At 35.9% G+C, this 72,089-nt stretch overlaps 1 protein-coding gene across 1 annotated transcript; it reads left to right on the forward strand.

The window, feature by feature from the left end:
- Positions 1–51,587: 51,587 nt before the first annotated feature.
- Positions 51,588–55,933, forward strand: LOC139874610 (zinc finger CCCH domain-containing protein 53-like). Its single transcript, XM_071862017.1, has 8 exons — positions 51,588–51,993; positions 52,615–53,835; positions 53,916–54,172; positions 54,255–54,515; positions 54,601–54,775; positions 54,898–55,095; positions 55,182–55,250; positions 55,478–55,933. Exons 2-7 carry the CDS (start codon positions 52,757–52,759, stop codon positions 55,213–55,215), a joined length of 2,004 nt encoding a protein of 667 aa, XP_071718118.1. The 5' UTR covers positions 51,588–51,993; positions 52,615–52,756; the 3' UTR covers positions 55,216–55,250; positions 55,478–55,933.
- Positions 55,934–72,089: the final 16,156 nt, after the last annotated feature.

The raw sequence follows: 72,089 nt of genomic DNA on the forward strand, positions 1-72,089 counted from the left end.
TTTATACATCTTCTCCGTTTCGGGAAGTATTGAATATCTGGTTTTATGTGCTTCTTTAAGTACCATTTCTCTCACATCTCCAAACCTTGGTACTCAAATTCTATCAGCCCTATATCGGGTTCCGTCTTCCCGAATATTAAGATGTTTCTCTGACCCTTTGGGTATCTCATTCTTCAACTTTCCTTCTTTTACAACTCCCTGTTGCGCCTCCTTTATTTGAGTAGTAAGGTTAGTACAAATAATTATATTCATAGCTTTTACACGTATAGGTTCTCTGTCCTTTCTACTCAAAGCGTCGGCTACCACATTCGCCTTCCCCGGGTGGTATCGAATCTCAAAATCATAAACATTCAACAGTTCAATCCACGTGCGTTGTCTCATATTCAGTTGCTTCTGATTAAATATATGTTGGAGACTTTTGTGGTCGGTATATATAATACTTTTGACCCCATATAAATAATGCCTCCAAGTCTTTAATGCAAAAACAACAGCACGTAATTCCAAATCGTGAGTTGTATAATTTTGCACGTGAATCTTCAATTGTCTAGACGCATAAGCAATCACCTTCGTTCATTGCATTAATACACAACCGAGACCTTTCTTTGATGCATCACAATAAATCACAAAATCATCATTCCCTTCAGGCAATGACAATATAGGTGCCGTAGTTAGCTTTTTCTTCAATGACTGAAACGCCTTCTCTTGTTCATCCTTCCATTCAAATTTCTTCCCTTTATGCGTTAATGCAGTCAAGGGTTTTGCTATTTTGGAGAAATCTTGGATGAATCTTCTATAGTAACCAGCCAATCCTAAAAATTAACGTATATGCTTCGGAGTTTTTGGGGTTTCCCACTTTTCAACGGTTTTGATCTTTGCCGGGTCTACCTGGATACCTTCTTTGTTCACTATGTGACCGAGGAATTGAACTTCTTCCAACCAAAATGCATACTTTGAGAACTTAGCGTACAGTTTTTCTTTCCTCAATACTTCTAGCACTTTTCTCAAATGTTCTTCGTGCTCTTGATCATTCTTTGAGTAAATAAGTATGTCATCGATGAAAACAATGACAAACTTATCAAGATATGGCCCAAACACTCGGTTCATAAGGTCTATGAACATAGCCGGTGCGTTAGTCAATCCAAACGGCATAACCATAAACTCGTAATGACCATAACGCGTCTTAAAAGCAGTTTTTAGAATATCATCCTCCTTTACTCGCATTTGATGATATCCAGAACGTAAATTGATTTTCGAATAAACCGACGAGCCTTGTAGTTGATCAAATAAGTCGTCAATTCTCGACAGTGGATAACGGTTTTTGATGGTAAGTTTATTCAACTCTCTGTAGTCAATACACAACCTAAATGTACCATCCTTCTTCTTGACAAACAAAACAGGAGCTCCCCATGGTGAGGTGCTTGGTCCAATGAAACCACGTTCTAATAGTTCTTGCAGTTGGCTTTGCAGTTCTTTCATCTCGCTGGGTGCGAGTCTGTAAGGAGCACGAGCTATTGGTGCAGCTCCTGGTACAAGATCTATTTGAAATTCAACAGATCGATGTGGAGGTAGTCCAGGTAATTCTTTCGGAAATACATCGGGAAATTCTTTTGCGACGGGAATATCATTGATGCTCTTTTCTACAGTTTGTACTTTCTCGACGTGTGCTAGAATAGTATAGCAACCTTTTCTTATTAGTTTTTATGCCTTCAAATTACTGATAAGATGTAGCTTCGTGTTGCCCTTTTCTCCGTACACCATTAAGGGTTCTCCTTCTTCTCGTACAATGTGAATTGCATTTTTGTAACATACGATCTCTGCTTTCATCTCCTTCAGCCAGTCCATGCCAACTATTACATCAAAACTCCCTAACTCTACTGGTATCAAATCAATCTTAAATATTTCGCTACCCAGTTTAATTTCTCGATTCCGGCATATATAATCTGCTGAAATTAATTTACCGTTTGCTAATTCGAGTAAAAATTTACTATCCAACGGCGTCAATGGACAACTTAATTAAGCACAAAAATCTCTACTCATATAGCTTCTATCCGCACCCGAATCAAATAAAACGTAAGAAGATTTATTGTCAATAAGAAATGTACCTGTAACAAGCTCCAAGTCTTCCTGTGCCTCTGCCGCATTAATATTGAAAACTCTTCCACAGCCTTGTCCATTCGTGGTCTCCTGGTTCGGGCAATTTCTAATAATGTGGCCCGGTTTTCCACATTTATAACAAACTACATTGGCATAACTTGCTCCAAAACTACTTGCTCCACCATTACTCGTTCTGACACCATTTGTTCCTTTTGTTCTGTTAACCCCTGGTCCATAGACCTCACACTTCACCGTGCTATGACCATTTCTTTTACACTTGTTGCAAAATTTGGTGCAGAACCCCGAGTGATACTTTTCACACCTTTGGCATAGCTGCTTTTGATTGTTGTTGCGGTTGTTATTGTTGTTGGGATGATTGTTGTAGTTGTTGTTGTTGTGCCGTTTGTTGTAGTTGCGATTGATGTTACGATTGTTGGGATAGTTGTTGTTGTTTTGGTGACTCTTATCACCATTTTCCTCCCACTTTCTTTTGACTAGCTTCACGTTGGCCTCTTCGGCCACCTGTTCTTTAATTCTTCCCTCAATCAGGTTCACTAGTTTGTGAGCCATTCTACATGCCTTTTGTATGGAGGCAAGCTCGTGTGAACTTATATCTTCTTGGATTCTCTCCAGTAACTGTGATGCCCCGTGCTAAATCATCATGTACGGACCATCAACAACAGGATCATTACAAGGTTAAGTACTATATGCGATTTCAAAAAGAGTTTGCATTCATAATAAAAGGTGACGTCATAACTAACGTCAAATGTTTTACATCAAAAGTATGCTTCAATGAACGGAAGCAATTAATAAGTGTATGTGACCCCAATGGTCGTTACAAAACATAGTTTAAAAGTATTTAAGTTTGAATGCAAGATAAAGTAGTTCATGCGGTGACAACTCTAGAGCAGCGGGTGTCTACAGCAAGACTAGTACAACAGCGGAAGCTAGCAACCTCAAGCACCTGAGAAATACATGCTTAAAAACGTCAACACAAAGGTTGGTGAGCTATAGTTTAAGTATAACAGTAATGTAAGGTAGGCCACGAGATTTTAGTGCTACAAAGAGCGTTTCGAATCAATAATCCAAATCAGTATGTTTAAGTATATGCTCAACCGTGGGCACTCGGTAACTAACTTAACGTTTAATAATATATCACCCCCTGAAAGTACACTTGGTAAGTGAGTATGTTTACGAAGTATTAAACACTCGTTAAATGCTAGCGCGACTAGCCCGAGTGAGGATGTCAAACCCTATGGATCCATATCTAACATTCGCGTTCACGGTTCAAAAACCAATGATTAAACGTTACCGAGCTAAAGGGAATGTTTATGCCGTTGTATAACCCACACATATATAAGTTTAAGTACTCGTGCCTAGTATGTAAAACATAAAATCCGCATGTATTCTCAGTTCCCAAAATAAGTTAAAGTAAAAAGGGAATGCTATAACTCACAATGATAAGGTAGCGGTAAAGTCGAGTCGGGAAATAAGCAAGTACGTAGGTCCGGAAAGTCCTCAACCTAAGTTAAATAGTACTAAGTCAGTAAATCGTCCCAAAAGGATTAAAAGTATGTAAATTAGGTCTTAAAGGTCATCATCATTCATCATCAAACAAAAGGTGTAAAGTAAGTTTTGTTCATGAAAGGAGTTTAAAACAAAGGCTGATTTCAGTCAGTCACCACGGTCTCAATACTTACTGAAATAAGGTGAGACCAGTGGCCATGGCTCCGTCTATGAGTCCTTTAAGTGTGGTAAAAATTATAGAAGCAAAATCGTCTTCGTTTGACCGTGGCGACGGTCTAAGTGTGAGTAGGTCAGAATTTTCAGCACAACGTTAAATGGACATAGTGACGATCGGAGGGCCATAAATCCTAAACCGTAACTCGGATTAAGATGAGTCCTATATGAGAAGTTATCTACTCGAACAGAGATATCTGAAAATCATAGTCACAGTAGCCCAGCTTTTACTGACCAGACCCTGAAACAGCAAAACAGTAGGTTCCGGTGAGTTTTGGTGCTTGATGTTCATCACGGTTCTCATCCTTGATGCATATAGCTTCAAGTGTACAACTCGTTGATGGGTTTACATCATATTTACCAAGTTTTGACCATCATAACCCAAGTGCAATTCTAAGATGTGTAGCACAACTCAATCAAGTGTTGCAAGTGTTTTGATGAACCAAAGTTACATCAAAGTCTTAGATTTAACACATACATGAAATATAAAAGAAATGTAGAACTTCAAACTTGAAAATAAACTAACTAATCAAGATCTTAAGTTGTAGAACATAGTTCTTAGTTTGATCTTGAAGATCCAAGACTCAAAAGTCTAGATCTAACATAAGTGTACAAAGTTATAATTAAAGAAAACTTACTTACATGTTCTTGAACTTTTAAAGTTAACTTTAGTTCAAGAAAGTATGAGATCAAGACTAACTTGTAATACTTGACCATTTAAACCAACAACATGAAATTAAAGTGCATAATATGAAATAATAAACTAAGTAAATAAGTAACTAGTTCATGGGTTGTTCATACTTTAAAGATTCAAACCAAAGTTTGATCTTTTAAGAAAGTAAACTTGAAGTTTACAAACATGAATCACAAGTATGAATTTAACAACTCATGAACTTTAATCTTCCAAACATTAAAAGTAGAACATAAACTAGAGAGTTAGGTCTTGTGTTGTTCTTGTAAATACAAGATAAAAGAAGAACAAACTAAAAAGTTTGATCCTTAAATACTAGTAAGTAATAACTAAAATAACAAGTAAGTAAGCTACAACAAGAACAAGTAACAAATCAAACAAAAGAATGATTATGATGAAGGTTGTTGGTTCGTTTTTAAGACAAGGAAAGAAGAGAGAAAATGTTCTTGCTACTTACAATCTTGAGAGAAAAGTGAGATGAGAGAAAAGTGTAAGTAAGTGTGTGTGAGAATGAGAGGAAGTATGACTGAGTACAAGAGAGTAAGTAGTGTAAAAAAAATATTTTGAATCCCCTTTGATCATGGGAGTTGACAGTTTCAAAGAAAAAGGGAGAGGGGGAGTTGTCTACTAGTCTCTTGTATGATAAAGGTTCAAAAGTTGGTTATTTAGATGCATTTGCATGGTAAAGGTGTGAAACTATATTCCATAAGTCTCTAAACTAACTAGTTGCATCTTAAGGTGATACTTACACATTAAAATGGGCTAATTAAGTCCACTAAGTGAGTAGGGTGGGCTTCTAAGTCCACTAATCACTAATAAAAGCCCATGTCCAAGTAATTAGCAATTTAATCCAACAAAGCCCAAGTAATTAACTAATAACCATAGTTAATTAAAATGATTAATAAAATTAATCATGAATGTAAATAATATTCTAAAAATATTATTCGTGAAAGTTTCGTGTGTCACAAAGACGTTTTGGGCATTCAAAAGTCATGTATGATGTACCATGGTAACAAGTAAATGTAATCACATACATTCATTTAATCACAAGTATTAATAATAACCATTATTAATTAAAGATGGAAAAGTCAGGGTCGTTACATTACCCACCTGTTAAAGAAAATTTCGTCCCGAAATTTTAAGGAGTGACCAAATAATGGTACCGTATTCGAATAAGAAGGGCGTATCAAAGTTCCGTGAGACTCGTGGGCTCAGAAGTAAGTTATTTACCTTGAAAGGTATTTTGGTGTATGAAAGTAAGAATGGGTACATGCCATTAATTTAAGTCTCTTGTCCTAAGAGATCAACAAATCGATTTCGTTTCTGCTTAACATGAGTATGTCATCTGAATGTACACCCATAAAAGGAAAGATGGTGTGTTTAGCCTTACAGGCATCTTCGGTAAGTTGGATGCATGAAATGCATCATGAATGATTCTAAGCTCATATAAAACGTTGAGCGTGTATGTCGTAATATAAAGCTGACAGGTAGAATGAGAAATATGGTGATCACAACCATGCGATTTGATGTCTGGATAGTGATAGCCACGGATTTTACTAAACCCCTTAATTTCAGAAGGAGGCCATAGGAATAAGGAACCCGATTTTTAAGAACGTTTCATTTGAATAAGTGAATTGAAAGTTAGCTAAAAGTGATCAATCGGACTTGCAAGTCATAATTATTCATAGTGTCTTCAGATCGGTCTGAACGAATAATGAGGGATATCACCTAGTTTACCATACTGTAGGTGAACCTATCCTTGGATGAAATGAAAAGCACAGTTCCGTAATGTAACTTCATCCTTTCAGTTATATGTTGAAGTTAGGGTTAACGTTAACTAAAGCAACATACAGTTGCAACCAATGAAGGAAGGAATGTGTAGCGTAACCACATCCGTGTCGCAGATGTTTTAAGCAGTCCCCTCCCAAGAGGATAACAAGATTCATAGGTTCTCAAAGTATTTTATATTACATTTCCGAAAGAAAGTCGCACGAAAGGTGCGGTCTTTGAACGAGAGTGAACTCTTCGAGTGGTTCGTTCTGAATTTATCCGTGTACTTATGTGCGGTTGAGAAGATACGTGAACCCTTGGTCCTAATGAATGGTTTACCCTGAGTGAAAAGAATCTCCAAAAATGATTCTTGTATCTTAACAGACTGATTCATAGAGATGATGTTTACGAGGGTGTTGCGATTTGCCGTGAAGTATTGAGAACAGAAACTCACCTAGTGCCTTTCCTACAAGGGGTGACCATTTAGTGTACTCTGGAAAACTGATTTATCGGCCCGCGTTTTTGTCATGTCTAGCTTTAAAAGAACATTTTATGGGTGCAAAGATTTTCTAACAAATTTTCTAACAAATTTTGTAACAAATTTTATAAAACCGCCATCCAAAGTGGCTCAAGAGTTTTTAACAAAGATCTTAATAGTAAGTTTCATCTCTAACAGAGGGCGAGAAAAAGTTTGATCATACATGGTGTAGTCTAATATGGAAACCTTTAATGAATCAGCTAAGGGAGTTTTGAAAAACAAAACCTTTAACCGTTTGTTGTGACAACGTAAACGGAATGAAGTTCCTAGTAAATTTAGAAGTAGGTACAACGTGTACCATTTTGCACAAAACTATTTGACTTAAGTTGAATAACTCAGTAAAGGAGCGGTTTTTAAATAATTTGAAGATATAACTTAGTAAAAATAAGTAAGTATAAATTTATACATATATGATTTTATAAATCGTATAAGTGACAGAAAAGTTTTTAGTACTTTCATTGTCTGTAAACCTTGTGAGGACCGCACAAATAAACAACGTGTAAAATTTTTGATAAACATAGTTTTTTTTTTCGTATTGCAAAGGTTACGAGTTGGAAAAGTTTGAGTGGAAAAGCTTTGAATCATCGGGTGGCCAGTTACTAGGTAATGAAAACTAATGACATAAATGTAGTTTTGGTAATTATCTGGACACAAGTCTTTGGGCTAAAATATTCACGTGCAAATCTGTTGCTAAAAAGTGAGGTACGAAGGATAGAGCACGAGGATGAGAAGTTAATCGCTTCTTGAATTTGCAAAATGCCAAACAGGTAGTGACTAATAATGAAGTCAGAATACCGATGGTGTTAATGTTACTAAATGAGAGTTTCTTGGAATGAGTTAGGACTTAGAGTTATGTAAGAAAGAGCATTGTTCCAACATGTGTGGTGAAATAAATCCATGGGGTAACGCAATAGTCTTGAATGGTTTATGTGGATGTCTGAAGGCCTTACATGACGTGGTAGTCAGTGCCTTTATCACATATTCATGAATCTTTCGATTTTGACGGTTATAAAGCCCTTATGATGACTTGGATACGAATAACACAAGAAGTTTTATATATAATAAGCAACGAAAGTTTTATAGAAATTGTTTATGTAAGAGAAGAAATGAAGTTCTTAGTAAATTAAGGTTATGTACAACACGTACCGTTCAAAGTATAATATCTTTTAAATGAAGGATTTGATTTGTAAAAGTGAAAGTAAAGTTTCATATGTATTTGTCAAAAATAAGTAATCATTTACTTTATTTTATATAATTTTATATAATGGATACGATTTCAAAATTTTGCATGAATGGCAGATAAAATAAATTTATTTTTATAAAGCTTTGAGAGGATAGCACAGTAAAATAATGTGTGTAAAATTTCGGCACACAAAATTTTTCATATTTCGGAGGTTACAAGTTGGAAAAGATTGATGAGAATCGAGTAAAAGACTTTTGAAAATTTTGAGTGATATTTAAGGTAATAAAAACCATTGAATTTAGATGAGATTGACAACTATTAATAGGGCATAAGTCCCTTGACCAAATATGCTTAAGTGTGAAGCTGTTGCTTATAAGTGAGGTACGAATGGGAGAGTATGAGGATGAGAGTTAGCCAGTCATTGATTTTAGGAAAATTTTGAACTGGTATGTCTAATATTGAAGTAAGAAGGATGATGTTGCGGTTATCATCGAATAAGGAATCTCTAGAAATAGGTGAGGGTCTAGAGTTTCATAAGAAGGAGTATCAAATGAGGTTCTTGGGTAATCTTTAATATAGAGTTTGAATTGCTGAAGTGACGGAATACAATTTCCTTTAAGTATCGTTGTACAAGTTTGTCCATTGTATCGATTTCTTTCATGGCTAGAAAGTGAGCAGTTTTGGCGAGATGGTCAATAATGACCTAGATGATGTCCTAACCGCCTACCGTCTCTGGTAGTTAGTGATGAATTTCTTCCCATTTCCATTGTGGGATTTTGGGTTGTTGTCATGTAACTAATAAGGTTCGGTTTTCGGCTACATCTCTTCCCATAATAGTTTCACCATTCTTGCGAGGTATACGAATAAATTTTCCTCATTATAAATAAATTCCGCCTTCATCCTTGAAAGTCAGTTCGTTCCAACTATTTCATCAAGTTTCCTAACTTGATGGGTATTAAGTTAATCTTAAACTTAATCCAACTATTGCATCCAATATCCCTAATTGATGGGTGTTAGATTAATCCTAAGGTTCATTCCAACCAATCTTATTATACTGCAGTGAAAATTTTATCAATCTTCTCAAATAACATATGCCTGTGTGTAGGTAACTAATCCTTTTCAACTACTACATTAAAACTTCCAAGTTTGGTTAATATGAGGTCATCTCCAAATGACCCACCTGTTAATCTTAAAGTACAACCTTAAATTATTCCTCTATCTTCCTCAGCTTACCATTTGTTTGCCCTATAGAATACTTAACCCTCATGGTTGTTATTGGCTTATTAGTCGTAACACTAAGGTTCTTAGATATAAGGTTTCTATCGCTCTAATATTAAACAACCTGAGACAATAAAACGTTGTGATGAAACGTACCCTAACTAAAATCAGGATCCTTGCAAGTCTCCATAACGATTGCTTTACCGCAGGGAATTTTAAAGTTTTTCCTATATGAGAACATTTTCCTTAAATGTCCAGGGTATCGATATCTACAGCAAATTTTCGGGTTATCAATTCTGCAATCAAGGCCCCTCTTGTACAGTATCTTGGCTACGTGGTTATTATTTCCCTATCTTTAACAGGCTACAATGTGTATGCTCAAGTGATTCCCAACAAAATTTTCCCTAGATCACTCCATATTCCTCATGTAGTAACATTGGAACTTCTGCATGATTTACTTCAATAAAATCACGCTGGCCTGGCGTCATTATATTGTACTAAATTGTGCGTTCATTCCAATACCATTCCATATGGTCAATGTAACGTGATCACTTCCAATTATACACAATTTCATCTAACAGTGCTTTATCTATGCCATCTCAAAACAGAATCGACATAACTAATCTCACAGTTTCTCGATGTGGGTGCGTAGGTTCCGTAGATCATGTATTAATGCCTAAGTGTCCCGAAGTTTCTTCAAAGGTTCGGATTCAGGTAACGTTGTTAGGTTCCTTCCATATATTCAATCCGGGTCTCGCGTCGGGTTGTACGTGTAGCAAGTAGTAATACGATGTGTTTGAGCATCAGTAGAAGGTACTATGACCTTGTGAGAGGAGATGTCCTCCCGACTTATCCAATGTCTAGGAGTGTTAGGGACTTAAGTCCAAAAGTGTCGTTAGATCGTCGAGCAGTGGTGAAGGATGAAAGAGTTAAGGGACGATCATGCAAGCGTACAGGATATGCGTCAACTGAACTATCTTCTAGATTGCGTGAAGTAATGTTTCGATCTCTGGAACTGTGGAGCAGTAGTAACAGGTGGATTACACTACTAGTTCTTAGGGTTAGACAAGTGGGAAAGTAGTTCAGGAAAACATCTGAACTGGGAAGGATAAGTTCTCCAAGTCGGTACAGCAATTAGTAGACGTGTGGCAAGAGCGTAATCAGGCATATCAACTACAGCAGCCTAGATCGTTTACAGCAGCACGTGGCATGGCAATAGTAACAGTATCACACTGAAGTAACATGTTAAAAGCAGATAGTAGCATGCAGTAACGAGAGTAAACAAAGGCATACAGCGAGTTTACATAGCAGTAAAAGGAAACGGTAGTATGCAGTAAGTTCATACAGCAGTAAAAGTAAGCAGTGACATGCAGTAGTAGTAAACGGTAATATGCAGTAATATAACACAGTAGCATGCAATCGAAAGCAGATAATAGCATGCAGTAGCGAAAACAAGTAGTAGTATATGGCATATAGCAGTAAAAGTAAGCAGCAGCATGCAGTAAGTTCAGCGGAAACAAGTAAACTAGCAAGTTGTAGATTAGTCCTATTAGTGAATCCTACTCGGGTCGGTCTTAGAGTCACTAATGCACCCTAATTCCCTACAACCAATGCTCTGATACCAAAAGTGATGCCCCGCGCTAAATCATCATGTACGGACCATCAAAAACAGGATCATTACAAGGTTAAGTACTATATGCAATTTCAAAAAGAGTTTGCATTCATAATAAAAGGTGACGTCATAACTAACGTCAAATGTTTTACATCAAAAGTATGCTTCAATGAACGGAAGCAATTAATAAGTGTATGTGACCCCAATGGTCGTTACAAAACATAGTTCAAAAGTATTTAAGTTTGAATGCAAGATAAAGTAGTTCATGCGGTGACAACTCTAGAGCAGCGGGTGTCTACAGCAAGACTAGTACAACAGCGGAAGCTAGCAACCTCAAGCACCTGAGAAATACATGCTTAAAATGTCAACACAAAGGTTGGTGAGCTATAGTTTAAGTATAACAGTAATGTAAGGTAGGCCACGAGATTTTAGTGCTACAAAGAGCGTTTCGAATCAATAATCCAAATCAGTATGTTTAAGTATATGCTCAACCTTGGGCACTCGGTAACTAACTTAACGTTTAATAATATATCACCCCCTGAAAGTACACTTGGCAAGTGCGTATGTTTACGAAGTATTAAACACTCGTTAAATGCTAGCTCGACTAGCCCGAGTGAGGATGTCAAACCCTATGGATCCATATCTAAGATTCGCGTTTACAGTTCAAAAACCAATGATTAAACGTTACCGAGCTAAAGGGAATATTTATGCCATTGTATAACCCACACATATATAAGTTTAAGTACTCGTGCCTAGTATGTAGAACATAAAATCCGCATGTATTCTCAGTTCCCAAAATAAGTTAAAGTAAAAAGGGAATGCTATAACTCACAATGATAAGGTAGCGGTAAAGTCGAGTCGGGAAATAAGCAAGTACGTAGGTCCAGAAAGTCCTCAACCTAAGTCAAATAGTACTAAGTCAGTAAATCGTCCCAAAAGGTTTAAAAGTATGTAAATTAGGTCTTAAAGGTCATCATCATTCATCATCAAACAAAAGGTGTAAAGTAAGTTTCGTTCATGAAAGGAGTTTAAAACAAAGGCTGAGTTCGGTCAGTCACCACGGTCTCAATACTTACTGAAATAAGGTGATACCAGTGGCCATGGATCCATCTATGAGTCCTTTAAGTGTGGTAAAAATTAAAGAAGCAAACTCGTCTTCGTTTGACCGTGGCGACGGTCTAAGTGCGAGTAGGTCAGAATTTTCAGCACAACGTTAAATGGACATAGTGACGATCGGAGGGCCATAAATCCTAAACTGTAACTCGGATTAAGACGAGTCCTATATGAGAAGTTATCTACTCAAACAGAGATATCTGAAAATCATAGTCACAGTAGCCCAGGTCTTACTGACCAGACACAGAAACAGAAAAACAGTAGGTTCCGGTGAGTTTTGGTGCTTGATGTTCATCACGGTTCTCATCCTTGATGCATATAGCTTCAAGTGTACAACTCGTTGATGGGTTTACATCATATTTACCAAGTTTTGACCATCATAACCCAAGTGCAAGTCTAAGATGTGTAGCACAACTCAATCAAGTGTTGCAAGTGTTTTGATGAACCAAAGTTACATCAAAGTCTTAGATTTAACACATACATGAAATATAAAAGAAATGTAGAACTTCAAACTTGAAAATAAACTAACTAATCAAGATCTTAAGTTATAGAACATAGTTCTTAGTTTGATCTTGAAGATCCAAGACTCAAAAGTCTAGATCTAACATAAGTGTACAAAGTTATAATTAAAGAAAACTTACTTACATGTTCTTGAACTTTTAAAGTTAACTTTAGTTCAAGAAAGTATGAGATCAAGACTAACTTGTAATACTTGACCATTTAAACCAACAACATGAAATTAAAGTGCATAATATGAAGTAATAAACTAAGTAAACAAGTAACTAGTTCATGGATTGTTCATACTTTAAAGATTCAAACCAAAGTTTGATCTTTTAAGAAAGTAAACTTGAAGTTTACAAACATGAATCACAAGTATGAATTTAACAACTCATGAACTTTAATCTTCCAAACATTAAAAGTAGAACATAAACTAGAGAGTTTAGCTCTTGTGTTGTTCTTGTAAATACAAGATAAAAGAAGAACAAACTAAAAAGTTTGATCCTTAAATACTAGTAAGTAATAACTAAAATAACAAGTAAGTAAGCTACAATAAGAACAAGTAACAAATCAAACAAAAGAATGATGATGATGAAGGTTGTTGGTTCGTTTTTAAGACAAGGAAAGAAGAGAGAAAATGTTCTTGCTACTTACAATCTTGAGAGAAAAGTGAGATGAGAGAAAAGTGTAAGTAAGTGTGTGTGAGAATGAGAGGAAGTATGAGTGAGTACAAGAGAGTAAGTATTGTAAAAAAAATATTTTGAATCACCTTTGATCATGGGAGCCGTCGGTTTCAAAGAAAAAGGGGGAGGGGGAGTTGTCTACTAGTCTCTTGTATGATAAAGGTTCAAAAGTTGGTTATTTAGATGCATTTGCATGGTAAAGGTGTGAAACTATATTCCATAAGTCTCTAAGTCCACTAATAGTGAGTAGGGTGGGCTTCTAAGTCCACTAATCACTAATAAAAGCCCATGTCCAAGTAATTAGCAATTTAATCCAACAAAGCCCAAGTAATTAACTAATAACCATAGTTAATTAAAATGATTAATAAAATCAATCATGAATGTAAATAATATTCTAAAAATATTATTCGTGAAAGTTTCATGTGTCACAAAGACATTTCGGGCATTCAAAAGTCATGTATGATGTACCATGGTAACAAGTAAATGTAATCACATACATTCATTTAATGACAAGTATTAATAATAACCATTATTAATTAAAGATGGAAAAGTCAGGGTCGTTACAGTAACCCTTTCACAAACGCGTCGATCTTCTCTTCCTCATCTTCGAACGCTCTCGGACACAATAGGCACAATTCTATGAATCGTCTTTCGTACGAAGTAATATCGAATCCCTGTGTTCGTAACCCTCTAAGTTCTGACTTGATCTTATTGACCTCGGTTCTGGGACGGTACTTCTCGTTCATCAAGTGCTTGAATGCTGACCACGGTAGAGCGTAAGCAACATCTTGTCCCACTTGCTCTAGATAGGTATTCCACCATGTTAATGCAATACCTGTGAAGGTATGCGTAGCGTACTTCACTTTATCTCCTTCAGCACACTTACTTATGGCAAACACCGATTCAACTTTCTCGGTCCACCGTTTCAATCCGATTGGTCCTTCGGTCCCATCAAATTCTGAAGGTTTGCAGGCAGTGAATTCCTTGTAGGAGCATCCTACACGATTTCTTGCGCCGTTAGCTGTATTACTAGATTCAAAGTTATTGTTGGTATGTAGCACGACCTGTACTGCGGCTATATTTGAAATAAGAAAGGCACGAAATTCCTCTTCGCTCATATTCAAGGTGTGTCGAGTAGTCAGTGACATTTCCTTCAAAATAGTCAAATGAAACAAGTTAATCATACAGAATATTAAGAGTAGTCAATACTATCTTGTAGCATAATATGAACTCATTTATAAAAGCTTTTTCTTCATATTAGCGTTTTATAAGTTTAAATTCGGGTACTACCTACCCGTTAAGTTCATACTTAATAGCTAATATACAATTCAACTACTACAATTCCATATGAAAAACTGATTATAATAATATATCACATACAAATATTCTTCAAACTTACAACTTCGCTATATTACATATAACATGAAATATAGTACACTATGATACAGGACAGTTTTGAAGATAAATCTAGTTATTACGCAAGTTGTTCAGCAAAGGAAATAAAGACATGTAATTCATAAGTCCAGAAACAAGTCATGCATTCTGGTTTTACTTAGACGACTTCCCATCCTTGGTCTTGTGGAAAATAACCGTTATGACCATTGGTTAGGCAGCATGTTGTAATGTCGTCAAAAGGATGAGGGTTTCGTAATGTCCAACAGCCCCGTAATAATCTAAAAACCTTGTTTCTTACCCCAACTACTGAATCTGTCACTTGTGGGAAAGTTTTATTTAAAAGCTGCAATCCGATGTTCTTTTTCTCACTTTGGTAAGAAGCGAACATCACTAACCCGTAATCATAACATGCTTCTTTATGTTGCATGTTAGAAGCTCTTTCTAATTCACGAAATCCTATGTTGGGATATGTTGAGTCAAAATAGGTTCTTAACCCGTAGCGTAAAATTGCATTTGGGTTCCCCGCATTTAACGCTTTAAAGAAAACACGGCGTAACTTAAAGTCTCCCCAATGTGATATGCTCCACCTATCAAAGGAAAGCCTTTTATAAACTAAGGCATTTCTGGAAAGTCTTTCAAATGTTTGACAAGTTAATTTCGCCATAACTAAATGTGCTGATGAATTCTGACAGACTCTAGACAAGATTTCCTCAATCATATCCTCTGGTAGGTCTTCTAAAATATTCGATTGTCTACCTTTAACGTCCATTTTGTTTTTATACTGAAAAATAGACAAGGATTAGATTCATAATAATAAAAAAATACAAGCAATTTTTACATAGAACATAAAAGTACAAGCACACTACAATACATTTATTACACAACATTCTCACACCCCTCTAATCTGAATCACTAGTTTCTTCTTCTTCTTCGGACTTGGTTCTTTTTCCTAATCTTCTAGGGATATATGTTGTTCCGCTAATACGAGTCGTCATTTTCCACATTGGTTTAGAAAAACCTGGTGGTTTAGAGGTTCCCGGGTTATTGTCACGATATTGAAAATACGGGTGTTGACGGTACATATAAAGTTCATCGGGGTCGGAATCTGATTTCTCTATTTTGATGCCTTTTCCCTTATTATTTTCTTTTGCCTCATTAAATTGGGTCGGGGTAATTTCTATAACATCATCGGAATCCTCATCAGGATCCGATTCATCGGAAAATTGGTAATTTTTCCAATATTTTGCTTCCTTAGCGGTAACACCATTGACCATTATTAACTTTGGTCCATTGGTTGAGGATTTTCTTTTATTTGACCGGTTTTCTGTGGTTCCTACTATTCCCCCCTCCGGAACCTCTTCTTCTTCCGGTTCCTCTTCTTCCGGTTCCTCTTCTTCCAGTTCCGTTTCCTCTTCTTCCGGTTCTTCGGGAACTTGTGAATCTTACCAATATATATTCGACTCTTTGTTATTATTAGGTGAGTCAATGGGATTTGTGCTAGAGGTAGACATCTATCACACAATATCAAACATGTTAAGAGATTAATATATCACATAATATTTACATGTTAATAATATATAGTTTCCAACAAAAATGTTAAGCAATCATTTTTAAAGAAAACAAGGTCGAAGTCCAGACTCACTAATGCATCCTAACAAACTCGATAAGACACACAAATGCAAATTTTCTGGTTCTCTAAGACCAACGCTCGGATACCAACTGAAATGTCCCTTTCATATTGATTATAAACGTTCCATATTAATTGATTTCGTTGCGAGGTTTTGACCTCTATATGAGACGTTTTTCAAAGACTGCATTCATTTTAAAAACAACCATAACCTTTATTTTATCAATAAAGGTTTTAAAAACATTACGTAGATTATCAAATAATGATAATCTAAAATATACTGTTTACACACTACCATTACATAATGGTTTACAATAGAAATATATTGCATCGACATATGTTTCTTGAATGCAGTTTTTACACAATATCATACAAACATGGACTCCAAATCTTGTCCTTATTTTAGTATGCAACAGTGGAAGCTCTTAGTATTCACATGAGAATAAACATGCTTTAAACGTCAACAAAAATGTTGGTGAGTTATAGGTTTAACCTATATATATCAAATCGTAACAATAGACCACAAGATTTCATATTTCAATACACATCCCATACATAGAGATAAAAATCATTCATATGGTGAACACCTAGTAACCGACATTAACAAGATGCATATATAAGAATATCCCCATCATTCCAGGACACCCTTCGGATATGATATAAATTTCGAAGTACTAAAGCATCCGGTACTTTGGATGGGGTTTGTTAGGCCCAATAGATCTATCTTTAGGATTCGCGTCAATTAGGGTGTCTGTTCCCTAATTCTTAGATTACCAGACTTAATAAAAAGGGGCATATTCGATTTCGATAATTCAACCATAGAATGTAGTTTCACGTACTTGTGTCTATTTTGTAAATCATTTATAAAACCTGCATGTATTCTCATTCCAAAAATATTAGATTTTAAAAGTGAGACTATAACTCATTTTCACAGATATTTCCTTCCTCGGAAATAAGACTTGGCCACGGATCGATTCACGAACCTATACAAATATGTACATATATATCAAAGTATGATCAAAATATAATTACAACCATTTTTATTATGTTTTAAATATTTGAGTGTATTAAGTCAGCTGTCCTCGTTAGTAATCTACAACTAGTTGTCCACAGTTAGATGTACAAAAATAAATTGATACATTATCTTGAATCAATCCACGACCCAGTGTATACACGTCTCAGGCTAGATCACAACTCAAAGTATATATATTTTTGGAATCAACCTCAACCCTGTATAGCTAACTCTAACATTACTACATATAGAGTGTCTATGGTTGTTCCAAATAATATATATACATGGGTCGATATGATATGTCAAAACATTTGCATACGTGTCTATGGTATCCCAAGATTACATAATATATTAGAATACATGTATAATACAATATAAGTTAGCTAGGATATGATTTGTATAGATTTGTTAAACATTTCTCGTAGCTAAAAAGATCAAAAATATCCAATCTTGTTTTACCCATAACTTCTTCATTTTAAATCCGTTTTGAGTGAATCAAATTGCTATGGTTTTATATTGAACTCTAATTTAAGATTCCAAACAGAAAAAGTATAGGTTTATAGTCGAAAATTTAAGTTACATGTCAATTACTAAAGAGGTAGTCATTTTCGTCGAAAGAACGACATCTTGATGACCATTTTGAAAAACATACTTTCACTTTGAGTTTAACCAAGATTTTTGGATATAGTTTCATGTTCATATGAAAAATCATTTTTCCAGAAGAACAACTTTTAAATCAAAGTTTATCATAGTTTTTAATTATTCAAACCAAAACAGCCCCCTGTTTCACTACGACGGCGTATATCCGATTTTATGGTGTTCATCGTGTTTCCAGGTTTTAAATCATTAAGTTAGCATATCATATAGATATAGAACATGTGTTTAGTTGATTTTAAAAGTCAAGTTAGAAGGATTAACTTTTGTTTTCGAACAAGTTTAGAATTAACTAAACTATGTTCTAGTGATTACAAGTTTAAACCTTCGAATAAGATAGCTTTATATGTATGAATCGAATGATGTTATGAACATCATACTACCTCAAGTTTTCTGGATAAAACTACTAGAAATGAGAAAAATGGATCTAGCTTCAAAGGATCCTTGGATGGCTTGAAAGTTCTTGAAGCAGAATCATGACACGAAAACAGTTCAAGTAAGATTTTCACTCGAAATAAGATTGTTATAGTTGTAGAAATTGAATCAAAGTTTGAATATGAATATTACCTTGAATTAGAAAGATAACCTACTGTAAATAACAAAGGTTCCTTGATCTTAGATGATTACTTGGAATGGATTAGAAAGCTTGGAAGTAGACTTGCAAACTTGGAAGTATTCTTGATTTTTATGAAACTATACTTATGGAATTTATGAAGAAGACTTAGAACTTGAAGATGGAACTTGAGAGAGATATTAATTAAATGAAGAAAATTGAAGAATGAAAGTGTTTATAGGTGTTTTTGGTCGTTGGTATATGGATTAGATATAAAGGATATGTAATTTTGTTTTCATGTAAATAAGTCATGAATGATTACTAATATTTTTGTAATTTTATGAGATATTGCATACTAGTTACCAAATGATGGTTCCCACATGTGTTAGGTGACTCACATGGGTTGCTAAGAGCTGATCATTGGAGTGTATATACCAATAGTACATACATCTAAAAGCTGTGTATTGTACGAGTACGAATACGGGTGCATACGAGTAGAATTGTTGATGAAACTGAACGAGGATGTAATTGTAAGCATTTTTGTTAAGTAGAAGTACTTTGATATTTGTCTTGAAGTCTTTCAAAAGTGTAAGAATACATATCAAAACACAACATGTATATACATTCTAATGGATTCGTTAAGTCTTCGTTAGTCGTTACATGTAAGTGTTGTTTTAAAACCTTTATGTTAACGATCTCAATTAATGTTGTTAACCTAATGTTTATTATATTAAATAAGATGTTAAATTATTATATTATCATGATATTATGATGTATGAATATCTCTTAATATGATACATACATTAAAATATCGTTACAACGATAATCGTACATATAAGTCTCGTTTCGTAATTCTTGAGTTAGTAGTCTTGTTTTTACATATGTAGTTCATTGTTAACACACTTAATGATATATTTAAATATCATTTTATCATGTTAAATATAGTGTATCAATATCTTAATATGATACATATGTATTTAGTAGACGTTATCATAACGATAATCGTTATATATATATATATCATTTCGAGTTTCTTAACTTAGTAATCTCATTTCTTATGTATATCACACATTGTTAATATACTTAGTGAGATACTTACTCATCATAATCTCATGTCAACCATATATATATGTCTATATATACCACAACATGTAGTTTTCACAATTTTATAATGTTCGTGAATCGCCGGTCAACTTGGGTGATCAATTGTCTATATGAAACTTATTTCATTTAATCAAGTCTTAACAAGTTTGATTGCTTAACACGTTGGAAATATTTAGTCATGTAAATATCAATCTCAATTAATATATATAAACATAGAAAAGTTCGGGTCACTACAACATCATCCTCGGGTTTAGGTACCAAAGTCCATACCTTATTCCTATTAAACTGAGAGAGCTCATCTTGCATAGCTCCTGCCCAGCTAGGATCTTCAAGGATTCTTCTAGATTGGTGGGTTTGATGGTAGATATAAAATTTACATGCATACAGAAGTTACTGGTTGCATGCCTTCTTGTTTTAACACCACTAGCCAGATTCCTAATGATCTGCTCAATTGGATGCTACTTTGTCCATCTAGTGTTATGAACAAGTGTGCTTGTAGTGGAACACACAGCATCATGATCATCAGTTGGTACAGTAGTATGTACATCAGTATGAGACTGCTGTAATTCATCAGTGGAACCAGCACCAAACTTTGATCCTTCAAAACTAGTGGACCTCTGCTCAATTTGTTGTATTTCAGTAGAGCCAGTAGGTCCAATTGGCTTAGACACAGATGAAATAGAGTAATCCATATCATCTTTAGAGAACCCAACAGCACGATGGGTGAGGGTATTATTGCTGGTTCATCTTCTTCATTAAGAGCTTGCTGAGTAGGATCTTCAAATAGTAGCTCCTCATCTTCTTGACCAGAAGATAAGGTAGGGGTGGTTTCATCAAATGTAACGTTAATTGATTCTTCAAACCATCTCCTTCTTTTGATGTAGACCATATATGCCTTTGACATGTTGGAATAATCAAGAAATATTCCTTCATCAGCTTTAGCATCAAATTTTCCAAGATGGTCCTTATTATTCAGTATGAAACAGGGAGTGCCAAATACATGAAGAAATGAAATTGAGGGTCTTCTTCCTTGGAGAACTTCATAAGCAATTTTCTGATGTCTTTTCACAATTAAAGATCTATTATGGGTAAAAATATGCAGTATTCACAGCTTCTGTCCATTATGAGTTCTTCAGCCAGACTTAGCTAACATAGATCTTGTTGCTTCAATGAGAGTTCTATTTCTTCTTTCAGAAACACCATTTTATTGAGGTGTTCTCACAGCAGAAAAGTTTTGTGAAATACCTTTGTCAGCACAAAATTCTTCAAGTGTTGCATTTCTGAATTGTACCATTATCACTTCTAAGCTGCTTCACCAGTTGTCAATTCAAGAACTTAATTCTTTTGATAAAGTTTATAATTTCATCAGCAGCTTCACTCTTTTGCTTCAAAAAGAATACCCTTGTGTATTTGGAATATTCATTAACAATAACCAGTGTATATCTCTTCCTACTACAGCTGGCAACATTGACATGATCAAACATATCCATATGAAGTAAGTGAAATGGTTTCTCAACAGATGAAATCTGCTTTGATTTGAATGAAGCATCGTGATGCTTCCCATTTTCACAACCAGGACACAATCTGTCCTTAACATAAGACATGGTGGGTAACCCAGACACTAAACTTTTGCTTGAGAGTTTGTGAATATCTGTAAAGTTGAGATGTGAGAGTCTCTTGTTCCATAACCACTTGAGCTTGTCTGTTGACTTTGAATAAAAACAAGTATATGTTGTTGTGACTGATGTGTTCATGTCAATTTGATATATGTTCTCATGTCTTTTTGCAGTCAGCACCCGTCTTATCAAAAATAGTGCCAGTTTTCCTTCTGAATTGGACTATCTTCCCTTTATTTGTCAGTTGCCTTATGCTGAGTAAGTTGTGTTTAATCCCAACGACATATGATACGTAGGTGAATGTAACAATCCCATTTGTCAAAGTACCAAAACTATTTGTGTAACCCAACGAATTATCTCCATATGAAACAATTGGACCATCTTTTTCTTGATAGTCCATCAGCAGAGACTTACATCTGGTAATATATCTCGAACGACCACTGTCGAGATACTAGATTTACTTATTTCGGATGCCTTGCACAGTAACTTAGAGATTAGTTCTTTTTGGGAACCCGTTCGAGGATGAGTTCTGGAATGGTCATCTTTGATGATCTCTTCCTTTCTACTAGCTCTTCCTTTGGCTATCCTTTCACGATATGCCTTCTGAAACTCTTTGTACTCAGGACATTGGGTGGACATGTGAGTATTGCTGCCACAGTTGTAGCATTTCCTCACCTTTGGTTTTGGTGGTTGGTCAAAAGTGGATGTGTTGGGTGTCTGGTCTCGCTGCTGGCTTTGGGTAACAGCCAGTAGCAACTGGTCTAGCTTAACAGTCATTATCTCAGTAATAGATAACCCAACACATGATTTCACAATCTGGTCTACTTTAGCTTTTCTCTTATATCAGCTAAAATTGTACTACCATTTTCTTCCTCATCAAACTCCTCAACCTCTATGGCCATCAAACACAGCTTTTTACCAGATGCATAACCAGTACACTCCTAATAACTTTCCTTGTCTGAAGATGATGATGAACTGGTTTCATTCCAATCATGATGCTCAGCAACTAAAACCTTCTCTGGTTTCTTCTCCTTCTTCTCAGCCTTTGAGTTCTCCTTCAACTAGGCCTTCATAGCTTTGTTTGTTCTTGTACTTATCTGCTTTTGAACAAGAGTTAACATGTGTAGAAGGTTTTCTGGACATGCATTTAGATGCAAAGTGTCCTACCTTTCCACAATTATAACACTCAGATTTCGGGCCCTTTACTGACTTACTTGCATACCTAGCACTGGGTTTCTTGCTGACCCTAAATGGTTTACTGGTCCCACTACGATTGAATTTCTTGAACTCTAGCGTTAAACTCCACGTCGTTCGTCTCGATCCCATTTCCCGTTGCCATTCTAAGGAATGCAAAGCGATTAGACCACGAACGTATAAAGCACACACACAATACCGCCCCCATCTTGCTAAACACTCGTCGTACATCACTTGCTAGACACGATTTGCACCCGTAATAAGGTTTGCAAGTCCTTATTACGCACACACGTCGTATCGACTTGTTAGTGCAACGACCGTCTCGCTCGATGCTATAAACAAACACAAACGAAATTCTACGCGATATAAACACACGCGAGAATTATCATCACAACACAATCATATATTAATAATATCTGCATTACTAATATAAACGTTAGTCAACCTATAAACAAGGCACTAACTAAACCCATTTCGACCCGTAATCCTACAAGTCCCGCAACAAATTAAGCACACACAAAAGTCTAAGTCTAGGTACCTATCTCAAGTCACCTAAATCCCTTAGACCATGCTCTGATACCACTTGTAACGACCCAAACCAAACCACGTTCGAACCCGCTTAAAGTATCACAAAAAAAAAAATTTGTTTGTTCAGCAACTGGCTAAGAACGAGAAACGAAATTCGGAGTTAGAGTTTACCACTAGTATCACCGCGTAGCTAAGAACGAGGAGAACAAACTTGTCTACTACGCCAAAGATCAAAACCCGCTTCTTCCTTTCCAAAAATCCCTTAGAATCAAATGGGGTGTTTGAGTTTTAGAGAGAAAATGAAAAGAAAAGGAAAAAGAAATGAATAAATGAAATGGGTGGATGAGGTTAAGTCCCCAAATCTGGCTCAAATGCAAAAAGACCAAAATGCCCTTTTAAAAACTCTAAAATAGCCAAAGGGGTCTGCCAGCGACATATGGCGCGACGCGCCATAACCCCGTGCGGCGCGCGACTGGGCAGAATCAGAATCCAGGTCTTACAACTCTCCCCCACTTAAAATCGATCACGTCCTCGTGATCTTCACCACTTAACCAATCCGGACCTACTCAATGGTCCTCAATCATAATTCCCAATCCGAACTTTTCTAGACAATTCTTCCCAACAAATCGCCTCTAACAACTAAAATCGTCACCCGCGATTTATCAAGCCCGTAATCCTGAGCACTAAAACCATGCTCAATACCTCACACCGGGAAATACTCAACCAGTCTCGAACCGAGATATCAACCCCTAGCATACCATACCAAGTACATCGCTAGTAACCACCGCACATCAAAATAAAGTCAACCATCTAAACTGATGAAGACGGAAAAGAAGCGAATCCTTACGGATTACCCTTAACACTAAACATCCCTTGTAGTGCGCAATGCGACCAATACGCAACTACCGTAACATCATAATCCAACGGTTAAAATCGATAGCGCCCAAAACGATTATGGCAACGCTAGATCCCAAGGTGTACAAAATCGACTATTGTCACACCCGTAACAACATGTGAGCGAAACACGGCTATCGCATCACTAAACATACAACATGGTCCTCGCGACCCCACCATTGGCGTATCAAACAACCAATAGATCAAACATCATGGCCCTCACGAACCCACCATCGGTGTATAAAACAACCGATAGATCACACATGGTCCTTACGACCCCACCATTGGTGTATAAAACAACCAATAGATCAAACGTCATGGTCCTTACGACCCCACCATCGGTGTATAAAACAACCGTCAGATCACACAACACGAAGGCTGGCTAAAAACTACACGCGCCTTAGTGAATCCGAAACCACACGCGACTCACTACCTTCACCTCAACAACAATCGGGATTGGCCGAACTACACGCGCCTTAGTGAATCCGAACTACACGAGAGTCACTATCCCAGAGGAATGACCGAACTACACGAGTCATTTGTGAATCCGAACTACACGAGACTCACTCCTCAATACAATGACCGAAACCACACGAGTCATTTGTGAATCCGAACTACACGCGACTCACTTCTGCAATAAGATGACCGAAACCACATGCGTCATCTTGAATCTGAAACCACACGCGATCCACTACCATGATGAAGTCAGCGGACCCCGAAGGTCATGCTTCACCAATCTCAACACCGGATGAAGTCAGCGGACTCCGAAAGTCATGCTTCACCGATATAACACCACGCTCATGATGAAGTCAGCGGACCCCGAAAGTCATGCTCCACGAATCACGTACTACCATGATGAAGTCAGCGGACCCCGAAGGTCATGCTTCATCAATCAACGCCCTTTTGGCCTAGAACAACGAGTAGCGTAACATCGCGCTCTGCTACGCCATAGTGAATCCTAACGGATACCACTAACCATTCACACAATCGAGTAAGAACCGCCTATATCAAACATAGGTACCCAACAATAGTTCTCTAAAAGAGAATCCGATACACACATCCCTTAACCGAGGGATTTCACCTTGCTCGCCAAACACGTCCTTTATCTCTCAACGAGATTTACTACATTACCACCTCGGTGGTAACTTACATCTAAAACCATAAGTACAATTTAACAGAAATTGTACTTTACCACAAATCGACCAAAACTAGGTCCCAACGCAAACTTTCGGATCTACCAAAAGTATCATCCGAAGTCTCAAACCAAAAACCTCCCCGTGCGGGAGTGCAACCCCCCCCCCCCCACTTGGAACTACATTCCTTATCCACAACTCGTACAACCATACAATGCTATCAAAGGTAGACTTTACCAACAATTGGGCTCACACGACCCATCACCATAACTTGCTCCAACCTTGAGCATACGAAGGATTTCAACCAATCCTTAAACACTTCGAACGAAAAGTGAACCGCAAATTACACCACTCTACTCTCGCAATCATCCAATTGCTTTAGTTTGTCAAATTTCACCTGATCACTCATGTACCTAAGGGTTTCACTTCGGTACCCTAAGTACAATGTAACCGCAACACAATCGGAGTTGAACACCACGCTAGTAGGTATAAAAGAGGCACCTAATGTCGCGTCACGTAGAGTCCTTTACCAACATACATCGAGATCAAACACTCGATCTTTTTCGGGTTCCAATCTGAAATGTCCCGTTCTTATTGATAAAAAATATTCCATATTAATTGATTTCGTTGCGAGGTTTTGACCTCTATATGAGACGTTTTTCAAAGATTGCATTCATTTTAAAACAAACCATAACCTTTATTTCATCAATAAAGGTTTAAAAAGCTTTACTTAGATTATCAAATAATGATAATCTAAAATATCCTGTTTACACACGACCATTACATAATGGTTTACGATACAAATATGTTAAAACAAAATAAGTTTCTTGAATGCAGTTTTTACACAATATCATACAAGCATGGACTCCAAATATCGTCCTTATTTAAGTATGCGACAGCGGAAGCTCTTAATAATCACCTGAGAATAAACATGCTTAAAACGTCAACAAAAAATGTTGGTGAGTTATAGGTTTAACCTATATATATCAAATCATAGTAATAGACCACAAGATTTCATATTTCAATACACATCCCATACATAGAGATAAAAATCATTCATATGGTGAACACCTGGTAACCGACATTAACAAGATGCATATATAAGAATATCCCCATCATTCCGGGACACCCTTCGGATATGATATAAATTTCGAAGTACTAAAGCATCCGGTACTTTGGATGGGGTTTGTTAGGCCCAATAGATCTATCTTTAGGATTCGCGTCAATTAGGGTGTCTGTTCCCTAATTCTTAGATTACCAGACTTAATAAAAAGGGGCATATTCGATTTCGATAATTCAACCATAGAATGTTGTTTCACGTACTTGTGTCTATTTTGTAAATCATTTATAAAACCTGCATGTATTCTCATCCCAAAAATATTAGATTTTAAAAGTGGGACTATAACTCACTTTCACAGATTTTTACTTCGTCGAGAAGTAAGACTTGGCCACTGGTTGATTCACGAACCTATAACAATATATACATATATATCAAAGTATGTTCAAAATATATTTACAACACTTTTAATATATTTTGATGTTTTAAGTTTATTAAGTCAGCTGTCCTCGTTAGTAACCTACAACTAGTTGTCCACAGTTAGATGTACAGAAATAAATCGATAAATATTATCTTGAATCAATCCACGACCCAGTGTATACGTATCTCAGTATTGATCACAACTCAAACTATATATATTTTGGAATCAACCTCAACCCTGTATAGCTAACTCCAACATTCACATATAGAGTGTCTATGGTTGTTCCAAAATATATATAGATGTGTCGACATGATAGGTCGAAACATTGTATACGTGTCTATGGTATCTCAATATTACATAATATACAATACAAGTTGATTAAGTTATGGTTGGAATAGATTTGTTACCAATTTTCACGTAGCTAAAATGAGAAAAATTATCCAATCTTGTTTTACCCATAACTTCTTCATTTTAAATCCGTTTTGAGTGAATCAAATTGCTATGGTTTCATATTGAAATCTATTTTATGAATATAAATAGAAAAAGTATAGGTTTATAGTCGGAAAAATAAGTTACAAGTCATTTTTGTAACGGTAGTCATTTCAGTCGAAAGAACGACGTCTAGATGACCATTTTAGAAAACATACTTCCACTTTGAGTTTAACCATAATTTTTGGATATAGTTTCATGTTCATAATAAAAATCATTTTCTCAGAATAACAACTTTTAAATCAAAGTTTATCATAGTTTTTAATTAACTAACCCAAAACAGCCCGCGGTGTTACTACGACGGCGTAAATCCGGTTTTACGGTATTTTTCGTGTTTCCAGGTTTTAAATCATTAAGTTAGCATATCATATAGATATAGAACATGTGTTTAGTTGATTTTAAAAGTCAAGTTAGAAGGATTAACTTTTGTTTGCGAACAAGTTTAGAATTAACTAAACTATGTTCTAGTGATTACAAGTTTAAACCTTCGAATAAGATAGCTTTATATGTATGAATCGAATGATGTTATGAATATCATTACTACCTTAAGTTCCTTGGATAAACCTACTGGAAAAGAGAAAAATGGATCTAGCTTCAACGGATCCTTGGATGGCTCGAAGTTCTTGAAGCAGAATCATGACACGAAAACAAGTTCAAGTAAGATCATCACTTGAAATAAGATTGTTATAGTTATAGAAATTGAACCAAAGTTTGAATATGATTATTACCTTGTATTAGAATGATAACCTACTGTAATAAACAAAGATTTCTTGAGGTTGGATGATCACCTTACAAGATTGGAAGTGAGCTAGCAAACTTGAAAGTATTCTTGATTTTATGTAACTAGAACTTGTAGAATTTATGAAGAACACTTAGAACTTGAAGATAGAACTTGAGAGAGATCAATTAGATGAAGAAAATTGAAGAATGAAAGTGTTTGTAGGTGTTTTTGGTCGTTGGTGTATGGATTAGATATAAAGGATATGTAATTTTGTTTTCATGTAAATAAGTCATGAATGATTACTCATATTTTTGTAATTTTATGAGATATTTCATGCTAGTTGCCAAATAATGGTTCCCACATGTGTTATGTGACTCACATGGGCTGCTAAGAGCTGATCATTGGAGTGTATATACCAATAGTACATACATCTAAAAGCTGTGTATTGTACGAGTACGAATACGGGTGCATACGAGTAGAATTGTTGATGAAACTGAACGAGGATGTAATTGTAAGCATTTTTGTTAAGTAGAAGTATTTTGATAAGTTTATTGAAGTCTTTCAAAAGTTTATAAATACATATTAAAACACTACATGTATATACATTTTAACTGAGTCGTTAAGTCATCGTTAGTCGTTACATGTAAGTGTTGTTTTGAAACCTTTAGGTTAACGATCTTGTTAAATGTTGTTAACCCAATATTTATAATATCAAATGAGATTTTAAATTATTATATTATCATGATATTATCATGTATGAATATCTCTTAATATGATATATATACATTAAATGTCTTTACAATGATAATCGTTACATATATGTCTCGTTTAAAAATCATTAAGTTAGTAGTCTTGTTTTTACATATGTAGTTCATTGTTAATATACTTAATGATATGTTTACTTATCATAGTATCATGTTAACTATATATATATCCATATATATGTCATCATATAGTTTTTACAAGTTTTAACGTTCGTGAATCACCGGTCAACTTGGGTGGTCAATTGTCTATATGAAACATATTTCAATTAATCAAGTCTTAACAAGTTTGATTGCTTAACATGTTGGAAACATTTAATCATGTAAATATCAATCTCAATTAATATATATAAACATGGAAAAGTTCGGGTCACTACAGTACCTACCCGTTAAATAAATTTCGTCCCGAAATTTTAAGCTGTTGAAGGTGTTGACGAATCTTCTGGAAATAGATGCGGGTATTTCTTCTTCATCAGATCTTCACGCTCCCAGGTGAACTCGGGTCCTCTACGAGCATTCCATCGAACCTTAACAATTGGTATCTTGTTTTGCTTAAGTCTTTTAACCTCACGATCCATTATTTCGACGGGTTCTTCGATGAATTGAAGTTTTTCGTTGATTTGGATTTCATCTAACGGAATAGTGAGATCTTCTTTAGCAAAACATTTCTTCAAATTCGAGACGTGGAAAGTGTTATGTACAGTCGCGAGTTGTTGAGGTAACTCAAGTCGGTAAGCTACTGGTCCGACACGATCAATAATCTTGAATGGTCCAATAAACCTTGGATTTAATTTCCCTCGTTTACCAAATCGAACAACGCCTTTCCAAGGTGCAACTTTAAGCATAACCATCTCTCCAATTTCAAATTCTATATCTTTTCTTTTAATGTCAGCGTAGCTCTTTTGTCGACTTTGGGCGGTTTTCAACCGTTGTTGAATTTGGATGATCTTCTCGGTAGTTTCTTGTATAATCTCCGAACCCGTAATATGTCTATCCCCCACTTCACTCCAACAAATCGGAGACCTGCACTTTCTACCATAAAGTGCTTCAAACGGTGCCATCTCAATGCTTGAATGGTAGCTGTTGTTGTAGGAAAATTCTGCTAATGGTAGATGTCGATCCCAATTGTTTCCGAAATCAATAACACATGCTCGTAGCATGTCTTCAAGCGTTTGTATCGTCCTTTCGCTCTGCCCATCAGTTTGTGGATGATAGGCAGTACCCATGTCTAGACGAGTTCCTAATGCTTGCTGTAATGTCTGCCAGAATCTTGAAATAAATCTGCCATCCCTATCAGAGATAATAGAGATTGGTATTCCATGTCTGGAGACGACTTCCTTCAAATACAGTCGTGCTAACTTCTCCATCTTGTCATCTTCTCTTATTGGCAGGAAGTGTGCTGATTTGGTGAGACGATCAACTATTACCCAAATAGTATCAAAACCACTTGCAGTCCTTGGCAATTTAGTGATGAAATCCATGGTAATGTTTTCCCATTTCCATTCCGGGATTTCGGGTTGTTGAAGTAGACCTGATGGTTTCTGATGCTCAGCTTTGACCTTAGAACACGTCAAACATTCTCCTACGTATTTAGCAACATCGGCTTTCATACCCGGCCACCAAAAATGTTTCTTGAGATCCTTGTACATCTTCCCCATTCCAGGATGTATTGAGTATCTGGTTTTATGAGCTTCTCTAAGTACCATTTCTCTCATATCTCCAAATTTTGGTACCCAAATCCTTTCAGCCCTATACCGGGTTCCGTCTTCCCGAATATTAAGATGCTTCTCCGATCCTTTGGGTATTTCATCCTTTAAATTTCCCTCTTTTAAAACTCCTTGTTGCGCCTCCTTTATTTGAGTAGTAAGGTTATTATGAATCATTATATTCATAGATTTTACTCGAATGGGTTCTCTGTCCTTCCTGCTCAAGGCATCGGCTACCACATTTGCCTTCTCCGGGTGGTAACGAATCTCAAAGTCATAATCATTCAACAATTCAATCCACCTACGCTGCCTCATATTCAGTTGTTTCTGATTAAATATGTGTTGAAGACTTTTGTGGTCGGTATATATAATACTTTTGACCCCATATAAGTAGTGCCTCCAAGTCTTTAATGCAAAAAAAACCGCGCCTAATTCCAAATCATGCGTTGTATAATTTTGTTCGTGAATCTTCAATTGTCTAGACGCATAAGCAATCACCTTCGTTCATTGCATTAATACACAACCGAGACCTTGCTTTGATGCATTACAATAAATCACAAAATCATCATTCCCTTCAGGCAATGACAATATAGGTGCCGTAGTTAGCTTTTTCTTCAATAACTGAAACGCTTTCTCTTGTTCATCATTCCATTCAAATTTCTTCCCTTTATGCGTTAATGCAGTCAAGGGTTTTGCTATTCTAGAAAAGTCTTGGATGAACCTTCTGTAGTAACCAGCTAGTCCTAAAAACTGGCGTATGTGTTTCGGAGTTTTCGGGGTTTGCCACTTTTCAACAGTTTCTATCTTTGCCGGATCCACCTTAATACCTTCTTTGTTCACTATGTGACCGAGGAATTGAACTTCTTCCAACCAAAATGCACACTTTAAAAACTTAGCGTACAATTCTTCCTTCCTCAATACTTCTAACACCTTTCTCAAATGTTCACCGTGTTCTTGGTCATTCTTTGAGTAAATAAGTATGTCATCAATGAAAACAATGACAAACTTGTCAAGGTATGGTCCACACACTCGGTTCATAAGGTCCATGAACACAGCTGGTGCATTAGTTAAACCAAACGGCATGACCATAAACTCGTAATGACCGTAACGTGTTCTGAAAGCAGTCTTTGGAATATCATCTTCTTTCACCCGCATTTGATGATACCCGGAACGTAAGTCAATCTTTGAATAAACAGACGAGCCTTGTAGTTGATCAAATAAGTCGTCGATTCTCGGTAGTGGGTAGCGGTTCTTGATGGTAAGTTTGTTCAACTCTCGGTAGTCGATACACAACCTAAATGTACCATCTTTCTTCTTGACAAACAAAATAGGAGCTCCCCACGGTGATGTAATTGGTCGAATGAAACCACGCTCTAAAAGTTCTTGTAATTGGCTTTGCAGTTCTTTCATCTCGCTGGGTGCGAGTCTGTAAGGAGCACGAGCTATTGATGCAGCTCCTGGTACAAGATCTATTTGAAATTCAACGGATCGATGTGGGGGTAATCCCGGTAATTCTTTCAGAAATACATCGGGAAATTCTTTTGCAATGGGAACATCATTGATGCTCTTTTCTTCAGTTTGTACTTTCTCGACGTGTGCTAGAACAGCATAGCAACCTTTTCTTATTAGTTTTTGTGCCTTCAAATTACTAATAAGATGTAGCTTCGTGTTGCCCTTTTCTCCGTACACCATTAAGGGTTTTCCTTTTTCTCGTATAATGCGAATTGCATTTTTGTAACAAACGATCTCTGCTTTCACTTCTTTCAACCAGTCCATACCGATTATCGCATCAAAACTCCCTTACTCTACTGGTATCAAATCAATCTTAAATGTTTCGCTAACCAGTTTAATTTCTCGATTCCGACATATATTATCTGCTGAAATTAATTTACCATTTGCTAATTCGAGTAAAAATTTACTATCCAAAGGCGTCAATGGACAGCTTAATTTAGCACAAAAATCTCTACTCATATAGCTTCTATCCGCACCCGAATCAAATAAAACGTAAGCAGATTTATTGTCAATAAGAAACGTACCCGTAACAAGCTCCGGGTCTTCTTGTGCCTCTGCCGCATTAATATTGAAAACTCTTCCGCGGCCTTGTCCATTCGTGTTCTCCTGGTTCGGGCAATTTCTAATAATGTGGCCCGGTTTTCCACATTTATAACAAACTACATTGGCATAACTTGCTCCGACACTACTTGCTCCACCATTACTCGTTCCGACACCATTTGTTCCTTTCGTTCTATTAACCCCTGGTCCGTAGACCTCACACTTCGCCGCGCTATGACCATTTCCTTTACACTTGTTGCAAAATTTGGTGCAGAACCCCGAGTGATACTTTTCACACCTTTGGCATAGCTGCTTCTAATTGTTGTTGTTGTTGCGGTTATTATTGTTGTTGGGATGATTGTTGTAGTTGCTGTTGTTGTTGTTGTTGTTGGGCCGTTTGTTGTAGTTGCGATTGATGTTGCGATTGTTGGGATAATTGTTGCGATTATTGTTGTAATTGCTGTTGTTGTTGTATTGGTGATTCTTATCACCGTTTTCCTCCCACTTTCTTTTGACTTGCTTCACATTGGCCTCTTCAGCAGTCTGTTCTTTAATTCTTTCTTCAATCTGGTTCACTACTTTGTGAGCCATTCTACATGCCTGTTGTATGGAGGCGGGCTCGTGTGAACTTATATCTTCTTGGATTCTTTCCGGTAATCCTTTCACAAACGCGTCGATCTTCTCTTCCTCATCTTCGAATGCTCCCGGACACAATAGGCACAATTCTGTGAATCGTCTTTCGTACGTGGTAATATCAAATCCTTGGGTTCGTAACCCTCTAAGTTCTGTCTTGAGCTTATTGACCTCGGTTCTGGGACGGTACTTCTCGTTCATCAAGTGCTTGAATGCGGACCACGGTAGTGCGTACGCATCGTCTTGTCCCACTTGCTCTAGATAGGTATTCCACCATGTTAACGCAGAACCTGTGAAGGTATGCGTAGCGTACTTCACTTTGTCCTCTTCAGTACACTTACTTATGGAAAACACCGATTCGACCTTCTCGGTCCACCGTTTCAATCTGATCGGTCCTTCGGTTCCATCAAATTCCAAAGGTTTGCAGGCAGTGAATTCTTTGTAGGTGCATCCTACACGATTTCTTGTACTGCTAGATCCAAGGTTATTATTGGTATGTAGCGTAGCCTGTACTGAAGCTAGAAAAGTACGGAATTCCTCTTCATTCATATTCACGGTGTGTCGAGTAGTCGGTACCATTTCCTTCAAAATTATCAAATGGAACAAGTTAATCATATAGAATATTAAGAGTAGTTAATAGTATTTCGTAGCATAATATGAACTCGTTTATAAAAGCTTTTTCTTCATATTAGCGTTTTATAAGTTTAAATTCGGGTAGTACCTACCCGTTAAGTTCATACTTAGTAGCTAATATACAATTCAACTACTACAATTCTATATGAAAAACTGATTATAATAATATTTCGCGTTCAAACTTTTATACAATATTTTACAAACTTACAATACCGCTTATTTTACATAAAGCATGAAATATAGCACACAATAACTTTGATACAAGATAGTTGTGAAGATAATTCTAGCTAGTACACAAGTCGTTCAGCGAAGGCAATAAAGACACGTAATTCATACGTCCAGAAACAATTCATGCATTCTGGTTTTACTAGGACTACTTCCCATCCTTGGTCTTGTGGAACATAACCGTTATGGCCGTTGATAAGACAGCGTGTTGTAATGTCGTCAAAGGGACGAGGGTTACGTAATGTCCAACAGTCCCGTAACAATCTAAAAACCTCATTTCTTACCCCAATTACCGACTCCGTCACTTGTGGGAACGTTTTGTTTAATAGTTGTAGCCCGATGTTCTTGTTCTCACTTTGGTGAGAAGCGAACATTACTAATCCGTAAGCATAACATGCTTCTTTATGTTGCATGTTAGCCGCTTTTTCTAAATCACGAAGTCCAATATTCGGATATATTGAGTCAAAATAATTTCTTAACCCATTGCGTAAAATAGCATTTGGGTTCCCCGCAATATATGCGTCAAAGTAAACACATCGTAACTTATGGATTTCCCAATGTGATATCCCCCATCTTTCGAACGAAAGCCTTTTATAAACCAAGGCATTCTTGGAACGTTCTTCGAATGTCTTACAAACTGATCTCGCCTTAAATAGTTGTGCCGAAGAATTCTGACCAACTCTAGACAAGATTTCATCAATCATGTCTCCGGGTAGGTCTCTTAAAATATTGGGTTGTCTATCCATTTTGTGTTTTTATACTGTAAAATAGATAAGAGTTAGATTCATAAAAAAAATACTTATTAATACAAGCAATTTTTACATATATCATAAAGCATAATCACACTATATTACATATATTACACCACACGAATACAACTATCTTATTCTGACTCGCTTGTTTCTTCTTCTTCGATTTTGGTTTGTTTTGCCAAGTTTCTAGGGATATATGATGTTCCCCTAATACGAGCCGTCGTTTTCCACATTGGTTTAGAAAAACCTGGTGGTTTAGAGGTTCCCGGGTCATTGTTACAACTTAAGGACTTCGGGGGTTGACGATACATATAAAGTTCATCGGGGTTGGAATTAGATTTCTCTATTTTTATGCCCTTTCCCTTATTATTTTCTTTTGCCTTTTTAAATTCAGTTGGGGTAATTTCTATAACATCATCAGAATTCTCGTCGGAATCCGATTCATCGGAGAATTGGTAATCCTCCCAATATTTTGCTTCCTTGGCGAAAACACCATTGACCATAATTAACCTTGGTCGGTTGGTTGAGGATTTTCTTTTACTTAACCGTTTTATTATTTCCCCCACCGGTTCTATTTCTTCATCCTGTTCCGATTCTTCTTCCGGTTCCGATTCTTCTCCCGGTTCCGACTCTTCTTCCGGTTCCTCTTCGGGAACTTGTGAATCAGTCCACGAATCATTCCAATTTACATTTGACTCTTCATTATTATTAGGTGAGTCAATGGGACTTGTTCTAGAGGTAGACATCTATCACATAATATCAAACGCGTTAAGAGATTAATATATCACATAATATTCACATGTTAAAAATATATAGTTTCCAACAAAATTTGTTAAGCAATCATTTTTCAAGTAAACACGGTCGAAGTCCAGACTCACTAATGCATCCTAACAAACTCGATAAGATACACTAATGCAAAATTCTGGTTCTCTAAGACCAACGCTCGGATACCAACTGAAATGTCCCGTTCTTATTGATTAAAAACGTTCCATATTAATTGATTTCGTTGCGAGGTTTTGACCTCTATATGAGACGTTTTTCAAAGACTGCATTCATTTTAAAACAAACCATAACCTTTATTTCATCAATAAAGGTTTAAAAAGCTTTACTTAGATTATCAAATAATGATAATCTAAAATATCCTGTTTACACACGACCATTACATAATGGTTTACAATACAAATATGTTACAACAAAATAAGTTTCTTGAATGCAGTTTTTACACAATATCATACAAGCATGGACTCCAAATCTCGTCCTTATTTAAGTATGCGACAGCGGAAGCTCTTAATAATCACCTGAGAATAAACATGCTTAAAACGTCAACAAAAAATGTTGGTGAGTTATAGGTTTAACCTATATATATCAAATCATAGTAATAGACCATAAGATTTCATATTTCAATACACATCCCATACATAGAGATAAAAATCATTCATATGGTGAACACCTGGTAACCGACATTAACAAGATGCATATATAAGAATATCCCCATCATTCCGGGACACCCTTCGGATATGATATAAATTTCGAAGTACTAAAGCATCCGGTACTTTGGATAGGGTTTGTTAGGCCCAATAGATCTATCTTTAGGATTCGCGTCAATTAGGGTGTCTGTTCCCTAATTCTTAGATTACCAGACTTAATAAAAAGGGGCATATTCGATTTCGATAATTCAACCATAGAATGTAGTTTCACGTACTTGTGTCTATTTTGTAAATCATTTATAAAACCTGCATGTATTCTCATCCCAAAAATATTAGATTTTAAAAGTGGGACTATAACTCACTTTCACATATTTTTACTTCGTTGAGAAGTAAGACTTGGCCACTGGTTGATTCACGAACCTATAACAATATATACATATATATCAAAGTATGTTCAAAATATATTTACAACACTTTTAATATATTTTGATGTTTTAAGTTTATTAAGTCAGCTGTCCTCGTTAGTAACCTACAACTAGTTGTCCACAGTTAGATGTACAGAAATAAATCGATAAATATTATCTTGAATCAATCCACAACCCAGTATATACGTATCTCAGTATTGATCACAACTCAAACTATATATATTTTGGAATCAACCTCAACCCTGTATAGCTAACTCCAACATTCACATATAGAGTGTCTATGGTTGTTCCGAAATATATATAGATGTGTCGACATGATAGGTCGAAACATTGTATACGTGTCTATGGTATCTCAATATTACATAATATACAATACAATTTGATTAAGTTATGGTTGGAATAGATTTGTTACCAATTTTCACGTAGCTAAAATGAGAAAAATTATCCAATCTTGTTTTACCCATAACTTCTTCATTTTAAATCCGTTTTGAGTGAATCAAATTGCTATGGTTTCATATTGAACTCTATTTTATGAATCTAAATAGAAAAAGTATAGGTTTATAGTCGGAAAAATAAGTTACAAGTCGTTTTTGTAAAGGTAGTCATTTCAGTCGAAAGAACGACGTCTAGATGACCATTTTAGAAAACATACTTCCACTTTGAGTTTAACCATAATTTTTGGATATAGTTTCATGTTCATAATAAAAATCATTTTCTCAGAATAACAACTTTTAAATCAAAGTTTATCATAGTTTTTAATTAACTAACCCAAAACAGCCCGCGGTGTTACTACGACGGCGTAAATCCGGTTTTACGGTGTTTTTTGTGTTTCCAGATTTTAAATCATTAAGTTAGCATATCATATAGATATATAACAAGTGTTTAGTTGATTTTAAAAGTCAAGTTAGAAGGATTAACTTTTGTTTGCGAACAAGTTTAGAATTAACTAAACTATGTTCTAGTGATTACAAGTTTAAACCTTCGAATAAGATAGCTTTATATGTATGAATCGAATGATGTTATGAACATCATTACTACCTTAAGTTCCTTGGATAAACCTACTGGAAAAGAGAAAAATGGATCTAGCTTCAACGGATCCTTGGATGGCTCGAAGTTCTTGAAGCAGAATCATGACACGAAAACAAGTTCAAGTAAGATCATCACTTGAAATAAGATTGTTATAGTTATAGAAATTGAACGAAAGTTTGAATATGATTATTACCTTGTATTAGAATGATAACCTACTGTAAGAAACAAAGATTTCTTGAGGTTGGATGATCACCTTACAAGATTGGAAGTGAGCTAGCAAACTTGAAAGTATTCTTGATTTTATGTAACTAGAACTTGTAGAATTTATGAAGAACACTTAGAACTTGAAGATAGAACTTGAGAGAGATCAATTAGATGAAGAAAATTGAAGAATGAAAGTGTTTGTAGGTGTTTTTGGTCGTTGGTGTATGGATTAGATATAAAGGATATGTAATTTTGTTTTCATGTAAATAAGTCATGAATGATTACTCATATTTTTGTAATTTTATGAGATATTTCATGCTAGTTGCCAAATGAAGGTTCCCACATGTGTTAGGTGACTCACATGGACTGCTAAGAGCTGATCATTGGAGTGTATATACCAATAGTACATACATCTAAAAGCTGTGTATTGTACGAGTACGAATACGGGTGCATACGAGTAGAATTGTTGATGAAACTGAACGAGGATGTAATTTTAAGCATTTTTGTTAAGTAGAAGTATTTTGATAAGTGTATTGAAGTCTTTCAAAAGTGTATAAATACATATTAAAACACTACATGTATATACATTTTAACTGAGTCGTTAAGTCATCGTTAGTCGTTACATGTAAGTGTTGTTTTGAAACCTTTAGGTTAACGATCTTGTTAAATGTTGTTAACCCAATGTTTATAATATCAAATGAGATTTTAAATTATTATATTATCATGATATTATCATGTATGAATATCTCTTAATATGATATATATACATTAAATGTCTTTACAATGATAATCGTTACATATATGTCTCGTTTAAAAATCATTAAGTTAGTAGTCTTGTTTTTACATATGTAGTTCATTGTTAATATACTTAATGATATGTTTACTTATCATAGTATCATGTTAACTATATATATATCCATATATATGTCATCATATAGTTTTTACAAGTTTTAACGTTCGTGAATCACCGGTCAACTTGGGTGGTCAATTGTCTATATGAAACATATTTCAATTAATCAAGTCTTAACAAGTTTGATTGCTTAACATGTTGGAAACATTTAATCATGTAAATATCAATCTTAATTAATATATATAAACATGGAAAAGTTCGGGTCACTACACAATCCACCCGACGAACCTCATGGTTCATCAACTTCCACATTATAGCGAACACGCGCTTAACAATCGAACACCAAAACCCATTTCCATGGCTTGGTAGGAACATTTCCAAATACTAAGGAATGCTTGGTTGCACCAAGTGTTACGCCCTTCGCCCATTAATCAAAACATCACCATAGGGTACTTCCATTAGGAACGTCACCCATAACAACAATATGCACAACACAAGGCATTTTACAAACTCAAATTCAACGGCACTTAATAAATAATCAAAGGACATATTTATTAAAATGAAACGTACCTTAACATCTCCTTGCTGCACCAGTCCCCGCTAACTTGGGACATTCCGACTTACGATGTCCTTCTTCTTGGCAATTGAAGCACACCATGCCATCACTCTTTGGTACCGAACATTCCCAAGACTTGTGATTCCTCACGCCACAATTGTAACATCTAGGCGCACTAGAATCCAATATACTCGTCCGCGTACCACCCGTACTCACGCTCGGACCCTTAGTCCTCCTACTTGGAGCACCATACGAAACAACTCTTCTCTCACTTAAAGGTTCGCACCTATTCGATCGTGAATACGACTCGAAACCTCTAGCCAAGTCAAATAATTCCGCAAATGATTTCGCTTGACCCCTGCTAATTTTACTCTTCGAGTCGTCATTCAAGGTCCGATAAAAATCCCCCATCAACAAACGATCATTCCCCAAATACTCCGGGCAAAAACGAGCCTTCGCCATAAAGGTCGTCTTGAGAGTATTCAAATCCATAGAACCCTGTTGCAATTTTCGCAACTCATTACGCATTTTCGACAAATCGGCTGAAGTTCGGAACTCCTCGAAGAATTCCTTCTTAAACTTGTCCCATGATAACGCCATAAACGGTTCACCACCGACAAGATCAATCTTACCATCCAACCAATCCTTCGCCCTACCCCGCAACAAACTAGTAGCGAGTCTTGTCCTCTTCTCGGGAGGGCATTCAATAGTACGAAAACACCCTTCGACATCCGAGATCCAAGTTGTGCTTATCAAAGGATCCGGTTTCCCGTCATACATTGGGGGTTTAGTCCTCATGAAGTTCTTAAGACAACGCTCCATTCCACTACTACCTTGAAGTTCGGAATACTTCCTATCCATTTCTTCTCGAAACGCACTCATTTGCTCCGCAATGGCGGCCGCAACTCTAGCGTTAAACTCCACGTCGTTCGTCTCGATCCCATTTCCCGTTGCCATTCTAAGGAATGCAAAGCGATTAGACCACGAACGTATAAAGCACACACACAATACCGCCCCCATCTTGCTAAACACTCGTCGTACATCACTTGCTAGACACGATTTGCACCCGTAATAAGGTTTGCAAGTCCTTATTACGCACACACGCCGTATCGACTTGTTAGTACAACGACCGTCTCGCTCGATGCTATAAACAAACACAAACGAAATTCTACGCGATATAAACACACGTGAGAATTATCATCACAACACAATCATATATTAATAATATCCGCATTACTAATATAAACGTTAGTCAACCTATAAATAAGGCACTAACTAAACCCATTTCGACCCGTAATCCTACAAGTCCCGCAACAAATTAAGCACACACAAAAGTCTAAGTCTAGGCACCTACCTCAAGTCACCTAAATCCCTTAGACCATGCTCTGATATCACTTGTAAAGACCCAAACCAAACCACGTTTGAACCCGCTTAAAGTATCACAAAAAAAAAATTTGTTTGTTCAGCAACTGGCGCGGCGCGCCAGTACCCCGCGCGGCGCGCCCATCTGGTCTGTCCAAAAAGTCTTGAAACGTGAAAATGTTTGACCACTTCCCGACGTATTTAGACAAAACGCTTTTCACAACATATTCATATATGAAAAACTAACACGTTCCATTCATAAAAATAAGTTTTACAAGACCGGGCCCACATCGACCGTTTTACGACTTTCGTACAAAATTCAAGTTTTCAACCACATGATTTTTAACACAAAACAAAGCCGAGCATGGCGATTGGGGATAAGCTACCCAATCATAATCAAATCCAAAAGCAAGCCTTCTAAAGCAACTACGCGAGTCCACTAGTTCCCACGCTTACCCGAGCCACCGCATCCAAGCAAATCTATAAAAATGTAAACAACGAGAGGGTAAGCTAACGCTTAGTGAGTGTGAATATACTACATACATATATATGTATAAAATGGACACGCCACACAAATATCAAATACCGCATACCGAAGCATCCATATATAAGGCAACTACACTAAGCATACCGTACGATCTCTAAGCAACAAGCTAAAGATATCAACAAAGTATAAGTTCAGCAATGACGATGTGAACAACGCCAATAAGCTACACCCGGAGGTTAGCTACAACACAACGATACATTAATATACATAGAACAATATATAAACGAATAAGGTTACCCCCTTAACCCATTACCGAATACCAAAACTCCACCATGAAGATTGGCCGAACTACACGAGTCTTAGTAATCCGAAACCACACGAGATTACCATCTTCAAAGACAACATCGAGGTTGGCCGAACTACACGAGCCTTAGTAATCCGAAACCACACGAGATTACTACCTCAATAAGACGATCGAACTACACGCGTCATCATGAATCCGAACTACACGCGATTCACTTCTCCAATACCAAAACCCACAGTCACGGGATTATAAAATCCACCACATCGGGGTTATCCAAAACCACATCACAATACATGTGATAACGTACACACAAGTGTACACCTCGCCAAGAGGAGGTCAACCAAAACGCACAACCGTGTCAATTGGACCTATACACAAGTCTAACAAAACCACCTATATGTGAAGTGAGCTCTATAACCGAGAACCACTTCACCCGACACGTACCCATTCTACACATACATATGCACATAGGATATTAACACTCACCTTGTCGCCTTGATGAACGCTTCCGAAATAATCCGCAACTCGCCGAAGGAATGTACCTATTCCATTATCATAAATACCACAACACAATTAGGATGGATTTACAAACCAACCCAATTCGACACTTAGTGCAATTTCGACCCAATTGCACTTCCAAGCACAAACCGTGCCCAAACTAACCAATAGTCACTAACACAAGTGATAATGGTCCTAATATGCCAATTAAACCCGAACACAAGTGTTAAACACTTATCGGTCTCAAAATCGCCCATAAACCCTAATTTTGACCCATAAAGTCAAAATCTCACAAATTACAAGTTTTGACACCAAAACATATTTAACTCGGTTTTATACTTCAACTTAATCCATTTTAAGTTTATAAACCTCATCGAATCGACATTCGGGTCATAATCATCAACAAACCCTAACTTTAACTCTAGTCAAAATTAGTCAACCACAAGAACCCTAAAGGTCTCCAATACATCAATAATCACTAATACTAGTGATTATACACCATTCTCAAGTCTTAAACATGGTTAAATCATTAACCAACCCAAAACCCGCCTTTTAACACTTATAAACCCGAATCTTGGTGTTAATCTTCAATTAACAACTAAATGGGTTCCATTTATGAATCATAAAATCAAAAGCCCCAAATTTGAATGATGAACACGAAAACGAAATTCGGAGTTAGAGCTTACCACTAGTATCACCGCGTAGCTAAGAACGAGGAGAACAAACTTGTCTACTACGCCAAAGATCAAAACCCGCTTCTTCCTTTCCAAAAATCCCTTAGAATCAAATGGGGTGTTTGAGTTTTAGAGAGAAAATGAAAAGAAAAGGAAAAAGAAATGAATAAATGAAATGGGTGGATGAGGTTAAGTCCCCAAATCTGGCTCAAATGCGAAAAGACCAAAATGCCCTTTTAAAAACTCTAAAATAGCTAAAGGGGTCTGCCAGCGACATATGGCGCGACGCGCCATAACCCCGTGCGGCGCGCGACTGGGCAGAATCAGAATCCAGGTCTTACAGTCATCAGCTTTTGAACTATCAAGGCTTTTTGTGCCTTCTTTTTAGCAGTAGCAACAAGAGTAGTATCATCTGACTTAGTAGATTTTGAGGTGGTTGGGGGAAGACTTAAAATTTCTTTCAAATTTTTCTTCTGCCTTCTCATGGTTTCAAAGTGTACCATATAAAGATGACATATCAAAATTCTTTAAAGTCTAGGTTGTTCTTAAGGGGTCAGTGACATGTTTCACTTTGCAGGTAATAAGTCAATGAATTTGTTAACCTGTTCGAAGTTAGTATACTTTACTTTCAAGCTATACAGGTCAGCAACTAGAGAGTTAAACCTAATAAAAGTCTTTTTAAAGTCTCACTCTTATAAGCAAAGAAGAGCTCATATTCCCTTTTCAAGGCAATTATGTTGTTTTGCCTGAACTCATCTTTTCCATCATAAGTGACATCAAGATAATTTAAAATAGCTTTAGATGTTTGTTTCCTCTTAATCAATTTGAAAACATGTTTAGGTAATGTGATAGCTATCATGGTTTTAATTTTTGAGTCAAGTCCAACATGACATCTGTCTTCATCCACTAATCTAGATGGGGGAAGAACTACCTCTCTACCTTCAATAGCAGGAGTATCTGCTGTAGCAGGCACACTATCAAGTGTTTCAGTGGGGATAAATGGGCCATTGTTTGCAATACCAGGCATGAGTGTGTAACGACCCGACCAAAACCGTTATTGACGGCGTCGTTAACTTAGGTCCCGTTGCGTGGTCGTAGTCCCTATATGAGACTCGTTTGACCAAAATTATGTCGCGTTCATTTGAAAGGTACAAAGTTTAGTTTAACAAACGGATCGACAATAAGTTTAAGTTTACAAAGTTATAAAGTATGAATGAAATAACTTGCGACATAATTAGTTTGAAACCACAGTTGCTATAAATAGCGTAAGTAAGTAGACAAAAGTTTAAATCCAAAAATGCTATCCCTAGCGTATGCATGCATGGTAGACTCCAATCAAGTAATCAAAGAGTGCGGAAGCGTGTAACAAATAGCCATGTGAAAACCTGAGAAAACATAGAAGAATCTGTCAACGCAAAAACGTTGGTGAAATCATAGGTTTAAGTAAGTGAGTAAAAATAAAGTAAGTCGAACCACAAGATTTGCAAAGTTGAAATAATAGTAGTACATTCTAAAAGTTAATATTCACGAGCACCCAATTATCAAAGCTTAACGTTCCGTCCGTTGAATACCCCATCAATTAGTGCTAGAACAACACTGTTCCCGAAAATATATTTCATTCGTAAACGGTAGCGAACCGTTTGAATGAGGGTTTGTCAAACCCATATGGCCATATAACATAAGTTCTCGCTTACACCATCTGATGTAACTAATGATAATCGGATTGAGGATTTTCGTTCTAAACTCGTATGTAGAATGTTTGTTTTCCCGTTCTTGTGTTCACTTAGTTCAAAAGAATCGTTTATGTTTTCTCATCCCAAAAGTAAGTTCAAAAGAGTAAAAAGTGGGACTATGATCTCACCTCGAGTGCACGAGTATAAATGTACTTCACAAAGTAAACGTGTGCATGAAGGTTGCTTAGCCTTGACCTAAACAAATAAGTTGTATCAATTAACCGGTTACGACACAAGGTCGGGTGAAATGTGTTCAATTAGTCTTATGGCTCGTTACGACTCGATTAAATATAGCATGTGAATCACGTTGTCAAGTTTCATACAAGAAACAAGTATAAAAGCATGTTAGAATGATTGTATAAAAGTTTGGTTTAGTTTGACTAAAAGTCAAACTTGGTCAAAGTCAAAGTCAACGGGGTCGGGTCGGGTATCCGACAATTTTCCCATGATGAGAAATCATTTATGAGCAGAATGGCCAAGTTTCATGTTAATCGGAGTTACGGTTAAGCGGGAAACATTTTGTGAAAGGAAAAATAAAAACAAAAATGAGCTGGGCATATGCGCGGCGCGCAATGGGTTGCGCGGCGCGCACCCAAGTGTAAATCCTGGTCAGAACTTAACCACGAAGGCAAACATCTGGGATTTCTAATTCTGCACGGCGCGCGGGTAAATGCGCGGCGCGCACCATGCTGTTCAGCTATTTTCTGCAGTTTTCAACTTATGCACGAATCCAACTTCAAATACCCATAAATCCTAAACCGTAAACATCCAAAACAAGTATCTTATATCGTTGGAAAGGTATTTTGACAAGGAATACAACTAACCACTTTTCATCAAGCAAAAACATCATTTACAATAACCGAAAACTCGTCAATTGATCAAGAAAGGTTTATTTTCAAAGTTTCAAGTTCGTAAAACGTATTTTATGATTCGGGAATCCAATTTACACATACGATATGCCGTTTTGAAGGTAATGAAGCATACATTACAACTAAACACTTACTAATAACATTTCATGGCATTCGAAACATAAAAAGCTCGTTTTAAGTCTATCAAACCCTAACCAAAATCCGCAAAAATCAATATTCATGTTTTTGAAGTTTCCTTAATCAACCTACGCATCAAAACGAAGCTAGTGATACTAGTAACACAATTAAAACATGAACTTTAACAATTTAACAACATTAACTCATCCAAAATCAAAGATTTAGCACACCCATTTCAAATGTTCAAACTAGTTACTCAAATCAACAAATCGAGCAAACAAAACATATATTCATGCTAGACACGAGCCATAGACACTAACTAACACAATTTCAAGTCAAAAACACGAATTTAAAGAAAAATTAGTGATTTTAGAAAGTTACCCAAAATGGATGAAATTGGTACCAAATCGAAGAGGATGATGAGAGGATCACGAATATGTAATTTGTTTTGAAGTTTGCTTCCCGATCCGGATTTAGATGATGATTTATGTTTGTGTTCTTGAGAGAAAAAAAAGAAAGAAAGAAAAAAGAAATGGATGAATGAGTGGGTGGAGGTGGTGAGTGGTTGACTAGTCAACTACTAGCCACCTCTTTGGTCAAGTGGCGGAACTAGTCCCTCAAGTTTCAGAGCGGGTGCGGGAATAAGCCAAACGAATATTTTTAAAACGCTCGAGTAAACGGGTGATGTCAAAATTAAATAGCGGGAATATAATGAACGTTACTCACGGAAACTATTAATTTAAATACGAAATATTATGTTTAAAAAAAAAAAAAGACGGTGTTAAAATTAAATTTAACGGAAAAACGCGGGATGTTACATTATCCACGCCTCAAAAGAAATTTCGTCCCGAAATTTAGTTGGAAGTAGTAGTTGTTGAATCTTCATCGAGGTCTTGTGTTGCCGATTCTACGAGTGAGGGAAGGTACGTCCTTGGGTATTTCAACGAACCTGAAGGTCGGGGTCGTATGTTGCTTTAAGGTTTGGTTCCATGATTTTATGGTTTCCGATCCTCCTAGGAAGTGAGGTTTATCGTCGATAGTGACTTCATCAAAGAAGATAACAAGTTCTCGTTTCGCAAAACACGTCTTTGAGTTGATACATCGAATGTAGGATAACGGAGACCCAAAATGAGTCGGAAAAGTCTAAACGGCTAGCGACGGGTCCAAAACACCCCAAGAATTTAAAGGATCAAAATATCGCGGATTTAGCTTCCTACGTTTTTCCGAAACGGATTGCACCTTTCCAAGGTGCGACTCTTAACGTGACGCGGTTTCCCACGTGGAATTTGAAATGTTTACGTCTAACATCGGCGTAGCTCTTGGTGATTACGAGTCGCGTAGGGTTTTACCTGAATATGAATAAATTTTCTCAGTTGCTCATGAATAACCTCGGCCCCGGTGAATTGATCATCGTTTACTTGGTTCGACAAAGGAGAATGACGTTTCCGGTCATATAAGGTTTCGAAGGCGTGGCGTCAATACTCGAATGAAAATCATTGTAGTACGAGGATTCGGTTAAAGGAAAATACTTTTCTCAAGTAAATTTGAAGTTGGTAATATAAACTTGTATTATGGTTTCCAAGGTTTAAATCGCATGTTTGTTCGGTCCGTCGGGTTGTGGATGGTACGCGGTACTCATGTCTAAACGCGGTCCCGAGGCTTTTTGTAAGGCACTCCAAAATCTAGAAGTGAAACGAGGATCTCGATCCGAAACGGGGTACATTTCCCTAAGGCATATTGAACAAGTTTGCTAGGAATTGAAAACGTTAGCTAGGACAAGTTTCTCAAGAAAATTCGCGTCGCGGAAGATTTATCGGTTTCCAAAAACGTTCGTCGGGGCAAGTTCTTATCGGGTTTTGAAAACGATTGTTAGGACTATCCACCCTCGCGGCGAATACTTGTATGACGTGAAGAGTCGCTCTCCATTGAGAATTTAGAATAAGGACCTCCTGAACCGGAAGTACGAGGGTGATGCAAGAGAAGTTTCCGCCCCGATGTGAGCATAACGAGTAAATTGTAGTTAGTCAATAAGACTGCGCGAGGACGAGCTAGTATACCCGTGTGACATACGGTTGAAGTCGAATGGAATCGGTAATTCATTCGGAAGCATAAATATAATTTGACAATAATTGAAGGTGTGTCCCCGGTATGGTTGTTATAAATATTCTCGGAGTTTTCGGATGTCCAAACCTGAAAAGATGAAGTCATGTACATGGCACATGGTGGTGTTTAGGTTGATCGAGTCTAACCACCATCACGCGTCACTAGAACTTTGGTATGTCTTACCGTAATATAACCACGTTGATCGAGTGTCGTTATATTACGCTAACTCATACCTCCATTCCCACATCACTCCATAGATTCAAGTTCGTGTCATCGTGAAGACCTAAAATGAACAAAATGTAACGACGTCTCAAACGTGACTCGTATTAAATCGAAAGAATTTGTGCAACTCTGAAGATGCGTTCCCCGAGGGAAGTGTATAGTTGATTGTTCACGTCAATGTGGTTCGAGTCAGACAATATTGTATTTAGGTATGAAAAGAGTAACGAGTCATGATAACAAGTAATACGCAACCGTAGCGATAAATGGTGATGACGATACTCATCTAGAGTAGTGACAGTGACTTTACAATATTCATGGATAGTAAGATGAGACGGGGGAAATAACAACCAAGGAGTCAGAGTTCCCGAACTAAAGTGGCAGGATACGAGTTCGTATAATGAAGGTTGGGTACCATTAAAAGTTTTCCTAAGAATGATTCAAGTATAATGCACAAGTAGTCAAGTAAGTGCTATCTATAGCAAATGTATGTCAGAATGCAAATGCTAACTATCCGGTTGTAGTCTAGACTCACTAATGCGTCCTAACGACTCTGTTAGACACACTAATGCACGTCCTAGTTCCCTACAACCAACGCTCTGATACCACTTGAAACGACCCGACCAAAACCGTTATTGACGGTGTCGTTAACTTAGGTCCCGTTGCGTGGTCGTAGTCCCTATATGAGACTCGTTTGACCAAAATTATGTCGCGTTCATTTGAAAGGTACAAAGTTTAGTTTAACAAACGGATCGACAATAAGTTTAAGTTTACAAAGTTATAAAGTATGAATGAAATAACTTGCGACATAATTAGTTTGAAACCACAGTTGCTATAAATAGCGTAAGTAAGTAGACAAAAGTTTAAATCCAAAAATGCTATCCCTAGCGTATGCATGCATGGTAGACTCCAATCAAGTAATCAAAGAGTGCGGAAGCGTGTAACAAATAGCCATGTGAAAACCTGAGAAAACATAGAAGAATCTGTCAACGCAAAAACGTTGGTGAAATCATAGGTTTAAGTAAGTGAGTAAAAATAAAGTAAGTCGAACCACAAGATTTGCAAAGTTGAAATAATAGTAGTACATTCTAAAAGTTAATATTCACGAGCACCCAATTATCAAAGCTTAACGTTCCGTCCGTTGAATACCCCATCAATTAGTGCTAGAACAACACTGTTCCCGAAAATATATTTCATTCGTAAACGGTAGCGAACCGTTTGAATGAGGGTTTGTCAAACCCATATGGCCATATAACATAAGTTCTCGCTTACACCATCTGATGTAACTAATGATAATCGGATTGAGGATTTTCGTTCTAAACTCGTATGTAGAATGTTTGTTTTCCCGTTCTTGTGTTCACTTAGTTCAAAAGAATCGTTTATGTTTTCTCATCCCAAAAGTAAGTTCAAAAGAGTAAAAAGTGGGACTATGATCTCACCTCGAGTACACGAGTATAAATGTACTTCACAAAGTAAACGTGTGCATGAAGGTTGCTTAGCCTTGACCTAAACAAATAAGTTGTATCAATTAACCGGTTACGACACAAGGTCGGGTGAAATGTGTTCAATTAGTCCTATGGCTCGTTACGACTCGATTAAATATAGCATGTGAATCACGTTGTCAAGTTTCATACAAGAAACAAGTATAAAAGCATGTTAGAATGATTGTATAAAAGTTTGGTTAAGTTTGACTAAAAGTCAAACTTGGTCAAAGTCAAAGTCAACGGGGTCGGGTCGGGTATCCGACAATTTTCCCATGATGAGAAATCATTTATGAGCAGAATGGCCAAGTTTCATGTTAATCGGAGTTACGGTTAAGCGGGAAACATTTTGTGAAAGGAAAAATAAAAACAAAAATGAGCTGGGCATATGCGCGGCGCGCAATGGGTTGCGCGGCGCGCACCCAAGTGTAAATCCTGGTCAGAACTTAACCACGAAGGCAAACATCTGGGATTTTTAATTCTGCGCGGCGCGCGGGTAAATGCGCGGCGCGCACCATGCTGTTCAGCTATTTTCTGCAGTTTTCAACTTATGCACGAATTCAACTTCAAATACCCATAAATCCTAAACCGTAAACATCCAAAACAAGTATCTTATATCGTTGGAAAGGTATTTTGACAAGGAATACAACTAACCACTTTTCATCAAGCAAAAACATCATTTACAATAACCGAAAACTCGTCAATTGATCAAGAAAGGTTTATTTTCAAAGTTTCAAGTTCGTAAAACGTATTTTATGATTCGGGAATCCAATTTACACATACGATATGCCGTTTTGAAGGTAATGAAGCATACATTACAACTAAACACTTACTAATAACATTTCATGGCATTCGAAACATCAAAAGCTCGTTTTAAGTCTATCAAACCCTAACCAAAATCCGCAAAAATCAATATTCATGTTTTTGAAGTTTCCTTAATCAACCTACGCATCAAAACGAAGCTAGTGATACTAGTAACACAATTAAAACATGAACTTTAACAATTTAACAACATTAACTCATCCAAAATCAAAGATTTAGCACACCCATTTCAAATGTTCAAACTAGTTACTCAAATCAACAAATCGAGCAAACAAAACATATATTCATGCTAGACACGAGCCATAGACACTAACTAACACAATTTCAAGTCAAAAACACGAATTTAAAGAAAAATTAGTGATTTTAGAAAGTTACCCAAAATGGATGAAATTGGTACCAAATCGAAGAGGATGATGAGAGGATCACGAATATGTAATTTGTTTTGAAGTTTGCTTCCCGATCCGGATTTAGATGATGATTTATGTTTGTGTTCTTGAGAGAAAAAAAGAAAGAAAGAAAAAAGAAATGGATGAATGAGTGGGTGGAGGTGGTGAGTGGTTGACTAGTCAACTACTAGCCACCTCTTTGGTCAAGTGGCGGAACTAGTCCCTCAAGTTTCAGAGCGGGTGCGGGAATAAGCCAAACGAATATTTTTAAAACGCTCGAGTAAACGGGTGATGTCAAAATTAAATAGCGGGAATATAATGAACGTTACTCACGGAAACTATTAATTTAAATACGAAATATTATGTTAAAAAAAAAAAAAAAGACGGTGTTAAAATTAAATTTAACGGAAAAACGCGGGATGTTACAGAGTGGGTCAATAGACTCAAGGTAAAACATAAACCTATCTCTCCAAGTCTCATATTCATCTTCATCAAACTTGGATTGTCTATTGGAAGAACCGTTTTCGAGATTAATTGAGTTACTATATGCAGCCATGAGAGAATTAAGATCCAAGATATGGGATTATTAAGACTGAAGCTCTTATACCAGTTGTTTTACCGAAATAACAACATGAGTATTGTAGGGGGTGAATACAATTCTTTTCGTTTAAACAGATATGGTAGAAGTTAAGTATATTTAAACAAGTAATTAAATAAGAGTCATGGGTAATTTTCAGCTTATTCTTTTATTGATATAAATTTCAAAGAATCATAATTATTCAAAGGAGGAATAAATATTTGTTTAATACATATTACACCTAAAATAGCTCGAGAGGATATCTTAAGCTTGTACAAAGTTTGGACTGTATTTAAAAAAAAAAAAACCACACCATTAAATATTACAATAGTAGAGTTATCTATTTATAAAAGTCCTATTAACCATGTAATAGATCTATTTTTCATTGGTACATAAGATATTTGTACTTGTGTCAACAACATCATCAGAGAGCGTGATCTCTTTCTTTTCTCTTTGGTGACTATTTGTAGAAACACCCCAAATTGATTTGGCAATACTATTTGAATAAACAAATAGAATATAAGGTTCCCTACACGTTGACAAAGTAATAACTCGTGTCTACACATAGGTAAACAAACTCTTATAGTCAATCATGGTTTGCTTATCGTATTGTCAAACTTTTATTTACTTATGTAATTATATGACTTATATTAATAGTTTGGTTCAATCGATGATTTTTTGAATTTTAGTTTAGTTTTGGAGTTTTTAATGATTAGTGATATTAATTTGAGGAAGATGAAGAATGAAGATAGGATTTTTGAATGATGTTTGAGGAAGATGCATTACACATGTCAAAGGTTAACGGCCAATTTAGACGGCAGATAGACGGAGGGGCGCGGATTTTCAAATTATACAATTAAAAGGACTCGAAAGTCTAATTAAAAACTTTATGAACTTGAATTGCAATATCGTGTATAACGTAAAGTAAAGACCAACGGAAAAAAAAAGTCTTGACAAGTAACTTGCCTGTATTCTATTTCTATCGTGTCTTATTTATCCTATTTAAAACATAGAAGTAGTTATAGTTATGTTACTGACTTGGAAAAACAAATTAACATTAACATTAACATTAACATTAACATTGGCTCTAACTTCGGGGTTGAAATAGTAAATTTACCTTTTTGACTTATATCATCATCAAAATACAATAGGAAAGAGAAACAAGAGAGGTTAAAAATCTCTCTCTTTCTCTCTCTCTCAGTCTCTCTCTCCCACTGATGCCAACATAACAAAGGTACTGTTTAGGTGCTTTATAATTATTAGTCTGAAAAAATCAACCTCCTTGATAGAAGCAGCAGCAGCAGCTGCAGCAACTTCAAAGCAATTGATTGTTTTACTTCTGCAAAATTTAACCCTTTTTCTCACTTTATATAGCAAATAACCTTCAGAAAGAGTCTTAATTGGCTTCCTTTTAACCTCTCTTTCAAACTTCAATCCATTTTCATGATCAGTTTCAGTAACTACTTTACCTTTATAGTTAGCTTTAGATTTCTTTCCTCATCAACATCATCATCATGAACAGCTTAATAGAAGAAGAAAAGAATAGATAGATTATTTTTTTCTTTCATGGGTAAGATTTCACTCCTGCTTTCAACAAGTAATTTATTACAGTATTATTTTCATTTCAGAGAATAAAAAAGGTTCTAGAGAGAGAAAAAAATATCAAAGAAAAAAGCTTGGTAATAGTTTCATACTTTTTCTTGATCAAGTTTGTTCCTATTGGTATTTTTAATCCATCTTTTTGCTGAAAATTTTCAACCAACAGTGTTGTTACTTTGAACTTATTCAAAAGAAGCTACCTTTCACTGCTACCCTCTTTTTTAATTTACAAAGCTTAAAACTTTAGATCAAATTAATTATTTTTAAACCTTTTTTTAATGGGTTTTTCAAATTAATGCAGAAAAATGCGAGCTTTCTTTAGTGGGGTTTTTCTATTTTAATTTTCATTTTTTTCTACACTTGAAAGGTAAAATGAAAACATCCATGATGTTTCTTGTGATATTAACTATTTATTATGTTTTCTTTATTGGGGTTTTCTTAGATTAACTTTCTCTTTCTTGGGTTTTTCAAATCAAGTAATTTTCTTTAATAATGTTTTATTTTTTAATTACATGTTATTATTATTGTTCATTAAATCTTTAAATTTGAAGCTAACAATGTTCTTCAATTTTTTGTTTGGCTTCCTCTACAGGAACAGAAGAACCAACCAATTAATTCAATTCCAACTACCTCCTTTGTCCATGTTCTCTTGATATCAAACTCCACTAATTCCTTCACTTGTTACAAACAAAACACAAAGATTTCTAACTTTTGATACACCCAAAATCAAGAAAATGGACTCATATGAAGCAACAAGAGTTGTATTCACAAGGATCCAAAATCTTGACCCGGAATATGCATCCAAAATTATGGGTCTTTTACTCATCCAAGATCACGGTGAAAAAGAGATGATCCGGTTAGCTTTCGGACCCGAATCACTCATTCACTCAGTGATCCACAAAGCTAGAAAAGAACTCGGTATCACTTCACCTTCAACACCTTCAACTCCATCATCACCATCACCATTTTCCAACTCTCTTTCCCGCCAAAACTCGGGTAATTCGTCAACGGTTTCACGTCTAATAAATGTTGGAGTCAACACTAATCTACCTTCACCTTTAAGCATACCAAGTTTATCATCTTCTTGGACGAATTCGAACTCGAACTTCTCCGAAAATTACCAAACAAATGAAGATCATAACCATTTGAACTCTTCAGCTCAACCGTTTTACAGCTCAGCAGCTGTTAACGAGCCTGATCTGATTGATGAATTACAAATTCAAGATCAGCTTTCGTTTTTGAACGAAAACGGGTACGAAAACGACCCGTTTTTACCGTGGGGCGGTGCGGGTCACCCGCACCGCCGTAGCGCATCAGTAAATGATATTTACTTAAACAATAGTGAAATCGATTTGAACGGTTGGAAACCATGTTTGTATTTCGCTCGAGGTTACTGTAAAAACGGAGGAAGTTGTCGTTTCACGCATAGTCTTGGAAACGAAGCCGAACTTGCAGTCGGTTCGTTAACTAAACTCGACATGATGGAACAGTGTCATGAGCTTCTAAGGTCCAAATCGACCCACCAACAACAGCGGTTGTTAATGGCGGCTGCCGGTAGTGGACCGTCGTCTCCAAATTTCCCCTTTCCGAACAGCCCTAAATCGATGAACTATTTGCTTCAACAACAGTCCGAAAGTCGAAGAATGGCGGCTGCCGCCGCAGCCGCCGCCTTGATGATGGGTGATGAAATGAACAAATTCGGGCGGTCCAACCCGGGTTCATTGGGTATGTTAAACCCGGGTTCTCGGCAAATTTACCTAACGTTTCCTGCGGATAGTACTTTTCGGGAAGAGGATGTGTCGAATTACTTCAGGTTCGATTTAATTTGATCTAATATAACATGTTTAAAATGACGTCTTCATGAAATGTGCTAAAGTGTTAATTTTGTGACAGTATGTTCGGGCCGGTTCAAGATGTTCGGATCCCATACCAACAAAAGCGAATGTTTGGTTTTGTGACTTTTGTGTACGCTGAAACGGTGAAGCTTATTCTTGCGAAAGGCAACCCGCACTTCGTGTGCGACGCACGGGTGTTGGTGAAACCATATAAAGAAAAGGGTAAAGTACCTGATAAGTTCAGGAAGCAACAACAACAGCAAATTGATAGTCCCACTGGGTTAGATTCACGCGATCCGTTTGATATGCAGATCGGTATGCTTTATCTTAATCTAGTCGAAAAAAAATAATTTTTCTTTTCGTGTAAATCGTTAAAATTTGTTTTAAATGAGTTCAGGGGCGAGAATGTTGTACAACAGTCAAGATCTGTTGTGGAGAAAAAAGTTGGAAGAGCAAGCGGATTTGCAACACGCGATCGAACTTCAAAACCGTCGGATCATGGATCTACAACTACTGGACGTAAAAAGAAACCACCATAACCACCACCGTGCGTTTTCGACTGGTTCAGCTATTCCTTCACCCACGTGTTACTCTCCGAGTTATCTTAACCGTTCGGTTTTTGCATCTGATACTCGCAGCAGTTCGAGTCCTGATTCAGGTACTAACTTCCCATTTATTGCGAAAAATCTTAGAATAGTAAGCGTTTATTATTAAAGATTGTTTACACGTTTGTGCTATTGCAGAGGATGGTTTGATTTCGAAAATGGGAACACCTTTAACAGTCAATGTTGGTGAGCCATTAGAGGCAAATATAAACAAGGAGAAAGAGAAGGAATCATTGGAAGTTAAAGATGAAAATAGCAATGAGAAATCAAGTCCTCATAATGAACAACATATTGATGATTTATTGTCTGAAAGGTATGATTTATAATCATACTATTTCAAGTAACACCATCATTTTAATTTTATTACTACATAAATTAGTATTTTATATATGTATATGAGTATGATATATGTGATGACTATGACTATTATTACAGCTTGGAGCACAATCTTCCTGATAACCTTTTCGCTTCACCGAAAGCATCAGAAGATCATCAAACTATTTTCTCAAATGATGATACTACCATTAATTTATCTGCGCCGTTTTCTTCCAACTTGATTACCTCCCCATTGCTTCCCGCTAGTTCGACTTTGGACATGGCTTCCCTAAAATCGTGTTACTTTCAGTTTCCTAGGTACATACAGTTTAACTAGTTTTTCCCAATAAATTAACTATCGGGATGATCCGTTTGTTGGCCTCATTGTTCATACGGCGATGCAGGTTTGCTTCAGGCCATGGTGCCATTGGAATGTAGTCTTTGATTTGGGTCTTTTAGCTTCCATAGTTTAGGTAAGTCTTCTAAATTTACATGTCAATCATCATTTCAAAACATGTAGCACTAAATGCGCTTTAAGTTGTTGTACAATACGACATATTTAATTGTACATGATAAAAAAATTGTACATGTTTAGACAAAGTCTCTCACAGTTATGATCCGTTTACATCTTTTGGTTCATATGTTTACATCTTTTGGTTCATATGTTTAGAAAAATTGCACACGATTGTTTGTTTTACAGGAAGAAGATAAATATCAAGAAAGGATAATACCAAGATGAAGTATAATCGTCATCACCACTACAACCACCACTACTACCGCTACCAATACAACTTACTACTTACTATTTACTTCTTACTACAATATATATATATATACAAATATATATAGTCATATAGGTAAAAAAGAATGCAGTCACCTTCTTGTTGTAACCTTTTTTATTATTCTAGTCGAGTTAAATTTACCATTGAAAAAACTTGTCATAGGTCAAGAAAAGAGTCAACATGTACGTAATAGTGATTAAAGAGAACGGAAAATTACAGTCTTACCCTGACTGTAGTGTGTTTGAGTTTGATGTACAGTTGCTGCTTAAAAGTTGTTGAGAGAGTAAGGGACAAATTTGTAAAATACATGTGGGGTTTGGTTGGAAAAGGAGTGATGTTGTAGATGTATTTTTAATGATAAAAGTAGAAAAAGAAATGGTTAAATTTAAACCTCCGTTGCAAAAGACCTCGTCTCGAGCTGTTGCGACGTTCGTTGTGACAGTTTGGTGACTAGCCTGTCCCGTCTCAAAGAAAACCGTCTTATATGATAGTTAACGATCAAAATTCGGGTCAAAGTTGAAACAAATTTGGTCAAAGTCGGTCAAAATTCAGAAAAGTCAGAAAGTTGGTAAAATCGGTCAAATTTATCGTATTTTAGTTTTAGTTTTTAGTATTAAATTAATGGTAATAATAATTGTGGGTACAAATTAATCAATTAAAGTTTTTGGCTTTAAAATATGTATACATATATACATTTAAATACTTATATATTTAAAAGTCAACTTTGGTCAACGTCTGTTTCGACCTCCGTCTCGACCCTGTCTCGAACGTCTTGACTTTTTTAGGAACCAATCATCTCGACCCCGTGTCACTTCTTTTACAACCTTGATTTAAACCATAACTTGTTAACGCTAAATTACTTGACATATGTCTCAGTCTTTATATTAACATAATTTTTATCTCATCATTTTACACTAGTATCATGACATACCCTTTTACTATACTCGTTTAATTTAATTAATTGATACAATACAATATATACTACTTATAATGGAATGAATAATGTACAACAAACAAATGCACCTTGCTTCGTGATCAAATATGCTACACAACCGCTTGGGCTAGCACGGGCACGGCCATTCAAAGGTGCTCAAACCAATGCAACTTGCTCGTGATCAAATATGTTGCACAACCGCCAGTGGCGAAAATACATGGGTGTAGGGGTGGAATTTTTTTTTCACTGTTAATTTTGGGTTTTTCGACTTTGCCCCGAGTGAACTTTTATTTATTTATTTATTTTTTTGCCCCCAAAACCAACATATTTTGCCTCTAAACCTACATATTTTGCCTCAAAACCTTTGAATTTTGCCCAAAATTCTTCAACTTTTGCTTCAAAACTTTCAAATTTTGCCAAAAATCTTTCTAACTTCTGCTCAAAAACCTTCATAATTTGTTTAAAAACCTCAATTTTTTGCCCCAAAACCTCCATATTTTGTCCAAGAAAATTGCTACGGTTTTATTTTTTATTTTTACCCCCGATGAAAAAAATCATAGTTCCGCTACTGATGAGCTACCGCGGCCATTCAGAGGCGTTCTAATCACATTTACTAGTATTGATAGCAGTTGAAAGGAGCTCCAAACATGCTCCAACTAAGGATCAATACTAAGACCAAAGCCAACGGAACCGTCATTTGCTTCGTCACAGCTTATGTAGTAACTCGTTTTTTTATGTCACTTTTAAGAAGTTCATCATTTTGGTCTAAAAAAGACATGTGAAGACGTTCACAAATGGGCCCAATCAATTTTTTTAAAGTAGAAATTAATATAAAGTAGGGCCAAGCTACATTTCATCCATGAATTACATACGGAGGTGTGATATTTTAGGTGAGGTAAACAATTTTAAAATAGATTTTATTTTACAGTGGGTCGAGTTTTTTTTAAGGAGTATATTATGATCAGTGAGGAATATTTAAATGAGATCAAGTTTTAAGTTGAGATTCAAAGTACCAATCAGATTGCGACACGTGGCGCGATAATCACATGTGATTGGGAAAAAAAATTCAAAATTTTTTTTTTCGAAAAAAAAATTTCAAAAATTCTTTTTTTCGAAATTTTTTTTTTTCAATTTTTTTCAATCAAATGTGATTAAATTTGACATGCAGTAAATCACATGTGATTGAGCATGCCAATCACATGTGATTGTAAAACTCAATCACATGTGATTATTGCATGCCAAATCCAATCACATGTGATTGAAAAATAAAATTCAGTAAAATGACGAATAATGACGAATTTCACTAAATTTGTGCTAAAACATTCAAACACCAAGTTTTGGATCAAAACTTGATCAAATCACCGAATTAACGTCTAAAATTTTGAAGATATGATCACGAAACGCTAACAAACTTGATCAAATCACCGAATTAAAGTATGTTTCCAGTTGAATTTTTTTTTTAAAAAATTGTAATTTTTTTTAATCACATTTGATTGGATTTGATATGCAGAATCACATGTGATTGAGTTCCACAATCACATGTGATTGGATTTGACATGCTAAATTTAAAAAAAAAAAATTCAAAAAAAAAAAATTTCGAAATTTTTTTTTTTTAAAAATTAAAAAAAAAAAATTTATAAATTTTTCTTTTTATTTTTTTCCAATCACATGTGATTGTCGCGCCACATGTCGCGCTCTGATTGGTCCATTGAATTTCATGCAAATTTTTGGTTTCAAAGGAATACAACTCTATGATCAGTAGTGGTTAGTTTTTTCAGTCATTTTTAAATAATATTGAGGTGACACTGATGTGTCACTCAGTCTTTTTGAAGAATCATGTCATTGTTGGGAGTAGTCTAATAGTCTTATTAATATTATTAATTTATAATTTATTATATAATCATATATGCATGTATATCATGAGCAAAGGAGGGCTATGAATAGATGAATGCTATTGGAGATGTGACAAATCGAACGATGGGTTTTAAAAACTATTTTTTTTTGGGCTTTTCTGAATATAATTTATATATTATATTGGTTTGGAGCATCTTATATGCTAGTACCTTGGTTTAATTTAACAACTAAAGTGGAGTGATCAAATGTGGGCTTAATATATGTTCCATGTTAACTACATCCAATAATTTAACGAAATTTATCAATATGTCCCTATTCTGTTTAAATATTTAACAATATATTCTTAAAAATTCAAACTTCCAAGAAATGCTCTCTTTCTAGGCATCACGCATGATGCGTGCAAGCCCCCCGTGCGTGATGCGTGTGTACGGGATATTCAGCGAGATAATCATTTTTCTCGCAAACTCGCACCACGCATCACGCACCATGCACCGTCCCCGATGGTGCGTGGTGCTTGGTTTTTGGTGCTTAGTGTTTGGTGCTTGTTAGGCAAGAAGTTTGAATGAACTTATCTTTTAACTCGTAGCTCCGATTTAGTTATCATTGTTTTTTTTAAATCGTGTAATTTTTCGATTTGCCAACGAATAGATCCCGGAAAAAATACACGATTTAAAAAACGATGACCAAAATCGGAGCCTATGAGTCAAAGAATACGTCCATTCAAAGTTTTTGCCCAACAAACACCAAACACCAAGCACACCATTCACAATGCACGACATGTTGTGTGGTTTTGAGTTTGTGTTTACGAGAAAAAAGGGCTGCCAAGCTGAATATCTCGAAAACACGCATCAAGCACGGCTTTGCATGCATCATGCATGGTACGTGGTGCGTAATGCGTGGACAGGAGGCATTTCTTGCAATTTTGATTTTTTGATGGCATATTGTTTAAGACTTCCGAAAATGGAGGCATATTGACCCATTTCCCATAATTTAATATGTATCATAAGTTTTCTTTGAAATATATATATATATATATATATATATATATATATATATATATATATATATATATATATATATATATATATATATATATATATATATATGTTTCATTGAAAACTTACTATACATATTAAATTATGGGAAATGGGTCAATATGCCCCCATTTTCGGAAGTCTTAGGATCTAGAATGAACTAATGATGAGAGAAAACTTATAGAACTCAAAGAACTCAGATTGAATGCACATGCACCTAACATATGCACCTAATCTTTAATTTGAGGTAATAGATAGAAAAAAAAATTACATTTTTTATTAAAAAAAAATCCATGAGGCACTGCCACATACGCGCATACCGACTGCCATGTAGGCGTAGACTGACTGCAACATAGGTGCATACTGGCTATCACGTGGGCATACACTGACACGTGGCTCAGTCTGTGCCACACAGACTAAAACGTGGCATACCAAATTTGAAAAAATATATTTATTTTTTAAAATTTTTTATTTATTTAAATAAAATTTTAATTCTTTTTTGAGTGTGATCAGAAATTGAAAAATAGGTGCATAGGGTAGGTGCATCTGCATTCAATCTTTGAATTCTCTCGGTTCTCTCAGTGTTTGTAACGTCCTCCCAATAGGGTCTGGAAGGAACGTCACTAATATCAAAACATACCAACATATTATAATAAACGAGAACAATACTAAATGATGAATTTAACTTTAATGAGTACGCAGCGGAAAATGAAATGTCGTTACAATGACAGGAATAACAATATCGTAAATGTTCACATGCAGAAGTAATAAATGCGATATCTCTTGATCCTATGTCCAAGTAGCATCACATAAGCGGTAAGTATAAGAGCTTGAATCAAACAGCACCTGAGACAAAACATGCTAAAGTGTCAACCAAAAAGGTTGAGTGAAGTTCATAGGTTTAACAAAAAGTTTGTCGTTGTTTTAGACCACAATATTTAGTTTGTAAAGTTGATCTCCCGCAGGATCAAAAAGTTATGCCAATGCGTTATATTTAGACTAAACGTTCAAGTTTTGCCCCATGACAAGTTGTGTCTGTCCTTGTCGGTTTAATTTCATTATTAAGTAATACAATGACTTGGTCAAATGTATCGGGGACGTTACTCCCGATAGGCCTACCCCCAATAATTAAGCATGTCGCAGCAATTAAAAATATCACTGTAGGGGCTTAGTCGGACATAGCCGGGTATAGCATAGTTTAACAGTTTGGTACTTGTGTCTAAAGTGTAAAAAGTAAAAACAGCATGTGTCTCACCCCAAGTAAAGTAAGTAAGTTTGCTAGCAATAAAGAGGGGCTATGAATTCACCTTAGTAAGTAGAGAGAGAGTTATTCCTTGGAATAGAGGGTTGAACGAGTGAGCAGGAAAGTCAACCTATTGACATTTAAGAGTAGTTAAGTGTTTTGTCCATATTTAAGTTTAAGTATGTGTTTAAGTATAGTTTGTTTTACTAAGTTTCTATTCCTAGTAAGTTACTATTTTTATAAAGTTTCTATTTTTAAAAAGTTTCTTATTTTACTAAGTTTCTATGACTAGAGAGTTTCTACTTTTATCAGTGTTTTCCATTTTAGGATACTTGCCGTATTAGATAAGCTTCCAATCACCCCTTTCCCTTCGAATGGCTAATTTAGATCTAGGGGCTTGAGCCATAGGACCCTTTAAATCGGAAATCCAAACCCTCTGCCTAGAATCTCATAGTAACCATTCGTCAAGAAAGTTCGAAGATCTATACATCTCTAATACATGTCCCAAAATATTTTTATGTTACAATATAAGTAGTAGGTTATAGGTGCTAGTAATAGTAATAGTGTATACATGTTATTTATTTTATTTTTAATTGCATATAATTTATAACATTATTTACATGTTTCGGTAAAAATAATAACCGAAGTAAAAAGTAAAAAGTAAAAAGTAAAAAGTAAAAAGTAAAAAAGTAAAAAGTAAAAAGTAAAAAAATAAAAAGTAAGAAAAGAATACTTACTAGTAGTAATTCTTCAAAGAGAGAATGAGAGAAATTTTGGTGTGAGTTTGAATGAGAAATGAGGGGTATTTATACTTGAAAAAATTAGGTAAAAAGAATAAAATAATTAAAAGAAAAAGAAATATTTTAATTCTTAATGGGATTTTAAAATTAAAAGTCTTAAATGTTAGGTCATGGAATAATGCACAAAATAAAATAATAAAAGTAGTTTTTCCATTAAAATTTTTAATTAAAAAGTAATTTATTTATTTATTTATTTTTTTTTCATTTATTTTAAGGATTTTTTTTATATAAATAAACAAATTGATTTAATGCTTTTCCAAGAATATTTGTCAATATTATTTTATTTTATTATTTTTTTTATTTAATTAATAAATACAAATTTTGCATAAAAATAATAAATAATTCGGTATTTTGTATTTTTAATAATAATTATGATTTTAATTATTAAACTATAGTTTTAGTAAGTTTGTAAATATTATTACATTTATATATAATTAGATTTATTATATAGTTAAATATATAATACATTAACTAAATAATAAAAGTGATACAAAGTTTATATACTTAGTTAAATTATGTCAAATTATATAAATTAATAATATATTATTTATTTAAGCGTACATTGTTGACTAAAAATTACTATTCGGTCAATATTTAATTGTATATAACAACCCTTAATACATATAGTCAGACATATAACCCTAGGGTTAATTCAGTGAATTTAGAAGTCGAAAAGTGAGGGTTGTTACAGTACCTCCCCGTTAATAAAAACTTCGTCCCGAAGTTTTAGGTAGACTTCTCGGATACATCAGCGGTTGAGAAGAGATGGGGATATTTCTGTTTCATTTGGTCTTCACGTTCCCAGGTATACTCGGGGCCACGTCGTGAATTCCAACAGATCTTAACAATAGGTATGGTTCTTTGTTTTAAGCGTTTAGCAGATCGATCCATGACTTCTACGGGTTCCTCTATGAAGTGCATTTTATCATCAATGCGAATGTCATCCAAAGGAATAACGAGAGTGTCATCAGCGAGACACTTTTTAAGATTCGAGACATGAAATATGTTGTGTACGCTGCTAAGTTCAGCAGGTAATTCTAATCGATAAGCCACGGGTCCGATCCTTTCAGTAATCTTGAAGGGTCCAACAAAACGCGGACTTAGTTTGCTTCGTTTACCAAAATGAACGACGCCTTTCCAAGGGGATACTTTCAACATGACTTTGTCACCAACTTGGAATTCCAAATCTTTCCGACCTTTATTAGCATAGCTCTTCTGTCGGCTGCGGGCAGTTTCTATTCGTTTCTTAATCTGAACTATCTTTTCGGTTGTCTCGTGTATGATTTCAGGACCAGTTAACTGTCTATCATCTAATTCATCCCAGCATAGTGGGGATCTACATTTTCGTCCGTATAAGGCCTCAAAAGGTGCAGCCTTAATACTTGAGTGGTAACTATTATTGTAAGAGAATTCAACCAAATGCAAATGTCTATCCCAGCCTTTGCCGAAGTTGATAACACAAGCGCGAAGCATATCTTCCAATGTTTGAATGGTTCGTTCACTTTGACCATCGGTTTGCGGATGATAAGCAGTACTCATGTCGAGTTGAGTTCCAAGAGCAGTTTGTAAGGATTTCCAGAATCTGGAAGTGAATCTACTGTCGCGATCGGATATGATTGATATAGGAACACCATGACGAGAGACAATTTCTTTGATATACAGTTTTGACAATCTCTCCATCTTGTCGGTCTCCTTGATCAGTAAGAAATGAGCAGATTTAGTAAGACGATCTACTATGACCCATATAGTATCATTGCCGCTAGAAGTCTTGGGCAATTTAGTAATAAAGTGCATAGCGATACATTCCCACTTCCACTGCGGAATATCGGGTTGTGTCAACAGACCAGAAGGCTTTTGATGTTCAGCCTTGACTTTCAAACAAGTGAGACACTTACTAACATAAGTAGCAATGTCGGCTTTCATATTAGGCCACCAGTAGAATTCCTTCACATCGTGGTACATCTTACTAGAACCCGGATGAATAGAATACCTAGTCTTATGCGCTTCATCCAAGACTAGTTCACGGAGATTACCGAAGCGAGGAACCCAAATTCTGTTGCCAAAGTACCGTGTACCATTAGCTTTCACTTGGAGTTGGTTCTCGAAACCGATAGGTCCTTCACCTTCGATAAGTGTTGGTTTAATAGCTTCCCGTTGAGCTTCGCAGATTCGTGATATAAGATTTGATTTTATTTTCAAGTTTAAGGCACGAACACGTTTAACATCGTCTTTTCGACTAAGTGCATCAGCAACTACGTTTGCCTTGCCAGGATGATATTCCATCTTACAGTCATAATCGTTCAATAACTCGAGCCATCGGCTTTGCCTCATATTCAGCAGTTTTTGATCAAAGATGTGTCGAAGACTTTTATGGTCAGTGTACACCGTAAACTGGGTACCATATAGATAATGTCTCCATATCTTTAATGCAAATACCACGGCACCTAACTCAAGGTCGTGTGTGGTATAGTTCTCCTCGTGTTTCTTCAACTGTCTAAATGCGTAGGCAATAACCTTTTCTAGTTGCATTAAAACACAACCAAAGCCTTGCTTTGAGGCATCGCAGTAAACAACAAAATCGTCAGTACCTTCAGGTAAAGATAGAATCGGGGATGTGGTCAACTTCTCTTTCAGAATCTTGAAAGCAGATTCTTGTTCTTCGGACCACTCAAACTTCTTCCCTTTTTGAGTTAGCTTCGTAAGAGGTTTGGCAAGAAGGGAAAAATCCTTTATGAATCTCTGATAATAACCGGCAAGTCCCAAAAATTGACGAATATGCTTCGCAGTCTTTGGTATCTCCCAGTTCTTGATAGCGGTAATCTTAGCTGGATCGACATGTATTCCATTACTATCAACAACGTGTCCGAGGAATTGTACGGTTTTGAGATAAAACTCGCACTTAGAAAACTTAGCGTAGAGTTGTTCCTTTCATAAGAGTTCAAGAATCACGCGCAGATGTTGCTCATGTTCCTTCTCACTCTTGGAGTAGATCAAAATGTCATCAATGAAAACAATGACGAATTTATCGAGATAAGGTTTGCAGACACGGTTCATGAGATCCATGAAAATGGCAGGAGCATTGGTCAAACCAAAAGGCATGACACAGAATTCATAGTGCCCATAACGAGTGCGAAAAGCAGTCTTAGGAATATCAGAATCCTTGACTCTAAGTTGGTAATATCTGGACCTCAAATCAATCTTTGAATAAACACTTGACCCTTAAAGTTGGTCGAATAGATCATCAATACGTGGCAACGGATAACGATTCTTGATAGTAAGCTTGTTAAGTTCGCGGTAATCAATGCACATCCTTAACGTACCATCCTTCTTTTTAACAAATAGAATAGGAGCTCCCCATGGGGACGAGCTCGGATGAATGAAACCTTTATGCAATAGTTCTTGGAGCTGGTTGGAAAGTTCCTTCATTTCGGAAGGTGCTAAACGGTATGGTGCTTTAGCAATAGGAGCAGCACCGGGAGCTAAATCAATTTGAAATTCAACTTGTCGAGGAGGTGGAAGACCAGGAAGATCTTCGAGAAACACATCGGGATAGTCTCTAACCACTGGTACATCTTTAATATGCTTCTCTTCCGATTCGATCAGCTTAACGTGGGCTAGAATGGCTGGATAACCTTTCATAAGGTATTTGCGGGTTTTGATATAGGAGATGATATTGAGATTAGAACCACTCTTTTCACCTTGGATGATGAGAGTATCTCCATTCCCCAATGGAACATTAACAGTTTTATCGTAACACATGATAGCAGCATGTAATGGACGTAACCAATCCATACCAACTACGACGTCAAAACTTCCGAGTTTGACCGGCAAAAAGTCTATCTTAAATTCTTTATCGGCTAAGATTAGGTTGCAGTTTTTATAGATTTTATCGACTTGCATGACCTTTCCATTGGCTACTTCTACTAATCTTTTAGTTTATAAGGGTTGAGGATTTTCAGCAAATAGGGTACAAAAATCACTAGACACGTAACTTCTGTCGGCACCAGTATCGAATAAAATAGTTGCATAGAAATTATTGACAAGATACGTACCCGTGATAACTTCATCTTCATCTCGGGCTTCAGTGGCAGTAATAACAAATGCACGACCCTTCGCAGCAGTAGCATTAGCTCCAGTAGCGGGATTATCTTTCTTCTTAGGACAATTCGGACTAATGTTTCCCTTCTCTCCACAAGTATAGCATGTAGGAGGAGCTTTGGCCGGAACAATAGCCTTATCCTTCAGAGGAGTCTTACACGTCTTAGCAACGTGTCCCACTTTCTTACACAACGCACAAACCGCAGTACACTTCCCCAGGTGATGCCTCTCACAACGAATACAGAAAGGATAAGTACCCTTATAATTCGACCTTGTACCATCCGCAGGCTTCTTATTATCATTTTGAGCCGAACCTTGAGATGGCTCAAACTTCCTCTTACCATCATTACCCTTGGTTTCAAATTGCTTATTGGTCGACGTCCTTCTTCTCTTGGCCAACATGAGATTTTGTGCCATGAGAATCACAGCATCCAAAGTAACCTTCTCAGCAGCAATAACATTCCCTTGAACATCCTCGGGAAGACCTTCAATATACCGCTCAATTCTTCTAGCTTCAGTAGGAAACATTTCAGGACATAGAGTAGAAAGCTCCAGATAACGATTGGTATAGTTCTCAATGTCAGTACCCTTGACCTTGAGTTCCCAGAACTCAGCTTCAAGTTTCTGAACTTGACTTCGAGGACAGAATTTGTTGACCATCATGCTTTTGAGTTCATCCCATGGAATTGCATTAGCATTATCAATTCCTACGGACTTGGCATGAGCAGTCCACCAAGTTAAAGCATTGCCACCCAATGAGCTAGTGGCATACTTTACTATCGTTATCACCACAGTTGCAAATACGGAAAATAGATTCCATCTTCTCGAACCAACGGACTAGTTCAACAGCTTCTTCAGTCCCCTTAAATGCAGGAGGATGACAGTTTGAAAAATCCTTGTAGGAACAAGGTTTTGGTTGTGGATTAGCATGATTAGCTTGGGCGTTGCCTTGGGCGGCAGCGAGTAATTGTTGGAATTGCTCAGTAGTTAACACAACGTTGTTAACGGTAGGTGCAGCTGAACGAACCATGATGTCACTACATAAAAGTGAACATAAGTCGGATAAGTTAACAAATTTGAGCAATTACAAGTAGGAATAAGATAAAGTATTAATATCACATGATATAAATAAAACAGTTTATTTTATTAAGGAACTAGGCATTAAATAAGCCTTTTAATATATGATTCGGAAATAGAAATAGTTTTAAGGCATAGCCTTTACATAGATGGAAAATAGAAAGATAACTAAAGAATATTAAGATTGAAGTTGTCTTCATATTCCTTCTTCTCGTCCTCAACCTTCTTCATAAACTTCTCAACTTTCTCATTCTTCACCTTTTGTTTCTCATGCAGGAACTCGAGATTATCATAAAGATTAGAAACTTCATTGTTGATTACATGGTACTTGTGGTCCCTTATAGAAAGTTGATTATTCACGCGGTTTTCCTCCATCTTCAATCTAAGGTCAACATCTTCTCTTAGGTAGGAGAGAGATTGCTTCCCCCATCGGGTATTTCTATCACCTTCATTCTTCACCAACTTTATCTCTTTCTTTAGTTCAACATTTTCCTCCATGAGCTTCTTGATCGCTAGGTCTTTTTTCTTCATTTGAAAATCGATCCTTGCAATATGGCGAATTAGGTCATCGGTAGTTTTTTGCAGATTCATGAGCTCGTACTTGGCATCAACTTCATCGTAGAAAGGAGATCGGGATCTTTTCTTTGACGGCCCAGTTTCTTCAAGACATTTCCTCTTGTCTTTATTCCTCGGGGTTGGATAGTATTCAGGAGACCCATGTAACTTTAGAGTAGTATTTGGGCTATAATTTGGTGAGGGAGGACCACCAAAGCCATAAGGTGGACTTTAGACTGGTCTTTCTGTGGAAGACCTTTCAGTATCTTTTTCGGTTGGCTTGAAAAGATTCATTTTGGTCGTTTGATGATAATTAGACATCCTAACATTAGGAAGGATATTTTGATTAGAATCTTTAAGTCAAGTTTATTAAAGCATAATTGTTAAGATTATGGGGCAATCCTAAGTGCTTTAATTCTAAGGCAGGAAAGGTTATAGTTTCCTAGATTGTTAAGGCACCCTAACTAACAAGTAAGGCACATATAAAAATGCAATCCTGGTTCTCTATAACAGCCTGGTTATGCTCTGATACCAATCTGTAACGTCCTCCCAATAGGGTCCGGAAGGAACGTCACTAATATCAAAACATACCAACATATTATAATAAACGAGAACAATACTAAATGATGAATTTAACTTTAATGAGTACGCAGCGGAAAATGAAATGTCGTTACAATGACAGGAATAACAATATCGTAAATGTTCACATGCAGAAGTAATAAATGCGATATCTCTTGATCCTATGTCCAAGTAGCATCACATAAGCGGTAAGTATAAGAGCTTGAATTAAACAGCACCTGAGACAAAACATGCTAAAGTGTCAACCAAAAAGGTTGAGTGAAGTTCATAGGTTTAACAAAAAGTTTATCGTTGTTTTAGACCACAATATTTAGTTTGTAAAGTTGATCTCCCGCAGGATCAAAAAGTTATGCCAATGCGTTATATTTAGACTAAACGTTCAAGTTTTGCCCCATGACAAGTTGTGTCTGTCCTTGTCGGTTTAATTTCATTATTAAGTAATACATTGACTTGGTCAAATGTATCGGGGACGTTACTCCCGATAGGCCTACCCCCAATAATTAAGCATGCTGCAGCAATTAAAAATATCACTGTAGGGACTTAGTCGGACATAGCCGGGTATAGCATAGTTTAAAAGTTTGGTACTTGTGTCTAAAGTGTAAAAAGTAAAAACAGCATGTGTCTCACCCCAAGTAAAGTAAGTAAGTTTGCTAGCAATAAAGAGGGGCTATGAATTCATCTTAGTAAGTAGAGAGAGAGTTATTCCTTAGAATAGAGGGTTGAACGAGTGAGCAGGAAAGTCAACCTATTGACATTTAAGAGTAGTTAAGTGTTTTGCCCATGTTTAAGTTTAAGTATGTGTTTAAGTATAGTTTGTTTTACTAAGTTTCTATTCCTAGTAAGTTACTATTTTTATAAAGTTTCCATTTTTAAAAAGTTTCTTATTTTACTAAGTTTCTATGCCTAGAGAGTTTCTACTTTTATCAGTGTTTTCCATTTTAGGATACTTGCCGTATTAGATAAGCTTCCAATCACCCCTTTCCCTTCGAATGGCTAATTTAGATCTAGGGGCTTGAGCCATAGGACCCTTTAAATCGGAAATCCAAACCCTCTGCCTAGAATCTCATAGAAACCATTCGTCAAGAAAGTTCGAAGATCTATACATCTCTAATACATGTCCCAAAATGTTTTTATGTTACAATATAAGTAGTAGGTTATAGGTGCTAGTAATAGTAATAGTGTATACATGTTATTTATTTTATTTTTAATTGCATATAATTTATAACATTATTTACATGTTTCGGTAAAAATAATAACCGAAGTAAAAAGTAAAAAGTAAAAAGTAAAAAAGTAAAAAGTAAAAAGTCAAAAAATAAAAAGTAAGAAAAGAATACTTGCTAGTAGTAATTCTTCAAAGAGAGAATGAGAGAAATTTTGGTGTGAGTTTGAATGAGAAATGAGGGGTATTTATACTTGAAAAAATTAGGTAAAAAGAATAAAATAATTAAAAGAAAAAGAAATATTTTAATTCTTAATGGGATTTTAAAATTAAAAGTATTAAATGTTAGGTCATGGGATTATGCACAAAATAAAATAATAAAAGTAGTTTTTCCATTAAAATTTTTAATTAAAAAGTAATTTATTTGTTTATTTATTTATTTTTCATTTATTTTAAGGATTTTTTTATATAAATAAACAAATTGATTTAATACTTTTCCAAGAATATTTGTCATTAATATTTTATTTTATTATTTTTTTTATTTAATTAATAAATATAAATTTTGCATAAAAATAATAAATAATTCGGTATTTTGTATTTTTAATAATAATTATGATTTTAATTATTAAACTATAGTTTTAGTAAGTTTGTAAATATTATTACATTTATATATAATTAGATTTATTACATAGTTAAATATATAATACATTAACTAAATAATAAAAGTGATACAAAGTTTATATACTTGTTAAATTATGTCAAATTATATAAATTAATAATATATTATTTATTTAAGCGTACATTGTTGACTAAAAATTACTATTCGGTCAATATTTAATTGTATATAACAACCCTTAATACATATAGTCAGACATATAACCCTAGGGTTAATTCAGTAAATTTGGAAGTCGAAAAGTGAGGGTTGTTACAGTGTTCTTCTATCAAAAGGTCTCTCTGGATCCTTTCGATGTATATATATATATATATATATATATATATACATATGTATATTTGTACATGTATGTTCTTGGTCCCGAATTAACAACAGGAAGTTTGTAAGGGGTGAATACAATTCTTTTTGCTAATTAAGATTGATTAATCAGTTAAGTGTAATTAACAAGCAATTAAATCAGAGTCACAAATAATTTTCAATAGTTATTCTTTGTTTGATTTAATCTTAAAAAATCACGGTTATCCTTGGCGAAAGTGATAACAGGTTGATATAGTTACACCTAATAGCTTTCAACAAATTAAGCTTACAGGTTGGACTCTCTAGATTTAATACACACACCACTAATTTATACAATTGTGATTTCACCTATTTATAGGAGCTCTAAAAACTGTGTAATAGATCTAGGCTTTGACAAAGCTTTAACCATGAACTACGTATGGTTAATCTTCTGCATTCCTTCAGGTCACTTGTCAGCCGCCGACTCGTGTCCTTCTCTGTTAAACTTTGTTTTCGATGTCAGTTGAATAGTGCCAATTGATGTAGACAACACAGGAAACGATCATGCTTGTAATGAAGGATGATTTGTCTAAGTGTTGTGTGCCGCTCCAGCCTCTTGCTGGTTTTTCAGTTGCTGGATCTTCTGAAGTTGCTTGTGCTGGTTCTGCATACATCCCAGCTGGTCAGAAGTAACCTTGAAACTTGAACTATCTTGTGCTGATAGTGAAGGCAGTATACTAAACACTTAGACACAGCAAACATTGTTGTTTAACAAATAAATGAGCTTATGCTGCTCTGCACATTACAACTAGTGTTTACTACTATGTTTTGTCATAATTAAATCCTTAATTCAGTAAGGGAATCAACAATCTCCCCCTATTTGATGATGACTAAACATGTGACATGAAAAGAAAAACACCAAGGCCTAGCTCTAAAGGACTTAAGAAAAATAAGCAGTTTTTGTCCCTTAAATTTTATTATTGATGAGATCTTTTAATGAGTTATCTATATCTTATAATTTGATATACTTTCGAGGATAACTCAGTGTAATATCCATTATATTTAATCATAGTACATAAAGGAGAATGGAAAGTTACAAAGATCAAAATATCAAAAGTTACAAGTTATCAAGATACTGAGATTCTATTCTTCATCTACTGGTTCTTCTTTGATCTTGATACTTGCTGGATCCACATCTACGAATAGCTTTGGGAGGTCCTTTATTCTGAAGGTTAGAATTTTTGGTGGTAGAATGATTGGTTCTTGTCTGAATGAGAATGGGCCAGCACCAGTTTTCTTCTTATTCTTGGAAGGTTCAGCATCTACATCAACTACTGGTGCATTGGCATACACGTTGGCCTTTCTGAAGTATTCTTTCAATTCTGGAATCAACATATCCTTAATATTACTCTTTCCTTTGCCTGCAAAGTATTAAACTATTCCCATCCATTCGAGTGACCATATAATCTTAGATCATCCACATGCACTTCCTCAAATACATTGTTTCCCCTAATGATGTAGAATACTTCATTTGTTCTCTTTCTGCACTTGATTATCTTTGATGGATTCAATCTTCTAGTCATCACATTGTAGTATCTGTTTCTCATCACTCCTTCCAGGCTGTTTGTGATCTGCCAGTAAGAGGGTGTTCTAGTTTTTGTTGTGCTGCTTTCTCAGCCGCCTCTTCTGCACCTATTTATTTATCTTGAGCAGCAAAAAGAGCTTTGGCTACTTTAAGAGACTCTTCTTCTTCTTCTTCTTCTTCTTCTTCTTCTTCTTCTTCTTCTTCTTCTTCTTCTTCTTCTTCTTCTTCTTCTTCTTCTTCTTCTCTTTTCCTTTTTTGAGCAGCCAACTTCTCTTCTTGATGCTGTAGACTTAACAATTCACTTAGCTCAATATCAGACCTCATCTGTTGTTCCAGCTGAACAGATATGATGTATTCTTCATATAAAAAGTTCAGGTCTTTTGTTGCAGCTGCTGTATTCCTTCTTTCCTCTATGCTTATCAAAATTGAGTACTCCATGAAGCCCATTTTTAGCTTGTTTGCTTCTCCAAACATCTCCTGTTGGTACTTAACCTTAAGCCATGAATTCTAAGGTAATTCTCAATAGGCATGTTGTAGTTGTAGGCATTGATGTACAATTCTTGATCCAGAGGATGATACCTTGATTTGATTCTTCTAATGTTATCATCGCTGACAAGTGCATCTCTCCTATGTCATTCTTTAACAGTAATACCCAATTTGAGA

This window comes from Rutidosis leptorrhynchoides, chromosome 11 (assembly GCF_046630445.1).
Source record: "Rutidosis leptorrhynchoides isolate AG116_Rl617_1_P2 chromosome 11, CSIRO_AGI_Rlap_v1, whole genome shotgun sequence".
NCBI lineage: Eukaryota > Viridiplantae > Streptophyta > Magnoliopsida > Asterales > Asteraceae > Rutidosis > Rutidosis leptorrhynchoides.

Coding starts and splice junctions, on each gene's coding strand:
- LOC139874610 (XM_071862017.1), top strand. CDS start 52,757: ATGGACTCATATGAAGCAACAAGAGTTGTATTCACAAGGATCCAAAAT. Junction 54,776..54,897: donor GATGATTTATTGTCTGAAAG/GTATGATTTATA, acceptor CTATTATTACAG/CTTGGAGCACAATCTTCCTG. Junction 55,096..55,181: donor TGTTACTTTCAGTTTCCTAG/GTACATACAGTT, acceptor ACGGCGATGCAG/GTTTGCTTCAGGCCATGGTG.